The sequence below is a fragment of the Cydia strobilella genome, chromosome 20 (assembly GCF_947568885.1).
Source record: "Cydia strobilella chromosome 20, ilCydStro3.1, whole genome shotgun sequence".
Lineage (NCBI taxonomy): Eukaryota > Metazoa > Arthropoda > Insecta > Lepidoptera > Tortricidae > Cydia > Cydia strobilella.
The window spans coordinates 10,164,242-10,236,330 of NC_086060.1; the positions used below are offsets into that span (position 1 = coordinate 10,164,242).

General features: G+C 37.7%; 2 protein-coding genes across 2 annotated transcripts; one reads left to right on the top strand and one right to left on the bottom strand.

Annotated features, from left to right (window-relative positions):
- Nucleotides 1-309: 309 nt before the first annotated feature.
- On the bottom strand, nt 310-45,116 carry LOC134750493 (uncharacterized). Its single transcript, XM_063685673.1, has 11 exons — nt 44,972-45,116; nt 20,383-21,103; nt 9,570-9,785; nt 8,641-8,894; nt 6,590-6,777; nt 5,820-5,920; nt 5,010-5,103; nt 4,116-4,191; nt 2,434-2,589; nt 1,603-1,775; nt 310-722 (listed from the first exon to the last, which is right to left on the bottom strand). Exons 2-11 carry the CDS (start codon nt 20,876-20,878, stop codon nt 584-586), a joined length of 1,893 nt encoding a protein of 630 aa, XP_063541743.1. The 5' UTR covers nt 20,879-21,103; nt 44,972-45,116; the 3' UTR covers nt 310-583.
- Nucleotides 45,117-51,867: 6,751 nt separating this feature from the next.
- LOC134750732 (golgin subfamily A member 7) lies at nt 51,868-58,412 on the top strand. The gene is made up of 4 exons (XM_063685971.1): nt 51,868-52,179; nt 53,540-53,692; nt 53,966-54,151; nt 56,887-58,412. Exons 1-3 carry the CDS (start codon nt 52,027-52,029, stop codon nt 54,140-54,142), a joined length of 483 nt encoding a protein of 160 aa, XP_063542041.1. The 5' UTR covers nt 51,868-52,026; the 3' UTR covers nt 54,143-54,151; nt 56,887-58,412.
- Nucleotides 58,413-72,089: the final 13,677 nt, after the last annotated feature.

The window sequence follows — 72,089 nt, forward strand, 5'->3', positions numbered from 1 at the left end:
AGTAGGCTTGTTCGAGCTGCTGAGGTGAAAATAAAATTGTTAATGTTAGTAACTGGTAGTTTGCAACCCTATGCTGCATGTCTATTATAGTTGGTCAAACCAAATTGTCAGTAAATAAGAACAAAAAAAAATACTCATCCAGCTCATCCTTTTCGTTTGGGTGCTAGTACTAGTGTAAGACAAAGATAGTATGATTCTCTCCGTCTATATTTGAAATGAGATAGTCCTTTGACAAACTATAGTTACTCTGTAACCGCTGCTTTATTTGCAGCCCTTGTAATCAGGGTAGATGATAAGAGCGGTTTCAGACTAGCGTATTTTTCTGCGCGTATACCTACGCTCCTCGCCTCGTTTCGGCTGTACGAGCTTACATTTTCCTACATTTGGTTTTTACGAGGTTACACGCGCGATACTTTTCCCTACATTTGGTCTATATGAGCTTACGCGCGCGTACGCGTACGCTTGTATAAAACGCTTGCGAAACCGCCCTAAAACAACAAACTTTGAACAAAATCTGACGGATAACTTATCAAAACGAGTGGCAGTTTGTAACCCAATGCGTCATTGTATTTTTAGTCTGTGGCTACTTGTAGTCGATATGGCAATCAGGGTATATGACGGAGCACTCCTTCTGTTCCTGTCCATCTCGGGCTGCTTGCACGTACCGGTAGTACTGGATGGCGAACTTGCTGTCCGCTGCGGGTACGAGCTCGTTGGAATCTCTGAAAAACAAAGCAGATTTTAAGGCCGTTCCATCGGTTTGCTGCTATCACTGTCACATTTCGCAAGAAAGAACAAGAAAGACCATGCGTGCCAATTAATGTCAATTTTAATCGAATTTTGTCGATATTTCTTTATTTTAAAAATGTTGACTTAAAATATCGAAATTCGAAAGTGGTCAAGTTACTATTTAAAAAAGTTAAGATTGTTTTTTTAGGGTTCCGTACCCAAAGGGTAAAAACGGGACCCTATTACTAAGACTCCGCTGTCCGTCTGTCTGTCCGTCTGTCACCAGGCTGTATCTCGTGATCTGTGATAGCTTGACAGCTGAAATTTTCACAGATGATGTATTTCGGTTGCCGCTATAACAACAAATACTAAAAACAGAATAAAATAGAGATTTAAGTGGGGCTCCTATACAACAAACGTGATTTTTGACCGAAGTTAAGCAACGTCGGGCGGGGTCAGTACTTGGATGTGTGACCGTTTTTATAGTTAATGGTACGGAACCCTTCGTGTGTAAGTCCGACTCGCACTTGGCCGGTTTTTCTTTTTTTTTGTTTATTTAAATTAAAAGTCTAGTTAGAGGTTATTTTGAGAATTAATTGTATCTAGCAAAGTGTCATAATTCGTGTATCGGAAGCTTATTAATTAAAGATAATATAATCAAGAACTACATATATTTTTTCCACGTCTACGATTACTATAACAACAAACAGAATAAATAAAATTCAATGGGGCTCCCATACAACAAAACGTGATTTTTTTGCCGTTTTTTGCGTAATGGTACGGAACCCTTCGTGCGCGAGCCCGACGCGCACTTGGCCGGTTTTTTGTTTAATATATTTAAGTTTATAGGTAGCTCTCAGTTTAGCCACTTACTTGCTCAATTCATTGGAGACTAGATTGCTGTAAGGTGCGTGTTTGAAGGGCTCCCTGTATAACGCGCAAACAGCCCTTTCTTTACACCCTGTATCACTGGCCCCGAGTGGACTAAGGACATGGTCCACTTTGTCTAGAAGTTGCCCGTAGAACCTCTCTGCTGCTATCGTGTCCTGGGGAAAATAGATATTGGTAAATTATATGACTTACAAAGATTGACTAAGTCCCACGGTAAGCCCAAGGCTTGTGTTATGGGTACTCAGACAACGATATATATAATATATAAATACTTTAATGCATAGAAAACACATGACTCAGGAACAAATATCTGTGCTTATCACACAAATAAATGCCCTTACCGGGATTCGAACCCAGGACCATCGGCTTCGCAGGCAGGGTCACTACCCACTAGGCCAGACCGGTCGTCTTATTAGTAAGCTCAGGTATCTTCTATCTATCGGGCCAATTCGAATCATCATATCAACTAGATATGAAACAGAAACGATAACGATATCTGTATTTAATACACTGACAATTATCTGATTCAATTCGGCTCATATGTATAGAAACTACTAAATTGACCTACTTTTATATTATACACATAGATTTAAGATTAGATCCTAAGTATGCATGTAATATTGCTATACCCCCACGGGGTCCATGTGGAACTACCAAGAATTTGTAATACCTATAAAACCATGGTTGCAATAAATAAATATGAAATATAACGACCCTTTGTGAAAAAATATGTTTTCTATGAAATGAAAATTCTGCGAAACAATTTTCTGCAAAACAAGGTACAACCCCAGTATTTACTATGTCAATACTTACAGGGTCCTGAGCAGCGAGGATCTCCTGCTGTTGCTTTACTAGCTGCGTTTCGGTTTTCACGCGGTTGTTTTCTGATAGCTTCGCTTGAGACACGCGCAGCAGCTCGTCGCGGACGGGGGACGGCGGCGCGCGCGCCGCTAGCGCCGCCGCTCGGATCTGACAAGTTAAATGGTTCATCTATAGCAAGGGCCTGACACTCTTTGATAGAGAAAGATAGCCTTATTGCGATTACTATAAGAGGAAAGAGAAAATAGTGCCATGCTTTGTCCTTATCACCGACCGGGTGGCATCATAGGTAGGAGGCGATGGCGAAATACCGAGATTTATAAGAGTGAAAGAGAAAAAATCCTATGCTGCCCAAATCCATACTAATATTATAAATGCGAAAGTCTGTCTGTCTGTCTGTCTGTCTGTCTGTGTGTTCCCTCTTCACGCTTAAACCGCTGAATCGATTTAGATGAAATTTGGCATAGAGATAGGTTGAGTCCCTGAGAAGGACATAGGATAGTTTTTATCCCGAAAATCATCCCTTAAGAAAGTAAAAAGCGGGGTGGAATTGAGATAAATAACGAAGTGCCTGTGCTAATTTGTGTGCATAATATGCGTAAATTTAGATTGCTATGAGATTTTTTCCAGGCGCTATTGTTACTCTAGCTGCGGTTACTGAGTCCACGCAGAGGAAGTCGCGGGCAAAAGCTAATTTTATATGAATACTCTTTCTCTTACCCCCGGCCGCTCGGTGGCGCGTCTATAACTACTTGTATATACTATGTCTATGATCTATAGTGACTTTGTTTTTTTTTTTATATTTCGCATCGGTGGCAACAAGCATATTACAGCCCACCTGACTGTAAGCAGTTACCGTCGCCTATTCTGAAATTTCAGAACGCGTCACATGTGATTTGGCAACGCACATGTGACACATAATTTTAAAACTAACACTAGACTTAATCGCGTACAAACTTACGTTTATTTATGGCCTGGAAACGTCAGGCCATAAATAAACGTAAGTTTGTACGCGATTAAGTCCCGTATTAGTTTTAAAATTATGAGTGAAAATCGTGTTAGTTTAAATCAGCACATGTGACACTTCTGAAACTTCCATTTATGGATGGTATAGAAAGGATGCCAATCTCTTATGGCAGAATTGTTGCAAAAGTGACCGCTTTCAGCTTTAAATAATAGTTCCTAATCTCTCCGGTGGCGCTAGTTAGGCTCTGGGACATGAGTATAACATGAACCAACAAATAACCCTACCAAATTACGTAGGTTGTTTTTGGTGGTATTTCGGTGTATGGTGGCGCCGCCTAATTACTGTTTTTTGATGGACACTTTTCATACATAGAGATTTGGCTCCTTTATATAGTCTCCATGCTACCATTACTTTTAGACATTGAAGTATCATTGGTAGACAAAAATAGATTAAATTATCGCTTGCATTACTCCTAATATGCTCTCTCTCCAGAAGGGAAATTAGTCAAATGTAAGATCACGTTATTGAGAAATGCCATAAATATGGACATAACGAGAAAATGATAACTGACAAAACTTAAGTTTTTTTTAACGTAAAGTAGTTTGTTATGAAAATGTTTGTTATTTTCATTACTTATTTGTATGAGGTTGTCATACAAATAAGTAAGTACCATTAGGATATATTAATTACATAACATGACAAAACTTACCAATGCTTCTTTTTCAGCTTGCAAAGGATCTTTGGTTGTTGGTTTTTTATTTCGATATCCCGGCGGTCCCACAGGTCTGAAACGGACAGACAAAATAGATTTTGTCCATGCTTTCGACTTGGTACAATTGGTACTCAGTGACAACATATTGTCATAGTATAAACAGGGCAAAGTATGTTATCTTCATACAAACGCACCGCGCGCGACTTGTATGTGTGCGCCATAAGTATCTATGCGTCGCCGCACGCACACTCAAACAAAATCTCGACTGGCGCACTGAGAAAGCTGTGTTCCAAGTATTTCCCTCTATACCTTCTTATTGCTTGGCCTATATAGTGCGACATAAAATAGTAATATAAATTAAATGGAACTAAAAAAATTCCATACTAAATTGTTGCCATGTTTAAGCATTTATGACAAAAATGTGGCAGTTACGTAGGAAGTGGTGCCCTCAATAATTTTCTACAATTTCTTGTCGGACTATACTTTAATTTCATCTAAATAAGTCCAGTTTGTAGAGGACCTACACCTAATCCTTATATGTAAAGATCCCAAGGTTAAAAGCAGCCTGTATTTACCAGCTTTCGTTTAACTTACAATGTTTGTATTTATTTACGTTCTGGTCAAACCTCGCAAGTTAAAATAGACCCACTTCACCGACTTCCCATTATTTCATAGCTATTTAAGTTTAATAAGTTTTAATTATTAGCTAGCTAGCTAATAATTAAAACTTCACAAACATATTTAAGTTGGTTGACAATGAAATATTTCGGCTTGTTAGAAATGTCTCGATGAAGTATTCGTTGCCTATTGAAACAAAAGTACGAGCAGCGATAAAAGCTTGTATCAACAATGAAATTTATGGCAAAAACATTTATAGATTACGCTGCATACCTTCCAGCGAGTGATATCCTTTGACCGTTGGGAGGAGCGGCTACAGCTGCTGGGTTAGTGCCGGCCGCATATTCACCCACGTTGCCTGATGACCCTGGAATCACATGACAAAACGTGTTTAATAATGTCCTCGTCATCTTAAATAATGGTTGCTGAGACGTAAGTTCAGTTTTTTTTTGTCGCCAAAGGCTTGGTGTAGGGCTGAGTGGACGCTCACTCGGCGGGGCTGGCAGCGTGGCGTCGCGCTCACAAGTGATGCAGCAGCGTGCACCGCTCCTATACGTTTGCATTTGTTTAACATGCACGCCGAATGCCCCGCAACACTGCACACTCAACTCGAGCGTCCACTCAGGCCTGACACTTATATGGAAGTTATTGGATTACGAGTTTCGAGTGCTACAATAAATGGGATGTCGGTGCGTTAACGTTAAATTTTATTTCTTGCCAAAGACTCGTCGTAGTAAATATCTCTTGAACGCCTTGCCTCAACCATCTTCCATCCAACCAAGCGGATGACGCAGACGAAGAAGAGAGGCGCCTAATAGTGACACCTACCCTGACAACACCGTGACAATGACAATGCTAAACTATCTAACTGACTTCAAATACATGGCGTCGCCAGCATTACTTGCAATGCGTTACCCCATATCCTCCTGACCTGTCCCAGTAGTTTTTTTTGTAACCTTTTATTCCATTATAGTCCAAAATTAAATTTGAACTCATAGGATCTCGGGACTAAGAAGGATATCCAAATTGCAAACCAAAAGCTTTAAATAAATATGTATTAGACGAATAAAGAAAGAAAGGTACCTGGTGGTAGGCCCAATCCCCAAGCTTTAATGTCGTTCATGTCATTTGGATGAGGTTTGAAGTTTGCTATCGCGTTCCGATGAATGTCTGCTGTTAGGTATCTGAAAAATATTAGCGGTCATTATTCTTCCATTTGGAATTTTGTTGTCTAACTATAAACTCTTTAATAGGATCATCCTTTAATAGGTTTTTCAGTCCACAGCAATGTTACCTAGTTATATGGAATTATCTTGATCTGGAGTCGGAGTCGAAATATACAATTCAGTATTTGAAGATGCATTAGGTGCTTGCTCTAGTTCACCAATACTTGTTAGGGATCCGGAAATTTCCAGGTACAAATTTTGCGTAAAGGACCAAGTACCAGGTCCGAAGAATTTTAAAAGAAAATTTGAATTTTTATACTCGTAATATCAGTTATATTACGCGTATAATTGCAAGACCGAAGTGATCCCATAAGTGTTCCGTTTGTCAAAACAAAGTTTTGCACGGGACATTAAAAATCAACGAAGAACACTACAGGCGACGTGTTATGGTCATGCTTAACTCGCATAACAAACAGCAATTTTGTCAAGTTCGTGCGCAATAAGCATGATTATATTATTTATAACACGCCTGCAGATCCTTATCCAGCAAGCCAATCACCGCCCTCTACAAAGTTTTTGCACAAACGATAACCTTATATTGTCAGTCGGAAAAATATCAGCTTTCCATCAAGCGGCTCGCCTGCTCATTTTCGGATTATCAAATAAAAAAATAAAAAAGTTGCATACTCGTTTCCAAGTCCCGGTCCAGACAGCTCCCAGTCCTGCGGATAGTGTTCAAACGCTGGTGGTCCATCATGACCACCAGGATGGTGGAGGTCGTGAGACGTCGGTGGGCCGGCGGCGTGGGGTCGGACCACGACGGCGGAGCCGTGGGGGCCGTGGGACGGTCCGTGGTAGATGGGGGCGTGGGGGTTCTGGAAATTTAGGTTATATTTAATTTATAGACTGCATTGCAATAGTTTTTCAATGTGTGCAGCATACAATGTGCTACAGGTAAGTTCAGAGGAGTAAATTTTACTCGTAGCCGAGGATACATAATTTTTGGCTTTAGGAAGCCCTCATCAAATTGAAGTTGAACCCTATTAGTTTGAGTAAGTAGCAGAAGGAGGATAAGTTCGAAAATGTTGACATAGTACTTTGTCCTAATACAAGATATTATTAAATTCATCACTTATTTTTAACTAAATGGCCTACGGGTCAAAGATTTGCGCTTTTATCGCCTCATATCATGGTTGTAGTCTCTAGGCCAGAAGTTATAGATGGAAATGCTCTGGACACAATTTTTGGCTTCGTAACTTTGTTTGGAGTAGTTAGGAGGTGAACATATCAAAAGCCCCCGGCCGTAGCCCTGGTGCCGGGGGGGGGAGGGGGGTTTGAAGGTTCCATTTTTCGGCTTTTCGATTATATCTCGGAAACTATGCGTCTGAGCGACATGGCCACTTATACAAAATAAAAGGTTAACTTGTTACAAGTTTTATTTAGTCAAGTTTTTCGATATCTTGTTAGTTTTGAGATATCCGCTCTTGAAAGTTTATTTAGGGCTCTTAATTTTATCTTGATATCTATGAAGCTGCTAGGCCGTGTTTAGTATCGTTTTCGTATAAATCGGGGGTGCTGAATTTATCTATGGTATCACATTGACAACATTCCGAAGTGAAAACAAAATTTAAAAAAAAAACTTTATTTTTAAACTCTTAAACTTTTGAGATAAAAACTATCCTACGTCCTATCTCGGCACTCAACATATCTCTATACCAAATTTCAAATAAATCGGTTCAGTGGTTTAAGCGTGAAGAATAGTTTAAAAGGAGGTAGTTGTTTAGGTTATATGTTTTTACTCCAGAATATTATAGTGTCAATGTGATACTTAATGAATTTGGCACTCCCGATTTATATGGAAACAATACCAAACATAGCCTAGTAGCTTCACTGACGTAGATATCAAGATAAAATTGAGAGCCCCAAATAACCTTTCAATAGAGGATAATCTCGAAAACTATCAAGATAAAATTGAGAGCCCCTTCAATAGAGCATAATCTCGAAAACTATTCAAAATATCGAAAAACGACTAAATTAAACTTCTGATTTAAACTTTCACGATTTTTACTCATTATTATTCACAACACCGTTCACACCGCCGCCGTTCATGGGGACAACGCCGTCCTCCAAACGTCGGAGGTAAATTTAAAACTTATTTTACGCGATTAAGTCCCGCCGTTGTGAATAATAATACATTAAACTTGTAGAGTAGGACCAAAACAAGTCTGCAATGCTTTTGATAGCACACGCAGTTAAATATCAATCTTCTAAGTCATTATGACGTAATATAACACTTGCACTGTGTAACTTGGTATTAATCAGCTTTAGTTTTGTGTAAATAGTCATGTCGCTAAGACGCAAAGTTTCCAAGATAAGTATAACTGAAAAACCGAAAAATACCCCCCTCCCCCCCCCCCCTCCCCAGCTCAATTGCTACGGCCGGGGACTTTTGATATATTCACCTCCTAGCATTTCCCTCTATACCTTCTTATTGCTTGGCCTACTCACTTTCTGTCAAAAATGTAAGTCATGTAAGTGCAAGAAAAACACATAAAACGAAAGATAAACGTTGTATGTAATAACTAACAACAGTACGGAATTAAGCCCTTACTGGGTTGGTCGTAAATCTTTAGATAGAATTGGTAATATTGAAAATGTGTCTTTTTATGGTCAAGCAACGTGGAAATGTTTCTTTTTAATTTAGTATTCCGTTTACAAAGATATTTTTTACAACTTACCTTATGGTGATGCGTAATCAAATGATGGTGGTGATGGTACTTCGTCGTATGATAACTATTGTGATACCACGAGCACAGCTTGAAGATATGGCTCAGAGCAGGGAACACGAATAGCAGAAGCTTGAGGAAGATCTTCTTCGCTGTCGTCACGCCCATGATGAGTGGGAGAACGAATACCAGCTTAAGTGCTATCAATTTGATGACCAGTACTATCGCGATCGCTGCCGTGATCAGCTTCTTCTTTATTTGTTTCTCTGGAAAATATGTGATTATTATTAGCAATTATCTTTAAAATAAATGTTTTAACTGCCTGACTTTTGTGGATACCCACAAACTGGCTGTAGATTTTTATGGCATTAACGGTTACCGTCAAATGTGGTAATTGGATGCATTGAGGGGTAATATAAGTTGATAACAACTTATAACTATGAACTGATGTAGATAGTTGAAAGAATGACACCCGGTTTCATATAATTGAAGAGTATGTCTAATGACGGGAGACTGCGCAGGATCGAGACAACTGGCGTTTACTCGTGTCGGAGGCCAGGCCGACTCATTTTGGGTCGCTGCGCCATTAAGTAAGTAATGTTACCCCTCATGACCCGAGTTACCTCATCTGACTGTAATACTTTATTTCTACAAGTACTTTTAACATCAAAAGTTCAAAACATACTTAGTATTAAAATACTTCCTCTTTCACACAGATGCATCCACAGCAATAATTCAAAATCAAAAATTCTTGAACCGGATTAAATTACAGATAAAGGCCCGGTAATCAGGAACCTAATAAATGCTCAATTTAGCAGCAGTTGCCTTTTCCCCGCATTGCACTACATTCCTTGAACTCAACTTTTGGGATATGGTTGTTGTTTGGTCCACACCCGTAGTACTTTTAAGAAGCTTTAAAATCAATGTATTTATTTACTTACTTATTTTATTGAAAAACAGCCTCCCTTCCCCCTGAGTCTGCCTTGGCTCCAGATCTATATGCACCAGCGCTCCAGTTTTTGTCAACGCTCGTGGCGATATCCTGACTGATGCTCCATCAAATAACGTTTCTGGTAATGTCAGCGTCATATCGTGCGTGACTAGGAAGTTTATGCCTTTGTTGTATAGCGCGTCCGTGACTTCTTCGAATGGACTGGCTGAAAAATTAATAAAAAAATTATGTAGTAAATTTTTAAGTATAATATCTAGTAATAAAAGTTGAAATCGAAAAAAGACGAAAAGTTGAATGTAGAAATTGCCTTCATTGTTATAGTTAGACCAAGAAAAGTGCAGAGATTTTGACAGCGCACGCAGTGCCAGTGTTATTTATACGTCATCATTTCATAGAAGTTTGACGTTTAAAATAACACCTGCACTGCGTGTACTGTCAAAATCTCTGCAGAATATTCTTGGTTTAACTCTATCTTTTATTTTTGACGAGATAGGTGATGAAGAGATTGAAGAAATTGAGATTGAGATATTTATTGATAAAAATTATAAATAATTCTACATATCACATGGTACAGATAAATTAAACAGCTTAATGATCAGCTATATCTAATCAAACGATAGATGATGAATAAATATAAATAAATAAAAATAAATAAACATAAATATTATAGGACATTCTTACACAGATTGACTAAGTCCCACAGTAAGCTCAAAAAGACTTGTGTTGAATGATTACCTAATTGATATGAAGGCATAGAAATTTCATAGAAAAATTGTTTTTAATTTCGAATAAGATATTTTAACCTAAGATAAATATTGAAATACTCCAGAAGAAATAATAATAGTACCTACTACACCTACGAGTTATTATAATATAATGTAATTAATGTATATTAATATATTATGTTAATATTTGTGTAATGATAAACCTACAAAAGTTGTTACAATGTAATAGGTTGTTACAAGGTATATCAAGATACATTTATGATTAAATTTCTCCTGTATTGTCATCTCAAATACTTTCTTCCGTATTTACACGTTCTAGATTCTATTGAATGTTGTTACGTGATTTTCTCTTTTCAATATGACGTGCTGTCCCAGTTTTCCATTACAAAATACCCCTCATTATGATTAAGTTACATGTTGTCATTAAGGAGTAAGTTATTTATGATTTTTGTGATAATCCTTCAAGCTGGATTGATGCAGTGACGTGAAAGTTTTGATCATGACGTTTTTACTCAAAACAAAGATAGATATAACTCCGTAATAGATGGATACAGTCTAAGGAAAAAACGTGCCTCGAAAATCAAGAAAATTTGATTCTCGTTCAGAGGGCGCTACTAGTTTTGGCTTACTGTCGTATAGATGGCGGTGACGGTTTCGTTTGTTATTTAACAATTTTAACGCATATCAGTGAAAGAACATGGGTCAAAATCATAAAAATAATTAATGCAATAAAAAAAACTATTTATCTATATTTAAATACATTTTATCGTATTTTTATAAATCTTCATTTTAAGTTTTAAAGTGTGTCGACAGATGGCAGTGAATTTACTGGGGTTACAAAATTTACTATGACAGTACCACTCTAGTATAAGTTACTCTATGCTCAAAATAAATATGTTCTTGCTCGTCTACTTTTTCTTTAATGTTTAAATTAGGGCTTTTTAGACCAAAGATGAATAAACGACTACTTACTAATTGATATACATAAGAGGTTTAAGTAGGTATAACTGTTGATAAAATTCAATGAATTGTTAAAACAGTTACAAAAAGTACAATAAAATTTAAAAAACACAAGTTCCATAATTATGTATTAATATTAATGAAAAAGCACGCTGGTTCAATATCTAGGATTATGACCCTCAAAGCGGTTCAATAAGTTCCACGTTACGAGCAAGTGTGATGAAAAGATTATTAGCATTATTGTATAACTGTTTAGCAATGACCTACTCGCATAACCATCGTACTAATTTGGCCTCAGCGATTGGACAACGCAAACACTTGTGGTGAACCGCACTTTAGATGGCCACAGTGGTTGACTCGCGTAAGTTTTACGAGCTTATATCTAGACCAGACTGAGTGACTAGAATTCCAATGTAATTGTGAAAACTGAATAATATTCCCATAGAGCGGTTTCGCACTACGTCCGAACCGAAGCCATGAAAATATGGTCCGAAGTAGCCGTATAGTCTATGGTAATTTACGCACTAGATCCGTCTGATTTCTTTCCGAAATCGGATGACGTAGTGCATAAATTACCATAGAAATAGTTCTACGGATACTTCGGACCATATTTTCACGGGTTCGGATCGGATTCAGATCGGACGTAGTGCGAAACCGCTCTTATAAGTGATAACTAGCATTTGCCCTTTGTTCTAAATAATTTAAAAGGCTAGAGAGCTCAGTTGAAGCTTGCCCAAAACGAATGAACTACAACTGAGCTCGTCCTTTTAAAGTATTTAGAACACATTAGGGCAACCATGCTAGTTATCACTTATAAGGGAGTATTATTGAGTAAACAATATGCGAAAAACGACTGGTAAATATCAAATTTGTTGATTTGTTTATTTGTTTCTCCTTCTGGATTTCACGGGCCTATAAATCCCGGTCTTTTGATAGGCTTGCGTGGGGATATAGATCCAACACGTAGAGGCCCCTTTGGAGAGCTTTAATGTCATGTAGAATGCCTGCTGGAACCCGTTCACAGGTGCAACAATAGACACCCATGAACCGGTCGCAGCAGGCATTGGGACTATTGTAGAAAAATTGAACAGTATACCGGTTTATGGATTGAAGTTTGGCTGGTCAAAAGATTGGGCTATTGCTGAGAGGTCCGGACACCTGCCATAACAATGTCTGTACACGTTATCGAGGCAGGCGGTGACTCGCCGCTGACTAGATGGGCCCCTGAAACTGCCGTCGTAAAGACAACCAGGAGCAACACCGGTGTGAGCGGCTCAGGGGTGTCGAGAGGTGTGCGCCGCTTTCTACCCAGTGGCTGTTACCAGTTATTTGTTTATTATTATACATATCAGCACTTACAGATAAACCTTACGTGCTAATAGTAATAGTTTCATGTGATTATACACTAACTCTAATATAATTCTACATATTCATCTCTCTGTTATTATACAATTCTATCAAATGTTTCATTACGAATTATATCATTAAATAGGTACATACTTATATTATATTATTATGTCATTATGAAATTATACTAAATTATCATCATTATGTATGTCACATTATTAACTATTTTTTATTTTACCAATATTACAGTACAATTTAATCCAAACGAAATTTAAACAAATCATTATTATTTTCACAGTATAAATTAAATTCACATTAACAAATAAAAGATACAACATAACATAATATAATTTAAACTTAATTACAAACGTTTACAACCATTATGACAAAGATTCTACCCTCGGACGTATGTCATTACCGAGCAAGGCTATTTTTTGACGCCCAGTTACAAGTTGCTTCTATATCAAGCTGAAGCAATGTGGTATCATTTGGATCGACAATCGGGAGAGCTAATTTTAAATCATGGGCAAATAACAGACAGGTCGAGAATTTAATTTCTGTCGGCAAGTCGTTTATGAGAATTAGGAACATTAAGGGTCCCAGATTACTTCCCTGTCCAATGATGACAATTCAGTAATAACTAACTAACATGGCACAACGACTCAAAGAGGATCTTGGCCTCCGAAACAAGAGCGCTCCACTTTTCTCGATCCTGCGCCGTTTCCTGCCAATTATCGGCTTGACAATTCAGTAATACTATAAGTAAATATTAGGCAATTGTTATGTATAATAAGTTCAATTTTTAGGGTTCCGGGCCCAAAGGGTAAAAACGGGACTCTATTACTAAGACTCCGCTGTCCGTCTGTCCGTCTGTCCGTCTGTCTGTCTGTCAACAGGCTGTATCTCGTGAGCCGTAGTAGCTTGACAGCTAGACAGTTGAAATTTTCACAAATAATGTATTTCTGTTGCCGCTATAACAACAAATACTAAAAAGTAAGGAACCCTCGGTGCGCGAGTCCGACTCGCACTTGGCCGGTTTTTCTATTTAATATCAAATTGTGCAATAGCATCATAATCTCTGTTGCAAAGAATAACCATATTGACCCTATATCTTTAAACTTTACAGTTATTTAAAGACGAAATCACTGTACATAAGTCACTTTTGCAGAATTCATAACTGCATTATAAATATAAAATTACAGTGCTGTTTAATTCGCTACTTGATATGACCTACAGACATATAAATGCATCTTGCTTGCGCGGTATTACAATGTCATTCAAGATTCCTTTGTGATCGTGAGATAAATCTAAGTGACATGTTGATCACCTATGTAACAATTAACAGTTATTTGTTTTACAAGGGAGCAAAGTTGCTGTTTAACTCCACGTGTTTAACTAATTATAAATGTTGCGAGTAAAACACCACTGGAAAATACTTAACTGTAAAACATTACAAATCAAATCCAAATGAATAATGGATAAATAAATCTCTTCTCTGCTCTTTTGGGTCTTTCCGCTCATCTCCACCTCATTGGAAAGGCAGCCTAAATGTCTGTCTAAGTTTCCTCTGTCTGCAATAACATTCATAACAAGGACGACACTTAAAGCTTTATTTACATCGCTATTTTAAACTGAATCTTATATCTGCTCAGTTAAAGTTAAATTTAAAGTAAATTATAAAATCCTCATGTCTAAGAATTTCTTCGCCACGGTTCATTAAGTGGAGATCTCTCTCGAGACCAACAGTTTGTGTAAACGGTAGTGGGTCATGCACCATTGCTGTTTACGACTCAGACCTCAGACCAACAAGTGGTTGCTAAAGTTACAGTATTAAACAACTTTGCGTTTTAACCTTTTCAGCAAGAAAAAAAAATGGATCTGTAAGTTATACTAGTATTTGCCTTTTATACGAGTCCCCGGCAAGCTCGGCCGAATTGTACCTTCCCAATCTTCCCATACAAACGTAGTTCTGTTCTCATTTTAAAACTACGTGTTGAATTGTAATGAAACTTTGCACATACAATGACATGAGATATGAAATAAAAGGTGTGAAATGAGTTTATATAGCTCCAGTTTATAAAACAAACAAAATAGAGCAAAAACAAGTTTTGTATGAAAAACTTAAATTCGGTGTATTGATTTAACTGTGGTATCTGAAGGTACATAAACTAATTACAGACATAGATATACCTTATCCTATTGTAAGTACAAAGTTTTAGAGCAGTCTAGCTAGTTGTTTTAAAATGAGAGCGGAACTATGTATGGAGAACCGAGCATGGAAAGAAATTCAAATACAAAAATCGTTTCCTACCAAAAATTTTTTTAAAAGATCAGTTCAAATTCAGATATGTTGTATTTAAAGGTGTTTATAAAGGCGTTATTTAAGTGAAGATCAACACTATCAACAGTTTTGTGTCACAGTGTGGTTTGTGTAAACGAAGTGATTCATGCACCAATTCTGTTTACGACTCAGACCAACAAGTAGTAGTTAATGTTATATTATTCAACTTTGCGTTTTAATAGCTAATGATGGGTTCGCATGTTGTGATATCACACTATAATTCATAATTATATAAGTTTTATTATATAGATATTATTTCATACACTAGCAGCTTAAAAGCTGATGTGATCAATTTGTATTTTAAGTGTTTGTCAAGTCTGTTTTTAAATCTGTAGGCGCACATACCACTGATTCTGGTATTTTTTTCCACTCGCGTACGACGTGATGTGATATACCTAGTGCTTCCTAGGATTGCTTGTGTGTGAGTGTGTGTGTGTGTAATTTATTTTTCGCCATATTTTATGTTTCTTTCCTTTATGTTGCTTTCTTTTTGTCTGTTACCTTCCGTGATTATCACTTGATGGTCTCATCGGAAGATTAGCGCTGGAAGTCGCCAGTAGCATGCTGAGATGGGGCCATTTCGTGACACTTTGTTTTCACTATGTTCTTTTAATGTATGTCTCTTGTCTGTGTGTTTACGAATACAATTATTCTATTCTATTCTTGTGCTGAGGAACTGAGTACTTAATCTTAAAGCTGTTGTTGGCGTTTCTTAGACGATGATTCTTGCTTATAACAAACAGGTCCTTTCTTCTCTCAGGTTCTTCTCTGCATAGCCTTATCCCATTTCACTTGGGGTCGGCTCTCCTCGTCCTTGTTCGCCAGACACGTCGGTTCTGGGTCGTCAAGTCATTTACTTGGGCTTTCTTCAGGTCACTGTTGATAACGGATGTCCTAGTGAGGGGGGGTCTGCCGCGCTTCTTCGGACCGGTACTGGTACATATGTTATATATAGGTCCTTTACTTTAGGAAAATCATGTAGATATAATCGTACTTGTTTCAATGAGGTCGCCACGCTGTTCGCTCCAGAGGACCTCCCGCGAACATCGAATTTCGCAAATTGCAGATATTTTTCTGTCACTATAATTACGTCTAATTGTTGTAAACTGTTTAGCATTCCATTTGGGAAAACAAATTTAATTTAGGTCGTAATTCTGCCCTTTATTCATTGGCGTAGCTACTGTAGCTAGGCGTGGGCGAAGTAGGCCCTCGCCCACGGCCTCGCGCTCCAAGGGGGGCCTCGTGCGAGGCCCTTCCGTGCACAGTGAGGGCCTCGCAGATGCGACTTCGCCCACGGCTAGATTAGTTCACGTTACGCCACTATATTTAGATAAGCATCAGTCATGATTGTTAAAGAGCATTAACAATTAAATGTAGTATCTGTTGGTAATCCTAAATAAAGAAACTTAAATTAAATTAATTAGAGTAGAATACAAAGATGCCAGCAATTTGCGAACTTTGGTGTTTGCGGTAGGCCCTCTGGGTTATCATGTTATCAAACCAAGATTGGTAAGCCTTTGGTCATATGGCTTATTACGTAATCCATATACCATTTTGATATCAACGCGTTGTACCTATAAGTATGAGTTCAAATTTCACGAAATTGTCTATATAATGTGTTATTTCAGTACCTACGTCGCAAAATAAGCCTGCGCCGAATGGAATTGCTTTGCCTCGAGCCGGAAGGTTGACTACTGATTACGTGATTACTGTTCAGACACATTGAAGCGTACAGGCATGTCGTGCACTCGACACTAAAACAATTTCCGTACTATGGCGTGTCCGCCTTGAGGGTCTACCGCGAACGACAAACGAAGTTTTGCCTACCTCTCCTATTAATTTGCAGTACTTACGTATGAATTTACAAGTGCGATAGAGATGCAAGACTTCGTTCATGGTAGGCTCTGTAGCCAATAGAAATTAACCAAACTAATTTATAAACAAAACTGTGCTTTTCATAACACCTGCCATATAGAATCAAGAATCAAATGTTTTATTCGTGATAAACTTAAAACTAAAATTACATACAGAAGTATAATTAAAACTATGGGAATTTATAAAATAGGTAGGAGTTAAAGTTTACCACGAAAATGGTCTCGCCTCAGCATAATGCTGACCCGAAAGTCAGCGCTGATCTTCCGGCGGGACCATTTTAAGTAATATAATTATAAGTAATATTAAATATAAAAAAAAAACTAGTTCGTTCCTCCATTATTTTGATTCAACTGACAAAAGGCAAAAACCGAAACGTTTTTAAAGCCACGATTAAGTACTTACAATAAAAAAGTGTAAAAGTTCGCAAGCAGCCACTGAGTTAGGTACTCTATTTTAATATTTATATTAATTTTATAATACACATTTAAGCTAAAAGTTTTTAATTTATAAATAAATAAGTAAATAAAAGTTCTTTATTTAGATAACCAAGATCCACATATTGTTAGTTACATATTTTATGTTTTACTTATAACTAATGTAAGGTTAGTAGGTTAATTTATATTTATGTCCAGTTTAAATTAGAAAAAAAGTGATGAGACAGTAAAAAATGCATGCCTTGATGAAACTAGATGAAACTAATGAAAAAATCAAAATAAATTAATATTATTAGATCTAACATCATCATCTACATAATTATGTTGAATCTATTCATTATCACGGCTTCAACATATCCGCTAAGTATTCACTTTCCAAACTAGTTTTAACTACTCTCATGCTGAAAAGTACCTATTATCTCCAAAACTCGCTAAACGAAATCGAAAGCATTCGTGATAAGTGAAAGCAAAACAAGAGTAAAACTACCAGCTAATGCCGATCGATAGTCAATCTTCCTGCAACTTATTTAAGATTCCATTTCGATTGGGTTCTGTAAACGGTTTGTCGTGTTTTTTTGTCTGATAGTTCTTATTTAAAGGGATGTAGGTTCAAAATAAGAAGACGGTAAAACCAATTGCGATAGTCTACTCATTCATAATTTTGGCATAACACGTGTTGCTTTATTGATATTTAAAAATGAACTTTATATTGTTTACAGTACAGATGATGTTAGATTTTTTAGATGATGCGAGTAATTTGAACAATAACAATAAAGTACTATTCCCATGACAGGTTGAACGAGTTAGGTCAGTAATGTGTACGTACGGCACAAAAGGTGTTTTGGAGAAGTCCGCAAAATACTGATAACTTGCACACTGAACGGAGCTGATTACTGTATCTAGTAGTTAATAGACGTTGCTACTAGACAGCGGAAGTATTATGTATAATGAATATAATGATGTACCTATATTGAGCTAAACCTACATTGACTAAGTTCCTATTTGGCTCGAGAAAGTGATAGAAGATGACGTGTCTAGTGTCTATCATGTTCACACAACGAACGAACACAACGTCCACAGAACTCTCTTAAAACATGTACAAAGCAGTAACGTCAACCGGGGTGAATAGGGATAAAACCTGAAATGAGGTTACCCTGACAATTTCTTAAAAAATATTATTATTATTATGAGCCTAAAATGTCCCACTGCTGGGCAAAGGCCTCCCCCCACTTTTTCCAGTCTTCCCGATCCTGTGCAGTCTGGCCATTCCTTTAAAAAGGAGTCTAACTCGTCTCACCATCGCCGACGTGGTCTGCTAAATCCTCGTTTTGAGCTGGGCTGCCACTCTGTGGCGATTTTGGCCCACAGCTCGCTCGGCATTCGGCAGACATGACCAGCCCAGTCCCAATTTAGCCGGGCCGCTTTCCGAGCTACGTCGCCTACTTTTGTTCTGGAGCGCAGCGTGGTGTTCCGGATACGATCCATTAATTACTTACGCAAATTGTATCATGCAATTTGTGTGGATAGTTTTTAGGGAATTAGCCATCTTGAGAGAATAGATGAAGATCGAAGTATGAAAAGAGCGTACCTGAGCCGCCTAGCTCTTGCTAGGTGGCCCAGTTATGCTCTTTTCACACTTCCACATACACACGTCCTCTTGGACGTCCTGTCGGACGCCCCAATATAAATAAATATTATAAGACATTCTTACACAGATTGACTAAGTCCCACGGTAAGCCCAAGGAGGCTTGTGTTATGGGTACTCAGACAACGATATAAATAATATATAAATACTTAAATACATAGAAAACACCTATGACTCAGGAACAAATATCTGTGCTCAGATTAATATACAAATATCAGATTAATTAGTTGACCGGTTAAATACGTGCCATTTCTAATCCCCAATTTGCATTGATTCTATGTAAATTAGGAAAAAGCAAACCTTTTAACTTTACCCTTGCACCCTTGATTTCAAATAATGAATTGCCAGTAAACCAGGAAACAGCATTCCTGGCTTACTGACCTGAATTTCTTGTCAAGTGAGATATTATTTCACGTGATTATTTTCTACATCAAAATTGTTTTCTGTAGTTACTAATCTCTTTAAAATTTCAGTTAAAATGACTAATAATATAGTAAATTTGCATAGACTGGATATGTAAATTAGGAAAAGCAAACCTTTCTAACCCTTGCACCCTTGACTCCAAACAATGAATGATCCATTGTCAGTGCCAGGAAAAGCGGGTCGACGTAAGTTTTATGTCCATAGAAAGTCCCCGAACGGACAGTTCTTCATGTACCTACTTAAGTTTACGTGACACGAGTGTTAAAATATGACGCATTGTGACGGCCAACACACATGAAATTGAAACAAAGCTATAATGCTCCTTATTATTATTGAGCTAAGATACAAAACGATGTGGGAATTTTTGAGAACACCAAAAGGAACTTGACAATTGTAGATCTTTATGTGTAGCTGTTAGTATGTTAATTCTAAATTATCTTGAGAATGTTAGCCTGAATGTAAACTTTTCTTACAAGTACCTATCTAAATTTATTGTACACTGAATGGGATTCAAAAGTATTGTAAGTATTGTAGTCTAGTTTATAAAACAATACAGTCATTCGACAAAGCCGTCTAGATTTCTAGATAGGGTAATCGTGCGGGGTGCGAGGGGTGTACCGCGCGCACCCGAGCTGCATACATTCGCCATTGTTAGTAGCTCGGTACACGTCAAAGTCGTCAGTCCACTGTATACTTTTTACACTGTGGTATAGTCTTTCCTAGAGGCCAATTCAAACTTACATTGTGACATCAAAATGATTTTGCAGAAATCGCGAAGCGTCTGGTTGACGTAACCGGTGACCGAAGAGCTGGCGGCTTCCTCGCACAATGTATCAGCATTGCGATAGAAATGCCGCCAGCATTCTTGGTACCATGCCTCAAGGGCCTATTTTAGATTTAAGCTAGTTATTAATTTAGTTTAGTAGTACCACTGTTTATATCTTGTATGTAAATGATGTCATTCAGACTCGTGCTCGTTGCTTGTGAATTGGTCTTCTAATCTGACTGAATCTGGCTATCTGTGTAGAAAATAAAGAGTAAAATACACTTACCAGACTCTTCCTCCTCGTTTATCTCATTGTCTTCCTCCGCCGCTCTCGCCTCGCCCTCATCCTTGCTCCCCGTCAGGTTGATCATATTCGCCTCCTTACTATACTTATGCACGTCCACATTATTCTTCTTAAAGCACACACCACTGCCCAAGTTCACATCACCGTCGTATTTCAAACTGTCATCTATATAACTATACACATGTTTCTGCAAACAACTCACTGAAGGACTTTTCGTGCACTTATTCAAAATATTGTCCCACAAACTATTACCAGTCCTAAAAGTCCCATTTTGGTACACGTCACTAAAAAAAGATAAGGATTTTCCTATGATTCTCAGTCGAGATTCTATATCGTTCGGCTTCGATGTGTCATCATTTGTTTCATTTTCACTACTCGCTTTTACGTTGACTAATAATATTAAAAATATTGTTATTTTTAATATGTTTTTCTCTATTCTTCTTCGTGTTTTTAATACGTCACGTCTTTCGAGGGCCATCGTTACTTCATAACTGTTCGAAAACAATAGTCTTCGCTTATATATTTTCAACTTCTAGCGAAAAAATATCTGTAAGTAGTTGTGTAGTCTCATTAATTCCATTCTTTATGGGTAAATTGTGAATATTAATTCAAGAAAGTTTTTGAGCATCAGTATTGTTCAAGTCTTCAGTCTAGTGGCAAATTGAGCTCAGTCGCTTGTCCCAAAAACAAGTAGACGGCACATCTGTGAAATAAGATGAAATTGAATTACACACATTGTTTAATTTGACAAACATATGAAATGCAGACAATAGAATAGTGACAATAAGCTACTATCATTTCCACCACGTTATTATAAAATGTGAAATTATAGGAAATGTCACAAATTGAGTTAGTCACGCAGTGGAACGTTAATTCATTCAACTGCAAATTTTATATTAAAGGAACTAATTGAAAAAGTTACGCTTCCGGCAGGACTTGCTCGAATCATATCAGTTAGCTGTCATTCGCGCGTTCAATTCGCTTAGATTAGTCAAGCATTAGTGCGAGCGAGACCCCCACGCGAATGGCAGCTAACTGATGTGAGTCTAATATCGGTTTGATGTCAGCTCACGTTCGTACTTGTCTTGGCCTGCTTATAAATAATTAGAGATAATTATTTAAGCGAACATTGAGTTTCAAAAACGCAATGTTTAATTTTACTGCCTTTGCAAACAATTAAATATAAATTGGCTATCATATATTCGCTTGAGAGTAATGGCTAGAACTGTAATGAACAAAAACCGGCCAAGTGCGAGTTGGACTCGCGCATGAAGGTTTCCGTGCCATTACGCAAAAAAACGGCAAAAAATCACGTTTGTTGTATGGGAGTCCCACTTAAATATTTATTCGTTGTTATAGCGGCAACAGAAATACATCATCTGTGAAAATTTCAACTGTCTAGCTATCGGTTCATGAGATACAGCCTGGTGATAGACGGACGGACGGACAGACAGACAGACAGACATCGGAGTCTTAGTAATAGGGTCCCGTTTTTACCCTTTGGGTACGGAACCCTAAAAACAGAAGACAATTTTAAGAACAATGAAGACAGTTAATACGAATATATATATCGTGTAATTAAAAAGTAGTTTACAACAATCTCAAATCACAACAGAATATACAGGATGTTTCTGACCATGGGGCTTGAAATTCAGGGCTCGATTCTACTCGCTAAACTGAGCTACTTTTATTATGGGACCAACCCCGAAATCGCTTCAAAAACAGCTTCTTCATACATTTTGGCTGATCAGATGTCGACGTTTTCTATGGAAAAGCTAAAAATAATTTCGCGATATTAGGGTTGGTCCTATAATAAAAGCAGCTCAGTTTAGCGAGTAGAATCGAACCCTGAATTTAATGCCCCATGGTCAGAGACATAATGTATAATACTACAACACAACGAATAAACCACTTTCATCTGGCCTAAGATACCGGTACGACCAACACTGGTCAAAATGCGTTGCTAATCCCAAAAATAAATAGCATTCAAATGTGGACTTTAGAATTACACAAACTTTCACCGATATTTCTAAAACATTGGATGTGCAATTCATCAAATTGATTTTTAGATCATGGGATTTTTCCAAGAGCTTTGAACATTAAATCGATTAAGAATCTTGAAACCAGTTTACAGAGTTCCAGCTTTTGAGGTCGACAGACGAAATCACAAGTATGCATCCGCGTGTATTAAATATTTACTTACACTATATATCCGTTACCATTATCATTAATGGATGCATAATCGTTATTATACCATTGTCCATCACCTACATGTCGCACAAACTTGGAAATTCTCGAAAAATGTAAAGAACAAAATTAAAACGTGTCTTAGAAGCATTGAAAGCAGTATTACAAACATAAAGAAGATAGAAAAAATTAGACATTAGACATTACTTATTAGTTATTAAACAAAAACAAACAAAAGTGAGAGACGCACTAGATTACGCAAAAAAATTGAAATGGAAGTGGGCAGGTCACGTCGCAAGGATGGCAGACAAAAGATGGACAAACCGGATAACTACTTATGTGGCCCGGACCAATAGGCAAACGCAAAGATGGAAGACCTTACATGCGATGGTCGGATAACATTGCAAAAATTGCTGGCCCATAGTGGACTCTAACAGCACAAGACAGATCTAACTGGCACTCTCTGGAACGGCCTTTAGCCGAGAAGGGGTTGTTGCTTAATAGGAATATGCTTAGTGGTATTTTAGATATAAAGAGTGAATGTGGAGGGAGGTACGAGGAGAGGAAAACTGACGAAAAGGTGGATGGACTGTGTGAGAGATGATATGAAACGTACGCAAGTTAATGATGAGATGACGGGTGACAGAGAGGTATGGAAGAAAAAGACATGCTGCGCCGACCCCAAGTGAATGCGACAAGGGCAAGCGAATGATAATGTTATTTTTTGTGAAATTAATGACATTACGAATTATTTTTTTAACTATCATAATTATGTATATTCCTTTTAAATTTATGCTGACATTGTAACTACTTGCATTAAATAAAAGGCTTTTTATTTTATTTATTTAGTTGCTTAAATATTTGTGTCGTTTAAATATATTCTCAATCTGTAGTCTGCACCAAGTTTTTTCTTAGTCGTCAATTGTACGAACTTATTTGTAACAACCTCGAGTCATATTTTTTTTAATTATAATTATAAATCTTTCACAGGTTACTTTAAAAGATTGCCCCTTTTAACTTCGATTAATTTAATTTAATTTGAAAGTGATCTGATTTCATTTTGGTACAATATAGAAAAACCAGGCACATTAGTTTATTGGCTGTTCGCTGTTCCCGTTTAGCAATTCTTGACATATCAAACACGTTTCCCGGTTTCCCAAGGGCAACAATCTTTAATCAACGTTGTACTACGAAGTTTAATAGTGAGATGAGGCATGTGATCATTTTATGGAAGTATTTTTGCCCCTTTCTGTCTTTGTTAACTAATCTCTTCATTATTACTAATAAAGAAGTTTCTTCATAACTTTTTATTTTCCTTTCTACCAAAGGAGTTAAGTGAAAGAAAACTTTTTTTAATTTACAGACTATAATCGTAATAAACCTAGTCGGATTTAAAACAATATTTGTAAAGACCAAACAGACATAATAATATTTCGTTTGTCATATCGATCGCATGATAGTCATTATCACATGGTAAAAGAGACCATCATAAGCCCACGGTGGATCATCACTTGGTAGCGTTATCACTTACATCATTGAAGTTGAAAACCACAGACGAAAACTAAAAAACAAGTTATATGAAAGCAAAACGACTACTTACAATGTCAAACGTAGGATTCAAAGTGGAGTAAATTTTGTCATAGGTACGAGTAGCTTTCCATTTCTGGATAGTATTTGCAAGGAATAATGAGTGAAATCAAGAATAGTCTACTCGAAACGATCGAAAACTTCCATGAAAATCATTAAACATTTAAATGGATAGAGAGTTCCGTTTTAGTGTCTGCAAATCTTTTAATGACCGCATCATTGTTTCTTTCCAATAAATATTACTTACTGGAGACGAGTTAGAAATTAGAGAAATTCCACGTTTAGAGTTTTTACGATCCGAATCCGTAAGTCACCTCACATTATTCGCACTAGGCCAACCATGCTACAGCTCTGCCCTCCTAGCGTAAAGTGCAATAACTCACTTTAAAATGTCATTCAATTGTTTACCTTGACCTTGACCAAGAATAAGTGCAAACGCTTGGATATGTATGAACTAGGTGTGAACTCCTTCAACTAGTAGGTAAAGATTCAATAGAAAAGAGCATAAGTTTAATTTATTGTCACTTTTATATGTTATCCTGGACCACAGCAACTTCATTTTACGAGCTGGGCTCGAGGCCGCAATTTTTAAAATGTCAGCCCAGTCTCTAAAATGTCAGCCCAGTTGCTGAACTAACTGAGCAACAGGAAACGTGCGTCAAACTTGCATTTTTTTCAATTGCTACCTTCTGGCTTACATCAAGAATTTTCGCGATGATTATTTTTCCCTTTCATTACAAAAGAGAACATTCACACTGCATGTTATTAAACACGTAGCGACATTCTGCTATCTCGTTTTCCTACCGTTTCGTACATCCGTGGAGCAAATTGCCCGCAACTGGTTTGTCGGATGACCAACAGACACACTTCGCGGACACACTTTTAATGCTCGCAGTGTTTCCTCTGCGTTTTTACTTTACTGCCAGACATTGTGCGTTCTGCAGCGGTATCATGGTCGCGTTTTTATCAGTTGTCATGTCATGCGTCACTTTCGCACTTACATACTTGTTAGAACGTGACAGGCATGGTGACAAATGATAAAGAGCCGTCCGTCTTAGCCCTTCTGTAGTTGTTACGGCCACGTCTTACAAAATCCGGAAAGCTACGTGGGTAACAAATGTCTGGCTATGCTACTTCCGCCTGAGCCCGGAAAAGGGAGAAAACCCTGGAGATGACTGGACGTTACGAGGGATGACATGCGTGCCAATGGTCTTACTAAAGAGGATGCCGAAGACCGTGCGAAAAGGAGGAGAAAAAGTAGGAAAGCAGACCCTGAGGAAGCAATAGCAGAGGACGCAACCGAGATAAACGCTATCTGAGATTGTACGTTTTATAGGATCGTAGTGTGAACTTAGTTGAATGGATAAAAATAATGTCAGAATGTCACCTTTTATGACGATAATCAAGCCTTTTTGTGATAATTAAAAATGTATAAGTACGACATAAGAACATAAGAACAGAAGTTACGAAGCCTTTTTTTATTTCACAACACATGCTGTAAAGTTGAAATTGTATATAAAGGAAAATAAATAAAATTAAATTGAAAGAAATTGTTCATTACTTAAGTATAACTTTTCAACATAAACGAAGAGCAATGCTCGGTTATTGCATAATAAAAATGTCAAAGTATAGTATGAATTTTCTCAAATGATTTTTAGGCCTCAGACCCTAATTCATTAAATAAAAGCCTTTGTTTCTTTTATGGAAAGGCGCCTTAGTCGCGTGCCGAGCGCGTGCCAAAGGAACCATTTCGTTAAAAAGCAACTATCGTGATAGTATTAAGGACATTAAGGTTCATAATGTAACAGCTTATTCTGAGATAACGAGTTTGGGTAATGAAGGACGATCGGTTGCCTGTGTGTGGCCTCAGAATACAGAGCTGCTACATAAATTTGAACCACATAAATAGGACGGTAAAATTTCTTTTAAAACGAGTTTGTTCCCGGTCAGTCAGTAGCGGTAGCATTGGTAACCGCCAAACAAAAGAAACAAAGGCTTTCGTTTAACAGATTAGGGTGTGGGGCGTAAAAATAATTTCAGAAAATTCATGCTATACAATCAAGCGTGATTTTATATTACCTTGACATTTTATATGTATTTCTATTATATATTGTGTCGCTGGAGAGACGAAGTGCAGACAGAAATGGCGTTGGACAGAGAAGCATGGCGGTCTCTGGTGTCGGACGCCAAGATCCACTTGGGGTCGCTGCGCCACAGCAGTAAAAGTAAGTATTAAGTACTACTACTACTTTGCATTATTATGATGCATTTAATATGAATATGACATCAATATCAAATGTGCCGTTTTCAATTGCCAATAAGACGCTATTTCCATTTAGCTTTAGTTTGAAATAAACCTTATCGTCAACCGACAATGTGGTACAAATAAAGTTGAGATATTGAAAGTTTTAATGCAGTGTCAGTCGAAATGAGAAACTGATCATTATCATACAAGTAACAGGTTTCAGTGTTGTAAATATACGTAGATAATAATGAGTAAAGGTTAGATTTATTCGCATTCAGATAAACTTTTAATGCATACGGTATTTATAAGTGAAAGGTGTCGTGCTTAATGTCATAGACATTACTTATCTCAAGTAGGTATAATAGTCAAATTTAGTGAAACATTTCAATGATTGATTTATACAAATCATCAAAGAGTGATAACGATCACGACTTCAGTTTCGTGACTCGTGACCCAAAAATTGCAATAATTCTTTTTATAATGCCTATATACTTGTGTTTGTTTGAATAAAGAATAAAAAATAACCTGGAAAAGCTGGTAATCTGGTAAAATCGAAGGCGATAAGCCGAGACGCAGAAGCCCAATGCGGTGGACAGACCAAATTCGCTCAGCCCTTGATGTACCTAACACTCCACGGTGCCCTACACTCGGCGACAGACAGAAAAAGGAGGCGGCAAATTTGTCCAAGAGAAGCTGCTCCCTAGAAGTGACCACGACCCTCAGTGATGAGGAAACCGATGCAAGGAGGAGATACAAATCATCATCATCTTCAATTGTATAAATATATTTCTCTTCTCGTTAACTTGCATGGCACCTAAATGTATATCTGGTCTCCCACGATACAGGCTGAGCCTAGTGCGAAGACTCCTGGAATCTCCGAAAGTCAAGTCAGTTATGCACCAACTCTTAAGAGAAACTTGTGTATTGATACTTTATCTGTATTCTTTCTGTGCAATAAAGTATTTTTATCTGTATCTTTATCTTCACATTTGTGTCTTACTTTCTGTTTTTTAAAATGCTTTTTCCATCTACGCTTTCAGATATTTGGTGATTTGCCCCTTCTGTTTGGGCGCAAGCAAAGCCAAGAGTATTGCCTGCGTATTCTGTCGGCTTTTATCCAACATACCCATTCACTAAGTTAATTAGGGATCTTTAATTATCTGGAATAACTCAAATAAAGGTATCATCAAGGTCACATCAGGCCACTTAACTAACAAAAATATGATTAACACTCTCCCTACCCTTAAGAAAACGAAAGTGCACACTCCGTATTAGCGCAATTATATTTATTAAACTTCACATCACGCTAACGGGCTAATTTAGATCATTTGCAGTTACTGATAAGGCACCAAATTGTTTGTGCATCAATAAGTGCGGAATGAGCAGAATCTGAAACTGTTTTTCCGTTCCGCTTTCAACGCGTGCCTGGAACGGTCGCGTGGCGAACGCAGGTCAGTATTTAAAAGAAAACAGTCTTAAGTACAAACAAATTGTTTGTGCTTTACTACATTTTGGTATAGAATCGCATACGAATAGCAACTTAGTGTACCTAGAGCCCAAAGATAGAGGCGTAATCCGTACGCATGTGAACGCGATGCAGCTGACAGTGAAAATGATCAAGAAAATGACTTAAACTATTTTTAGGGTTCCGTACCTCAAAAGGAAAAAAACGGAACCCTTATAGGATCACTCGTGCGTCCGTCTGTCTGTCTGGCTGTCCGTCTGTCACAGCCTATTTTCTCCGAAACTACTGGACCAATTAAGTTGAAATTTGGTATACATATGTAAGTTTGTGACCCAAAGATGGACATGTAACGTAAACAAATTAATTTTAACCACGGGGGCCACTTTTGGGGGGTAAATGAGAAAATTAAAAAATAAAGTTTGTCAAACTATATCGTGTTACATATCAAATGAAAGAGCTCATTGTGAGTATCTCAAATATATTTTTTTATAATTGTAAGATAAATAGTTTAGAAGTTAATCAAGAAAATAGACAAAAAATTACCATTCCCCCCCCCCCCCCCTTTATCTCCAAAACTACTGGGTCAAAAATTTTGAAAAAAATACACAAAATAGATCTTTACCTATATATCACCGGAAAACCTATTAGAAATGTGCAGTCAAGCGTGAGTCGGACTTAATTACTTAGTTTTTGATCCGACCCCTACGGGTTTTTTAAAGACATTTCACATAAAAAATACATTGTTTAAATTGTGTTGTGTACGGAACCCTTGGAACGCGAGTCCGACTCGCACTTGGCAGGTTTTTTTTTATTTATATTTCTTTCTCTTATCCAAGCGTTTATCTAGATTAAATAATCAGCTACCTAGCCCAGGTTCCGATTTCAGCCTTTTTCCTCCACTTCGTTTTTTTTTATACTACGTCGGTGGTAAACAAGCATACGGCCCGCCTGATGTTAAGCAGTCTCCATAGCCTATGTACGCCTGCAACTCCAGAGTTACATGCGCGTTGCCGACCCTAACACTCCTCTCCCTCGAGCTCTGGCAACCTTACTCACCGGCAGGAACACAACACTATTAGTAGGGTCTAGTGTAATTTGGCTGCGGTTTTCTGTAAGGTGGAGGTACCTCCCCAGTTGGGCTCTGCTCTAGATCTGGAATGACATCCGCTGTCCTGTGCCCTACCACACAAAGCGAGATGTCATTCACAGTGCCCATACCTCTCTTAAAACTCACTGGATTTTCTTTATTACATTATTAGCATCAATCATCTCATCTCATCCCTGGTAAGTCGCAGCAGGTGGTCCCTGGATCCTAAAGATCCGCAATGTTACAATAGTTTTCTGTATATTCCTGTGTGGTTCAGAAACTGTAGGCTCTGAAAGCTAGTACTTGGAGTAGAATAGACGCAAATGCGTCTCAAATGAGATGTGGTGTGGTGCAAGACGCATGGCCAGTGAGTCAGATAACTTCAAAAAGCGCATTGTAGTTGGCATGGGGGATGGAGGACGAAGTAGTGGACATCCACCGACCCGCTGGGTACATATAGTAAAGAAGACCTGCCAGGGATCTACACATGCGCCTATTATTAGAGAGGCGGAAAATCGTGCAGAATGGAGAGCATTGGTGCACAAAACAACGACCTCATGTACTGTCCTCGCGCCAATTCCGTGCATTCGGAGGTCGAGGAAGTGGGGGGGTGTACGCCGCGCCCGTACGTACAAAATGACACCACTCTGTCATGACGCCCAACATTCCTAACATTCCTCAGCCGTGCACGGAATTCGCGCGCGGACAGTAGTCGCGAGTCGCGAGTCGCGACCCTCAGTCATGAGGAAACGAGGAAGAAGAAGGGAAGATTCTTTCATACAGTTTAGCCGGATTCAGGCCGATATGGCATAGTCAGACATTTGTTGTTACCCGCGTAACTCACCGGTTTTCGCAAGACGTGGCCGTAACATTGAAGGCGACACTTTTATTAGCTGTGTCACGAACAAGTTTAGTGTACAAGCAAAGGATGACTCACGTTAGACCGGGCCGTGTCCGGGCCGGAGCTTCCGGCGCTTACTTTTATATGACATGACTGGTAATCACGTGGTGCTTCCCATAGAAAACGAAGCGCCGGAAGCTCCGGCCCGGACACGGCCCGGTCTAACGTGAGTCATCCTTAAAGGTATCGGCAGGAGAATTGAGGTGAATGATTACACACATAGTCATTGCAAGAACAGTAGGTACCTATTGAATTAATGAATGAGTTAAATGCGAATTAATTAAGGTATCGACAGGAGAATTGAGGTGAATGATTACACACATAGTAATTGCAAGAACAGTAGGTACCTATTGAATTAATGAATGAGTTAAATGTGAATTAATTAAGGTATCGGCAGGAGAATTGAGGTGAATGATTACACACATAGTAATTGCAAGAACAGTACCTACTGTATTCTATTGAATTAATGAATAAGTTAAATGTGAATTAAGGCGGTTCCCTGAGCCAGAAGGCGAAAAATCTCCTTATACTCGTATGATCATGTTTTTCTAAGAAGCGTTGATATTCGTAGACGTGAAAATAATATATGTAGTTCTTACGCACTACGCACGATATTAAGAAAAACCTTGAAAAAGGTTTTGGTCCATCTTGCAGTTAGCCGTTACTTGCTATCGGTACGAAAAAAAATACTAATTTTTAAATCTCGCAGTCATGATTTTGTTTCTGTGTGTGTCACTTCATATTCAATTCTAGTGCCCATACCATCTACAAAGTGTGTAGTTATTTGTTACTTCATTGCTTTTCACCCAAGATTAACATTACCAGCAATCTCTACTTATTGCACTACTGACAACGCATTGCTGTATCGTGAGTGAATGTTGTCTTGACTCGGACTTTTAATTTCGAGAGCGAACTAGTGAAATTTCCTTTTTGATATATCGTACGATATCGCTATCTCACTTTAACTACAAAGATATGAATGTATTTAGTGTACTTTACTTTTAATTTTACAATGATGTCATCAATCATCATCATCATCAGTTTTTTGCCGGCTCGCTCGGAGCTTGGATGGGTTCGTTCGACAAAGAGCTGGCGAAGGTAGTTTTTACAAAAGCAACGTCCATCTGACCTTCCAACGCAAGAAGAAAACTAGGCCACCAAACATACACTGGTAAATATAAAATATCAAATAATACAAATACAAATAATTTATTGAAAAAAGTATTGTACAGAGGTAATATTATTTGTAGAGGTGTAATATTTCATACATAAGTTCTGTCCAACCTCTGTATGTATTTCTTAGTTTTATTTGCAAGAAGTTAATTTAGTTGTCAAATTGCCTGCTAGATGTCGCTGTCCCGTGTGTCGAAAATCCTAGTTCGCGGTGTTAAGATTTTTCCGTGAAACATGACGTCTGGCCGGTACCAAATATTGTGAAGCTTTTAGAACAGTGGAATTTATTACATTATTGTTATTTTAATAACAATTCTTCCGCGAGACACAGACATATTAAATATATTAATAACGGGTCACTCACGTTAAAAGTGCTACTTTTCGTGGCTGTTTAGCGTGCGGAAAGTTGTTTTTTGCGAACTAGTGCTTTTTACATAGACCTAGCATTACATAGATGCGGCCTACCGCGTGCGCCCGTAAGGGATAGACATAGATGATGTCATAATCGTGGGGATACCATATTGGTAAAAATTACCCCAATATTTGATATCACGTTGGGGCGATTACCCTGGAGGCAAAGTTTGACGGTATTAAAATTGTTGAATAAAATGTCAATGGGCCGTTCTATTTAGGCGTATGAACAATGAAATACCTCCTATAATTCGCGCAGGTGGTACAAAACTAAACATGTTTAGTAAATAAAACGTAAAATAAAATGTATTATGAGTTAAAATTTTATGAAATCACAAATCACAATCACATTATTCACACCAATTAATGTACACCACATTTAATCTTCACAACATTTGTTTATTTTATTTTTTAGAATTAGAAATACGAAAAAACTTCGAGGTCAAAATTACCCATAAAATTATGATATTTTCATCTGGTATCCCTAACATGATTGTTATGCAGCTAAATTAAGAAGAAGATTAAAAACGGCTGACCTCAGACTCGTCTGAGTAGCTGACAGATTACCACAAACAACCTACGTAATTTGGGCGGATAATTTTACAAATAATGTTTTGTTAATTTGCGTAAATAATTGTGATAAATTTATTGAAATCGTTTGATTCTACATTGCTTTGAGTGTAACGTAATTTTACGATGTTATTAACATATTGCGTTAAGAGGAAGGTGTAAAATACCGTACTTACGTGTGAAAGGTTATGTTCTCATATTTTTGCTCAGAGCGGCTATTACAGCCGATTACAGAACAATTCACCATTATTTTATCAATTCAAAACGCTAACCATCACTATGTTTTATAAGAGAAAGCACAATTTCATAGAAAACAACAATAATTAAACGAGCAACGAACAAGCATGACATGTCACGTACTTATTTGTTTGCCACAATTTCGGTTGTGGCAGCGGTGGAAAAGTGAAACTATGACAAAGACAAAAGTAATATATTGCTCTCTGTCACTACTACTGAAAGATACATAAGACTATCCCGTTCGGTCATTTCGCGCCACCCCTCATGACCGATCCATGTTATACTAGATTCAAGGCTTTTTACTTTTCCAATTTTTTTAAATTTGTACTTGTTCCAATTCATGACTACTTATTGATGAGTGTTTAGTTTCCTTTAAACGTCGTAATCAACATAAAAACCTACTGTTAATGTAGGAATACGAAAAATATGCATATTTCATATTTTATTACTTACCTCTTCATCATTATAAGTATTGTAACACGTTTATTTTTTAATGTTGAAAAACCGTTCTTAATAAGTTGTCTGAATGGAACGGAACACCTGTCAAAGAAGAGGCGTATTTTCTTACTGCAAGAATGTTTTAAGTTTCCAAAGGCAACATTCGATATTGTTTTTATAAATAATTATACGATACACAAATAATCGTAAATAACGATATTTAGGTAATAATAGCACAATGTTTTAATATTTACAATTGTTTCTGTCTTATAGAACATGCATTTGAAAAAAAAACTTTCATTGAAGTAGGTTCAATAATAATAACAAAATCTATTCTAGACGAATAAAAGCTAGAAAAACACCTTTTCATAATGTCAATGTCAATGATGTCACAGAATTAATAATATAAAAAGTTTCGAATTCCAATCCTTAATACTTGTTGCTTTTCATATTTTTTCGCAACTGTATTAAAAAACGTCGTTCGATACACGTGCGGATATGTCATTCTTCACTCGTCCCGAGTCTCGGTACTCGTGAAGTAATGACATACTTTCCGCACTAGCATCGAAATGTACTATTACAGTACATATGGTACTACTTTCTCGCACTAGTGCGTAAAGAGCACTTTTCGTGCATATATCGAAAGTTTAAAGGACATATGTACTGTAAAACGTTGTTCGATACACGTGCGAATAGGTAATTCGCAACTCGTGTCGATTTAAAACACTCCCTGCGGTCGTGTTTTAATTTATCGCCACTCGTTTCGAATTTCCTCTTTTCCGCACTTGTATCGAAAATAACTATAGTACGAGCCGGGAGCCGGGGTTTGAACTTTGAACCTCCAATCTCCGGATTCAAAGTCGTACGCCTTACCACTAGGCTACCAACGCTTTATAAGTTTTTAATATGAATGAAATAAAACTATGGAAACGGATTATATCGCGTATAATAAATTTATCATACAGCCCGACGTTGGCTTGGTTAGCATATAATCAAGCTTTTCAATCTCGTACCTTACATAGGCCACTCAGCACGGTCCTCGACTAAACAGCTCTACTAATATCACGATTGTATAAAATACTATTTAAGACCGATTCTTTAGGAGTTTTAAAGTATAATCGGCAAATAAGCATATTTTGAACCTTTTATAGGGCACACATACATTATAATTATGGCAAAAATGACCACCCCATAACATCATTTTTTTTTTCTTATGCATAATTTTTTGAATTTTAAAGAATTGTGCATTTGTTGTTAATCTAATCCGATAAAGGGTTAAAATGAAATTTGTGCGAAAAAAAATGGTTTCACTGATTTAGTAGTAGTAGCTATTGGAAATACCCACAGCCAGCGTAAAAAAAATTATGCACTTGCCGTGAGACAAAACGAGTAGCCATAAAAACCGAAAATAACCAGTTTTCTCTCACCGAATTCATCAGCTCACGTCATCGGCAAACTAACTTTCACTGCATGACTGCATGTCCGGAACCCAGGACCCCATTAACTTCCTATATTGTACGTGGGCCATACTGAAAGTTCCTGGATTCTCGGTACGGTATTAATTGTGTCATTTTCAACCAAAAGGGTACTTATTGTCGGTTGTCAATAAGGCGCTATTTCCATATAGCTTCAATTCGAAATCAACCTTATCGACAAGCGACAATGTGGTACCTTTTGGTTGAAAACGTCACATATTTTAATGGCCTCCTAGCCAAATTCGGTGCCCTGCCTACGAAGCAGGGGCCGATTGCATAATAACTTTTAACTAATAAAATTAGCGGAAGTCTCTTTCCAATTCCTTTGATTAGAAAGAGCATCCGCTAATATTATTAGTTACGTTATTATGCAATCGGCCCCAGGAGGTTCCGCGTTCGAATCCTGGTAGGTACAGACGTTTATTGTTTTTATAGGCAAAGTATTGATATTGATTACGAAAACGAAGGCTACTAATTTTTATTTAATTTTTTTTTAATTTTATTAAAATATATCACCTGTCACCATGCCTGTCACGTTCTAACAAGTATGTAAGTGCGAAAGTGACAGGCATAGTGACAGGCGATAAAAATCGAACCATGCTGCCACCGCTGTAGGCCGAGCACACATGATTGGCGCGACAGTATCTCGCCGCGAGATAGACTACCCGTCTTTTACTGCGGCGAGATACTCTCGCCCCAATCATGTGATAGCCCGGCTGGTAAGGAAAACGCAATAACAGATAAATAAAATATTAAAAAACAAAAATAATAAATAATTATAAAACCTACAACAGATGGACAGACACCGATCATCATCATCATCTTCCTCGCGTTATCCCGGCTTTTTTGCCACGCTAGTAGGTATGTAAGGCTTAAGTAGGTATGTAACCCTCGGTTGTAATACCCCCCCCACGGGGGTCACCTCTCTCTGCATCTGACTGTACACATTTGCGGCGTTTGGGATTTCAACCCCCAGTAGAGCCCCAGGACCGTGGGCGCATAGCGTGTGTAGAGAGGCTTCCGATGACCAGAGGGCTAACCAATATTTCACTCAGCAACGATATCATGGTCGCATTTTTATCACCTGTCATGTCATGCTTCACTTTCGCACTTACATACTTGTTAGAACGTGACAGGCATGGTGACAAATGATAAAGAGCCGACCATCTTAGCCCTACAGGATCAGCATTGCTAACCAGCGACGCTATGCGGCCACGGCCACCCTACCGAGGTACCACGACTTGGGAGTCTTTTTTGTTTCCAAGTTTTTAATTTTAATATTTTATCGTTTTAACTACCTACTTGTATTTAATTTTATAAATAAATCACTTGAAACAGAAACTTTTAAATGTTAAAAAACATTAGTCGGGTACAATTTCTATAATTTGAATGCACAAGGGATTTAAATTACGCAACAAAAGAAAGGCGGAGAAATGCTATATGAAAACCGGTATAGTTATAGGTTAGATCTTAATTTTTACTTTCTTTACATAATCCTTTTCTAGATAATAAAATTATCATAATGTCATGTCATGATAACGTGAGACGTCAATATTATACCATAGAGTAACTTATACTAAAGCGGTACTGTCATAGTAAATTTTGTGACCCCAGTAAATTCACTGCCATCTGTCGACACAGTAGCGCCCTCTGAACGAGATTCAAATTTTCTTGATTTTCGAGGCACGTTTTTTCCTTAGACTGTATCCATCTATTACGGGGTTATATCTATCTTTGATTATACTTATATGTAACAACTTATTTTATTAATTTAATGGCATTAATGTTTAACTGTGTATTGTATATTATTTGAATTAAAACTGCGTTGATTGAAATTCCATGCATTATTTTGAAATAACTGGGCAGTTACAGTTTACTCAGTAAAACCATAGAGTAACTTATACTAGAGCGGTACTGTCATAGTAAATTTTGTAACCCCAGTAAATTCACTGCCATCTGTTGACACACTTTAAAACTGAAAATAAATATTTATAAAAATACGATATAATGTATTTAAATATGGATAAATGATTTTTTTATTTGCATTAATTATTTTTATGATTTTGACCCATGTTCTTTTTCTTTCACTGATATGCGTTAAAATTGTTAAATAACAAACGAAACCGTCAACGCCATCTATACGACTGTAGGCCAAAACTAGTAGCGCCCTCTGAACGAGAATCAAATTTTCTTGATTTTCGAGGCACGTTTTTTCCTTAGACTATATCCATCTATTACGGAGTTATATCTATCTTTGGTAAAGTAAAATATCGATTTCAAGTTGGCCCCACGGCATGGTGTCAAAGACGCAGGCAGCAATTCTCATTGAGTTGTTGACAATTGGTTTAAAAATAAAATATCGAAATAAATTTGTAGTAAAAATGTAGTGTGTGTGTAGACTGTAGTGTTATGCATTTTGCAATATTAAAGGTGTCACTTAGGTATAATATAATGGACAAAGTTCAATGGTAGGGGAGCACAAGTGGGGATTTTGATGTAACTCGAGCGTGTCAGACTGACTAGCCTGAATCTTTCTATAATTTATACGCATTTCAATTTTCACGCTTCGAACAAACTATACATCATAAAATCTAAGTTATTCCGTTATTGTTTACTTACTCGTCATATAATTTAGAAACAGTGTAGAAATTCAGGTCAAATTTTCACTGAGAATACAATGGAGAAGTCAATCGTAAGGAAAAGTCTCATTACAAAATATTGTTAAACAAATCGGTTGTTTGCGTATGGTACACTTATGGGAAATGAATAGTGAAATGCGGAATAGTGAAAAGTTCGCATGAGTTTATACTTTGAAGAATTAAATAGAATAATCATAAGTATAATAAACACTGAATAAAAGTTATCACCGCACCATCTTGAAAGTCTGTCTTAATTTTTTTTAAACGGTAAAATTGGGTTTTATCCTCAAGAGTAGAAAACATTTTTTTCTCACTCTTCGTGAGTTTTAGACTAGTTCAGGTGGATGAGCGCTGGTGGCCTGGCGGTAAGAGCGTGACTTCCAATCCGAAGTTCGCGGGTTCAAACCCCGGCTCGGACCAATGAGTTTTTCGGAATTTATGTACGAAATATTATTTGATATTTACCATTCGCTTTTCGGTGAAGGAAGACATCGTGAGGAAACTGGACTAAGTAATGCCGATTAGGCCTAGTTTACCTCTTCTTTTCGTGTCGTGGTCCCATTTTCATACGATGAATGCCCAGTAGGCAAAGATTCGTTTTGGTTCCGGTAAAAAGTATCCATTTTGTATATTAATTGTATTGTATTATATTCATATTCACGTTTTAGGTATAATTTGTAAATTTTTATTCGTTCAAACGAATTACTTTTTTATATTTTTTTTTGTATAAAGGAAAATTATTCTCAAAACGAATTTAAAAGCGCGACCATCAGAGGCCGCAATGTTTAGCTTTGATGATTTTCCGAGAACCGGCTACACCGCTAATGATGCGGTTGATCCGTGTCAACAGCTCAGACCTTCTGTCGGAAAAAGCATATTGTATCTCGTCGTGCGTTGGTAAATGACCGTTTTGTAGACCTTATCTCAATGTAACAAGGTGTGAAAACCTTAGTGTGCACTACTGGAGAAAACGTAGCATTTACTACAAAAGCTTCTCTGAAATATTCAAAAGACTCGGTCAAAGATGTAATAGATTCCATTATACCTAATAAAGAAAGAAAGAAAGAAAGAAAGAAAAGACATTTATTGTAAAAACCTACAAACAGCGCCACTTCAGTTACTTACAAAAAAAGAACTTACTCACTAAACACTAAGCTAGGTACATAATAATACCAATAATAGGTAATAGGTAACACCTAACATTAATAAAGGTAGATATGCTATAGATTAGTATCTATATTATACCTACCCTCTTACCTACCTTAAAATAAGGCCTGAAAGAAGTTCAAATTTATTTTTATTAATAGTTTCTGTAACTTGTATATTAAATATAATTTTGTGTTTCTGTGTCTCTTGTATATTTGTGTATGTACAATACGGTATAAGTATTATTAAATAATTTATTATGCTCATAATACATACATAATATCTCAGTTCTGAAAATAGTTATTTGTGCAACAAGAGAGGAAAGTTGGTTTTTCTTGCAAGTGTTTATTTTGAGTCCCGAGAAAGCGAAAGATTCTATAATCGAATCACGAGCGAAGCGAGTGATTCTAAGGTAGAATCTTGAGCGTAGCGAGGGACTCAAAAACACGAGATGTAAAATAACTTTGCTCTCGTGTTGCACACATAATTTTTCACCTCAGTAGTGAGAACATATTAAAGGTTAAAATGTATTTCGAATTACACAGAATATACAGAAAAAAAAGTACCGTACCGTACCGATACCATAAAAAAAATGTAATAAAAGTATGAAGTTGGCCTTCACTAAATTAAAAAGCTACATTGTTTCACTCCCTGGAGTGAGGAAAGTCGCACTTTCCTCACTCCAGAGTGTGACGAAAGTAGGCTTGTTCGAGCTGCTGGGGTGAAAATATAATAATATAGTATATATATATATATATATATGGTGATTTTTGTGACTCGCGTTACTCTTATCGTATAAAATCCTAAAACAGATTTTCGGTAGGCCTATACTAGCTTTAGTAAGAAAATCACGCCCCCCCCCCCCTCCCCCACCAAGGCCATGAATTCACTGCCTGACGTCACACATGGTGACACTTTAGTTTTAAATGTTAAGAGCCTTACTGACCCCGTTCTCAGTTCACAAAGTTCAAGTTTATGTTAATTCCGGTGTCATCATATATTCGTTTCTCGAAAAATGGAAATTCGTCAATGTTGACCTCAAAAGGCCCATTCCTGAAGAGAAAGTGCCAGACTTTTAGGACATGGCCATAAATTATTAGTAATTATGGGGCATATCGTGTTTTGTTTTTAATAAATGGGTTATGAGAACCTGACAAAAGTAGCCTCTTTTAAATACCACTGTTACTTATAGGGCTTAATCGGTTTAAGACGAGCGAAGCGCACGCGGGCACTACCTGCCTTTTTTCGAAGCGCTTCGTCGTTTTTTTCAACCCTCATAAATGAAAAAATGAAAATGAAAAATGAAAAATATATTTATTTTGCACACACAAAGATGGGAATTTGTATACTCCATACATGAGGTCCAGGTTGCGCGCATACAGCGGTACATTTATAACAGTATGAACAGGGGTCCCCAAACTAGGCATAGCCTGTATCTTGGGCGACCAGTTAGTGAATTAAATTTTTTAGTGAAAAAAATTAATTCAGTCTGTCAGAACTACTTACTGTATAAGATAAGTAACTAACGTACCCTTTAAACCCTTTAAACGTAACCCTTTGAACCCTAATTCAATAACAATAAGGTCCATTTTGAGTCCAAGACGTTTTGTTTGTTTTTCTTGTGTTACTCCCATAAAGTTAAACATTGTAATCTGTTGATAAATTGCTAGTTGTTAGTGCAAGTAATCATTACTTACGCGCAAGTATTTTTGTGCTTGAGAGGCCGTAGTCGGTTTTGGAGCAAAAATTTTAAATTGATAGATTTAGTCGTTGAAATTATACACGTTTTGTTACGTAATATCTAAATAACAAGTATTGGTTTCTATTAGCACGTCTTCTCATCTTGCCTTTTAATAATGAGGTCGCAAGCGTGCGTCACCGGTAATATATGAAAAGAAGGGGCAGTTCTTAAAAATTCATCAAAAATTTATGGTGGTAAATTATACAAATTGATGTAAAAGAATAGTTTCAACAAATGTTGTAGATTGTTTAAGTATCAAAATTACGTTCAGAAAAGCAAACATTACTAATTTAGTGAGTCTGTTTTCAACAAATTGATCTGATGAAAGGTAAGATAAGAAGATGCGCTAATAGAAACCAGTACTTGTTATTTCAATTAGGTAACAAAAGGTGTACAATTTCACCGACTAAATCTATCAATTTTACATTTTTGCGACTAAAATCGACACCGGCCTCTTAAGAAGCATAACGCGCTAAACTCAATTTTGACGATTTTCGGATTCTTACCCGTGTTTAGTAGTTTTACCTGATAGACGATCTTTGCCACATTGACCGTATTGACATTTTTGCTTCTAATTTATTTAGTGTTGTATCTGCTGGTAAACCTTACACAAATTAAATTAAATGTCGTAATTTTTAGGGTTCCGTACCCAAAGGGTAAAAACGGGATATTACTAAGACTCCGCTGTCCGTGTGTCCTTCTGTTCGTCTGTCCGTCTGTCCGTCTGTCCGTCTGTCCGTCTGTCCGTCTGTCCGTCTGTCCGTCTGTCCGTCTGTCCGTCTGTCTGTCTCTCACCAGGCTGTATCTCATCAGTTGAAATTTTCACAGATGATGTATTTCTGTTGCCGCTATAACAACAAATACTAAAAAGTGCGGAACCCTCGGTGCGTGAGTCCGAATCGCACTTGGCCGGTTTTTATTAAAAAGTGATGAGTAAAACCTTACTGTTATAGCAGAAATTAGTGTCCATGTGTGACTATATCGCCTGACTACACTACATTATGCACGATCATCACTCATGGTATGCGTAAATAGTTTCTCGACTGCGAGAAAGTATTTGATTTTCCTCTCGCGTTTGTATCGTCCGGCTTTTTTTAAATCTTAATAAAATGCATCCAGTGCTAAAGTGAATTTATTATGAGACAGTAATCTTCTTGAAAACTACTGCAGCATGCGATAAAAACATGGCAAGAGTGCGAAACTTGTTTTTTTTTAGGTTTTTATTATAGTTTTTTTTAATACCACATCGGTGGCAAACAAGCATACGGCCCGCCTGATGGTGAGGCACCATAGCCTATGGACGCCTGCAACACCAGAAATACTACATGCGCATTGCCGACCCTTTAAAAACCTGTACACTCCTGTTTTGAAGAATGAGAGACAATAGTGCAATGAATAATTTTTTTAGCGCTTAATACTCGTATATAAACAAGAAAAAGGCTATATATTGTAATTGTTATTGTTAGGACTGTATCTTCCGTCCAGTGGCGCCCTCATTGGAATTTAGCAAACACAATTCCCCCAATGAAGGCACTAATGTACGGACGATGCCCTCTTAAGGACTCGAGTTAGCTAAATCTTTTGTTTTTTACGTCGAGAAATTCATTTACGCATCCCGCCTAATAGGCGAGGAACTAGGAATAGATAAGTCGTACTCGCAGGCAAGGGCCAACACTAACGACAAAACCATTCACGGCTTGCCCATCTTGGAGTCTTGGTGACGGACTGACGGTGGAAACGGGATCACGAGCATTCAACCACGAACACGGCCTGCTGCGACAGCCGAGGCTGTCCACTCCCTGGAGTCAAAGCGGCTGGAGCCGAAGCTCCCTTTCACCGAAAGTGCCACACCACACTCTGGTCCTTCGTGACAACAGTTCGTTAAACCCAACTTAACTTAGAACCAAGCAAAATCTTCGATTTTCGATATTCACGTTAAGCTTTCAGTTTACAGCCCTGACGCTGGTTTAAAAGCGTTTGAACTCTCCCGCAAACTTTGGTGCGGCCTAAATAGGCAGAGCTGGGCATTGCCGCCGCAATCCTTTTATACATAAATGGGGTTAAAAGGATTCTCCACTCTGTGAGTGCGGTGAGGATGAGCCGATAACCGATCATATTTTCCAACGCTGTCCACGTGTCCACTATGTTCCTCTACTCGTATCCGGGGGTTTAGCTGAAGATTTGGATACAGTTACGCCTAACTTAGTTACTTAGCTTAACAACCTTTAAGCTATACTCTGATTGTCAATCATTGAATGAAAGCAGCACACAAGCTATTTATCAGTACGGTTTTTACTCACTATTATTTTTAGTCGCTTTTGGCGACATGTTTCGGATTCTTTGGGAATCCATCCTCATGCACGAGTGTCCGCGGCGGTTGTACGTCGTGCACTGCCCGCGCCGTACCGAACCGAACCGTACTGATAAATATTTTGAAATATGTCTCACGATAGTTTAAGTGCGAGCACACAAGCTGTTGCCAGTGGATAGTGGATAAAGTTCGGCTGGTATGACAAGGTGAGCCATAAGACAAAAATTGCGTCGTGTTTTGATGATTCTGACGACGCTCAAATGATGACTGAGTTTATTAAGTCAGACATAACACCGGTTTCTCTTTGAGCTGCTGGAGAAGTATGCTTGGAGTATAATGGACAGAATTCAGAGTTCCGAGTCTACACTCCAGGAACTCGGCATCAAGCAATGTCTGTCAACTTTTGTGTAATCTCGGATCGCCACCTTCTTTGCCTATGTATACCGCCAGGGAAATGTGGCTGTTAAGCGACATGTAGACTTAGGGAAGAATTGATAGTACATTCATCATCATCATTGGCCACAGCATCTATACAGATGATAGTTGCAGCGACTAGAGGTATTTGAGGAGATGTCTACAGTCTACATCGACTGCGGTGACTGTAAAGACTGTAAATAGTACATTCAGGTACATTCAGCTGCAGAGAAAAGGTACCCCACGTCCATACTAATTTACAGAACTTTGTATGCAGGGGGGGGGGTGCCTTTTCTCTGCAGCTGACCAGGCCAGCAGGCCACGAACAAAACCAGCAATGAAATGGACGGATCAGGCGGCCTAGCCAAGGTGATAATCGCTATCGCTTCGCCATCGAATCGCTTTGTGTCTCTCTATCACTCTTCCATATTAGCGTGACAGTGACAGTTGCGTTTCGTTCGATACGGAGCCTTAACGATTGGCGTGTTGTCTACGGGGCCAGGTCAAAGCTGCAGTGAATGCGTTGGCACACGAATGTGCTTGCAAGGCAGCTAACAGAGAAAATTGACGAAGTGTTGTGATACTTGAGAACCTCGTCATCAATCGCTTAATTGGTCACAATGACTATTCTCTCAAGAGTGCACGAAAAGAACGACAAAGAAAAAGATTACAAAGGAAAACTGCAAAACTGTACCTAAACATATCTGTCCATGGGGTCCCAGAGCGCATAAGTTGTTTGCAGAAATCGCGAAGCGTCTGGTTGACGTAACTGGTGACCGAAGAGCTGGCGGCTTTCTCGCACAACGTATCAGCATTGCGATACAGCGGGGAAATGCCGCCAGCATCCTTGGTACAATGCATCAAGGGCCTATTTTAGATTTAAGCTAGTTATTAATTTCGTTTACGTAGTACGACTGTATATATCTTGTAACATATCTTAAACGTCGAATGTAAAAAGAGGAACTTCAATGAACATACACGTGCATACTAGTCAAAACCACTTAAAAAGACCAAATTAAGTCATAACATAATATGAATAAACATCACGCTTAGAAAGTAGCTACCATGAATGAAAGGACCATCATATAATGTAGGCCATGTAGTTCGCACATCCTGATACCGACCTTACTTTCTCTGCGTCCTTCGCTGTTATTTATACTGGCTACTCTTCGGACCGGAATATATAGTCTGTCAAGCCATTTTCGTTAGTAGGAAAACGAGGCAAATTTGAAAAAAATTTAGGTAGGCGCGAAGGATAATCGTCCTATAGAAAATTTGAATTTCGCGCCTTTTGCTACTGACTTGTTTTACCAGCTATATTTGAGCTACTATTATGTGCAGTTTTTAAGGCTTCTATACAGACGGTATCATAAATGACATGCGATTTCAGATAATTGCCGGCTAAGCAGGAGCAATGAATGCCATCGATCGATCAAATGCCGCAATGTAACTGCTTGCCATCGGGCGGGCCGTGTGCTTGATTGCCACCGACGTGGTATAAAAAAAAATGTATTGCAAATCACAAGTGATTACGGTGACGTTTTTAGAGGCCATTAAAAAATTTACGTGTGCCTTTTCGTCCAGACAAAACTAATGATGACATTGGCGTCAACGCGGTTGAAGAACGCGGTATTTTAGGTCCTTCAAACTATGAATCATCATACCCTAGGTCTACCCTAGGATCAAGTGTATGAGGGCTGACATACGTCTATGGCCTATGGGCTACCCTGACTGGCTTTAGCATCAAGGCCGAATGTTTTACTTGCGTCCATGGGCTAGGGTGACTGCTTTAGTAGCTGTATGCAGAATGTTGACTTGCCATAATATTGATTGCTTTTGTAACTTAATTCTAAAAGAAATTCAGTCAAAACTCATAAACTTTTAAACTTTATAAACTTGAATCTTACAGTACACTTGCATAGCTATGGGAACTGGGAACTGCCCGCGCAGCATGGTTTATTTATTTCGAGTAACTTTTACAGACTCATAGCTAGTGTTAGTAAGTACTTATAGCTATGTTAATGCTTACATATATCACTATATATACAGAATAATTATTATCACAAAAATTAACATTACAATAAATAATAAAATAAAAAACAATATCAAACAAAAAATAATGTCGGCTACACACAACTCTAACGGTGGCTAAAAATGAAGTGCATTCCTGTTGTCAGGGAGGTTTTGGGATTATACTGAGCAACTTTTACTATGGGACCAACCCCGAAATCGCGAAAAAAAATTTGGCTTTTTCATACATTTTGGCTTTTTGGCTGGTCCATTTTCTATGGGAGGGTAAATATTTTTTTCGCGACTTCGTGGTTAGTCCCATAGTAAAAGTTGCTCAGTATAATCCCAAAACCTCCCTGGCAACGGGAATGCACTTAGTTTTTAGCCACCCTGTATATATTATGTACTAGGTGGCATATACATATTAGGAAAACAGCTGATGTTAGGTCTAGGTCAGGAAAACCGGGTAGAATATCGTAGCAATTATCTCAAACCTGAACAAAATCATAGACAAAACAATAAAAACAAAAATACCTTTAATCCATAATCCAAGTCGGTTGCAACTGGCCACTTTCACAAATTAAAAAAAAGTTTTGTTTACAAAGCTTACATACACGGCAGATAGTAAAGCCGGCCACGCATGCGACGCGCGGAGTATCGCTTGGGTTACTAAGTTTGATCTCGTGCGGGCCACTGGGTGGGAGTGACAGAGAGGGCCTAGCTCTCCATCGCGGTTAGTGATGTCAGGAAACTTATCGATAGTTTACATAGGCAGGCAAACCAAATTTAAGGTGTGAAATTCAAAATTACAAATAAAGAACAAACCTACGCGCCTACATCTTTTAAATTTGTAGCCTTTTCTACTAAAAGAATGGGATGGCAAGCAGCCGAATTTTTTTTTCTTGCTTTTCTTATTAACGACTAAAGATTTTCTTCCAATATGGAATGAAAATGAAAATATATTGTATATTTACTTACTTACACTCCATGACATAAGAACCTATGTCTAAAATGGTTTTAATTCATTAGGTAGGTAGGTTATATTTTAATTTTGAATAATGTTAGTATTCAGTAGGTATTTATTTCTTGCAACACATATATATACATAATGTATTTAGTTCTAATACAGTTCATCACAAAATATAAGTAATTATTTTAACTTATATATTTGAACGATATGACTATCTGGGACAATGTGTTCCAACAAAATACGTAAATACTTTAGCGGCATCCTTTACCTAACCATGCAAAATATGTAGTATATATATGTAAATACTTAATTGTGTATCTAGTGGTCGAATATAATTAGGTATTTTTGAAAAAAAAAAACAAAAACACATAAGAAAAAAAATGAAATCAAGCTTAATAACTATCGACATCGATATATCGATAGCGTTTCATCACTTTTCGCGAGTTTGCCAAACCGTGTTCTCCAAGAGCAAGGTGTAGATCTGGGTCTTTGACCGCATACGGACGGCCAGTGGCGTCACGGTAACTGCGCTTTAAGCTACGGTTAACTTTTTAAGTACATACTACTACTTTTGACGACCGGTCTGGCCTAGTGGGTAGTGACCCTGCCTGTGAAGCCGATGGTCCTGGGTTCGAATCCCGGTAAGGGCATTTATTTGTGTGATGAGCACAGATATTTGTTCCTGTCATGGGTGTTTTATATGTATTTAAGTATTTATATATTTTATGTATCGTTGTCTGAGTACCCATAACATAAGCCTCCTTGGGCTTACCGTGGGACTTAGTCAATCTGTGTAGGAATGTCCTATAAAATTTATTATTTATTTAGGTATTATAATTTATAAGTACTAGTCATACTTTTTTCAAGAATCTATACTTTTTTACGCAACAATTAAGATTATCAAATAAGCTGTTATTTCAGTTCCTTGGCCCGCGACTTGCTGGTCAGACTCTGGCTGGCTGTCCACTGGAGCGGAGCGAGGCAAGGGAGCGTGAGCGAGATCACCAAATGTCACCGATAATGCATGCGATTTGCAACGTTGCGGCATTTCATCGATCGATTGAATTTGTTGCTCCTACTTATAGCCAGCAATAGGCTAGGTGACAAATTTTCATTAAATATAACCGATCAGGTTTGTTTTTATGATCAAATGTCTATATGGGACCCATTGCACTAAAGCAATACAAAAGACAGAAATGATAGTCAAAGTCCGACAGTCGTACTTCACTCGCGACACGCTCCTAACAAAACGATAAGTGAACGTGACGTCAAAGTAACTGAGAACCCATCTTGAAAGTATGGACAAAACAAGAAAATTGCGTTTTTGCCGTACAATCTTTTTTTGGATAAAACGTAAGGAATCGAAGTTTAAGTAAAGTTTTTAAGACTATATTGTGTTACATATCAAATGAAAGAGCTCGTAATGAGAATCTCAATTTTTTTATTGTAATTTTAAAATAAATAGTTTAGAAGTTATTTAAGAAAATAGCCAAAAAATGACCATTGCCCCCCTTTTATCTCCGAAACTACTGGATCAAAAATTTTGAAAAATCTATACAAAATAGCTCTATACCTATAGATCACAGGAAACCCTATTAGAAATATGCAGTCAAGCGTAAGTCGGACTTAATGACTTAGTTTTTGATCTACGGATTTTTAAAGACATCTCACGGTTCACATAAAAATAGGTACATTGTTAAAAATTGTGTAATGTACGGAACCCTTGGAACGCGAGTCCGACTCGCCCTTGACCGGTTTTTTCCGGTTCCTTTTGGGAAGTTAAAAAATAACATAAATTTTGAATCTGTCAAGTCCTGTATTTTTGTATTATTTCAATATATTATTTTAATATCTACAATATTGTGATAAATTGCTCATTTGCTATCTATGTTACTAGATTTTGTTATAAAATCCAACATGTGTCATCATCCCTATTATATTATCTGAAATCGCATGCCAATAGTTGCAAGAAGAAGACTTAACTAAAGGTTAAGTTAGGAAATGCGGTACACGGTACAGTGCCACTGGCTCTTCGAAAGCGACAGCCGACCGGGCCGCGCTTATTTCCAATTTCTGCATTAGATCCAGCGCCCAATCATTTGACGTCTTTTTTTCATCGTCTGAATATCTGTCTGACGCTTATCTCACTTTTCGACTAGAAAATACATCTATGAAATTCTATACTTACTTACGAGTATAACCTACCTATAGGTACTTCAAAATCTTCCAATGTTGTTATGTTTGAAATTTTCTAACAAATATACGTAAACGCAAAAATTTCCTATTCTTAAATTAAACCTTGTTGTGTAGTAAATTGGGATGAATTTCGTTTATGTGAGACTGCAATGAAACAAAAGAAGCGGCGCTCGTGCTTATGAGGCCTAAATGTTTCCTCTTAAGTCTTAACCCTTTACTCCCTTTAGTCCGTTGCGACAACATACTTGCTACCATACTTAAAACAAAAACGCATCTCTACTATAAGAATTAGGGTTCGAAATCGAATGAATAGAAGGCAAGGCTCGGAATCGGTTTTTTCTTCAAACAAAATCTCGCGAGCGGTGCGGCGCACGTATCGATATCGCTTTCCGGTGCGGTAGTCTGTTACGGATTTTAAGACATTAAACCCCAAGAAGTGGCTATAGTCTGTAGTCCCATAAAAAAAAAATTCGCCTCAGAATAATGACTAAAGCATAGAAGCCGGGCAAAAATGCTTCGCAAATATGTATACCCGTCCTTTACTTCCTTACGAATTAGATAATGTGCTGAAAAGAGATGCATATATGCTTGTTATTTCTGATTTACGTACGGTGTCATAAGTTTGATAATTTGCTAGGGATGTAACTGTGTCGACTTTTTATATCGATAAATTATGCATAAGTTTACGTGCCGTGTAAAAGAATAATCACGAAATTGGCAAATTGATAGTAGTCTGGCTAATGAAAGTTGAACCTGAAAAAACGCGGCAATTTCAAGAAATCTGTAGCAGGCGGCTCGTTGAATACAAGGATTGCATAACTTTTATACTTTTTATAATTTTCATATTCTAAAAATCATTAAAAAGTATAAAAAATATGCAATCCATGGAATCAAAGAGCCGCCTGATATGAGGATTAATGCATGTACCTAATATAGCTTTTATCTCATTTGCAGTCTACCAATCAGAACCGTCTAACTATACCTCTCGATTTTTTATCATTAGAAAGAAGGCGAGCGATTTTAACGTGTCATTTTATCGAAAAACACTTTGAAAATAAGTCACAACAAATATAATATAGATACGATCATTTACATACTTTTGCTTTCATAAGTAAAATATTGCTATATTTATAAAAAACTTGTCAATAAAAAGACACGTGGAAATGGTTTACCGTTTTTTCTAATGCTAAAAGACTAAGTATAGTGCTGGAGACCTGGCAGATAGGAGTAACTACAGACCCATTTCGTTGGCAACAGTCATGGCAAAAATGCTTGATAGTGTGCTTAATTCCCAGTTAAATAGCCATGTTAAGAGGCCGTAGTCGATTTTGGAGCAAAAATGTAAAATTGATAGATTAAGTCGTTGAAATTATACACGTTTTGTTACGTAATATCTAAATAACAAGTATTGGTTTCTATTTGCAGGTTTTCTCATCTTGCCTTTTAATAATGTGGTCGCGAGCGTGCGTCACCGGTAATATATGAAGAGAAGGGGCAGTTTTTAAAATTTCATCAAAAAATTATGGTGGTAAATTATACAAATTGATGTATAAGAATAGTTTCAGCAAATGTTGTAGATTGTTTAACTATCAAAATTACGTTGAAATTAAGTCGATTTTCAGAGAAATTGTCACCTGTTTTGAAGTAATTTCTAGAGAAAATTGAATTCGTTTAACTATCATTTCCTCGAACTCTAAGTCATATAACAAAAATGTAATCTGATAAAGGTCAAGTACAGAACATGTGTAATACAAATTTACCATTTTTAGCAGTCCAAACTTTACGAAATTTACAAATAAGAGCGACAAAATCAGTGCTTTATGCGCGTTTACCTAAACGTCCATCAGAAAAAAAATCATTACTAATTTAGTGAATCTGTTTTCAAAGAATTGATCTGATAAAAGGCAAGATAAGAAGACGTGCTAATAGAAACTAGTACTTGCTATTTCAATTTGGCAATAAAAGGTGTACAATTTCACCGACTAAATCTATCAATTTTACATTTTTGCGACTAAAATCGACACCGGCCTCTTAAACTGCATGATAACCAACTAGGTTTTCGACCACAGTTATCTACAGAGTCGGCGATCCTGTGTCTTAAGCACACTGTCAGGTATTATGCCAAAAGTAAAACCCCGGTGGTGGCCTGTTTCCTCGATCTATCTAAGGCTTTTGACCTGGTTTCCTATTACTGTGGAAAAAGCTGGAAAATACAAGTTTACCGCAGGAAACCATTCGCATTTTTAAGTATTGGTATGGAAACCAGGTCAACAGTGTTAAATGGGCAGACTCGTTGTCCGATGAGTACAGGTTGGAGTGCGGGGTGAGACAGGGGGGGTTGACCTCACCTACGCTCTTTAACCTGTACATCAACGGACTAATCGAGGCGCTCAGTAGAACCCATGTCGGCTGTCATGTGGATGGAGTCTGTGTTAATAACATAAGTTATGCAGACGACATGGTTCTGTTGAGCGCGTCAGTGTCTGGAATACGCAAACTCTTGAAAATTTGCGAAACGTATGTTACTGAGCATGGCCTTAAATATAATGTGGCCAAAAGCCAGCTCATGGTGTTTGAGTGCGGTCGCAAGAACACAACGGAAGTCCCTGGGGTTTGCCTCAATGCTACCCCTATAGATAAGTACTTAGGCCATGTGATCGCGACCGACCTCAAAGACGACAGGGACATAGCAAGGGAACGCGTTTTGCACTTCCCTCTACACCTGCAATGTGTGGGCTCAGTATTCGCAACGGGCATATCGGGCTCTTAGGGTCCAGTACAACAATGCGTTTCGGGTGTTGATGGGGCTGCCTCGTTTCTGTAGCGCATCGGGGATGTTCGCGGCGGCGCGCGTGGATTGTTTCTACAATACCATGCGTGCACGCGCGGCATCCCTGGTGCGCCGGGTGCGCGGCAGTCCCAACAGCATTCTGCGATTGATAGCGGACAGGGTTGACTGTCCCTACTTGTCACACTGCGAGGGATTGCATTCGCCCGTTAGTGTTATTTTGTTTTAAATTTAAGTCTAGCTGTACCTACCTACTAACCCCTTAGTCTTGTAAGTGTTACTAATAAAATGTGTCTTGGTTACATGAAATAAATGTATTGAATTGAATTGAATAGTTTCTAAATATCGATCCAGACAAATGGCTCAAAAATATGTGAACACGATTTTATTGTCTGAGCGTACACATATTTTTGAGACTTTGGGAATGTATATATATTTATGCCCTTGACTGTACTCATCAATTAAAATGAGACAGTCCTGAGCCAAACTATAAGAAAGCTGTAAATGTCGATAGGTTATTGATCTGAGGTCGATACATCACTATGCCAAAAATATAACCTTTCATACTTAGCAGAAAAGTTCGAAAATATATGCAAAAATCTATATAGACTTGAATGCAAGTAATAATTACATAAACAACATATCGATTTCAATGTTTAGGGTCAGGTCCTATAAATTAATTTCTTCAAAATTGAACAAAACTCACCGATTAAAGGTTATCGGTTCGTGCGTATTTTCTTTTCTTCCTGTATGCGATTTATAGCCCTCGATCACACAAGACATTATCACAAAGGGAACTTCAAACCATTACAAATAAAAACTCAGCACGTTTTCCAACAATCTTTCAGGAATAGCAACAATATAAATAAAATAAACCAAGATGACCGCTGAAATTCCCGAAATATTTCAACTAAAATAATACGACTATGTCAAGTTGTTACAGTTGACACCTACCTGTGAAATAACGAACATGTATTTTATTTGGCTGGATTATATTAGAACCACATAGAACCATTTGACATTTTCCTCAGTTCATCTTATGACAATACTGAAAAAAACGAAAGAACTTGCGGATTGTTGTCTCACTCACTCATAGACAAAAAGTGATAGCGTGTTGTGAATACGATACCTTTTACCAAGCTTTTATTTTTGCCCGACTTCTATGCTTTAATTATTATTCTGAGAATTTCGCGTTCGCCTTTTTCTACTGACAAAGTTGTTTGACAGACTATATAATGTTTTTTTTTCTGTGTTACGTGGTTAACCATTAGAAAAACGCCGAATTACTTTGGCCATAAATGTTTAAAAAAAAAATTCGCAATATTTTTTGCCTTTGGCAACATTCAAATGTATTATTTTATCTCATTCTATCTAGCGCTCAACCGTATGTTAGAAGAGCGAGACAAACAATGCTTCAATGAATGGAGTATGGCCTGTTTCACTGACGACACTGACGTTTAGTTTATGATTTACGATAATTACGAGTCTTGTTGTAAAATTGTGAATCAAAATCCAGTGATTTCGTGGATTCTAGCGTTCCTAACGTTTTCCAGGAATTAAAACTGCAACTAGACATGCAATAACGTTGTTTTGACTTATATTACTTGTGATTTGGACATTGGATTGCGAGTAATCATGGCGAATAATCGTATCCCCTCTGGCCCGAATACGCCTGGTAGTCAACAGACTCCTACCCAACAAGGAATAAAGATATTTGTACAAAGGGACTATTCTGAAGGCACGGCAGTTAAATTCCAGACTAGATTTCCACCTGAACTAGAAGATAGAGTGAGTATTACTATGTTAATAAGCCTGTTGCAAAAGTAGAAAGCATGTTATTAAACCGTCTTTACTGTATTCAGGTTGTTAATATGTTTGAAATATATTTAAAAAAAAACATTTCTGGTAAGTAAGTTCATTAGAAAGGTCTAACATTGTAACAAACAATTGGGTTATAAATTTAATGGTTTATAATTGATGCAGTTATTATTGTCTTGATATATAAATTGATAATGTCACATATAGATGGGCCAATTTTCAGGCTTGTATTAAGAGTATGTTTATACAATTTTACAGAAGATACATTGTAATAAGATTATTAAGAGCCCATCAACATGCTAAATAATTGTGATTATTTAAATTTAATGATAGATATTTAAAAAGGGGGCCGCTATGTACTGTAATGAATGAATAGCAATGAACGACAGACCCCCGGAAACACACCACAGTAGATCAAGCAACCAACATAAACTATCATTCCCCAAGACGAATAGCGGTCATCGTGGGGAATTATGACCGCAACCCTCCAACGAAAGAACCACAAACAAATCATGCGCAACAAAACTCTAACCAGTAATCCCAGCGAAACTAAACAACAACAAACTACACAACAGAAACTTGAACAAAAAAACAATTTCAAAACAAATGAAGAACCTGTACGCAGAAAAACACTACAAAATGACATGAAACTGCAGGGAAAGAAAAATGAAGAGAATTGGAGGAGGCCTCCACTCAAAGAGGGGTCCAAATTAAATTAAATTAGTAAATAACATACACAAACTTAACACTAACTACTAGCTATAAGAAAATTACTAACAACACGCAAAAACTTTTAATGTAAAATTGGAAATTTGGAAAAAAGGCTTTTTTATTTTATTTTTATTTATTTTATGTACTGTATTTTGTATTTAAGTAGCTTTTGAATGCATTATAATAGTTTTTACCTTGCTGAATTCGTCAGTCTATGTGTCCAAAGTTAAAACGGCCATTATTGTTTTGAGTTCATAGATCGAGAGATCGACGAATCCAGTAACATAAAAACTAGTTTGATGTATTCAAAAGGTACTTAAATATAATATTGTACACCCGAAACAGGTAAACTGTTGGACTTTTTCTATATTTGACATACAATCTCATTGTACACAGTTTTGACAATATATGAATCTTGTCAAGATATTTATCAGTACGGTTTTTACTCACTATTATTTTTAGTCGCTTTTTGCGACATGTTTCGGATTCTTTGGGAATCCATCCTCAGGCACGGATATGAATCTTGTCTTAAAGTAATGCTTCTGGTGTTCTCTTCTCCTATGCAAATAGTCAAAAATTTACCCATAACATTTATGTATTTACAATTTTTCCATTACAGATTGAACGACAAACCTTCGAGTATACTATGGAAAGATTAAATGAACATTTTGAGATGGCGGAGACAGCAGACTGCAGTACATATTGTGAAGGCTGCTTGGCTTGTTTAACAGCTTATTTCATCTACATTTGTACTGAAACGCATTATGAAAAGGTATGTATTATAATTACAAAAAAAAATAACAGGGTATATATATATATAAAACCTAGATTATTCCGTACCTTGTCACAATGACAATCAATATGAAAGGGCGACAAGATTGCTCACCTTCTTTCTAATGCTAGAACAAACGAAGTACCTATTGCATAGATCATCTTTATCTATAATTTTAAAAGACCATCCTTGAACAAAAATATCATGATAACATCTTACAACAGCACTACGTCAACTAGCTAATAAAACTAACCTCAAACCATACAATTTCAGCACCTCCGGAAAGTGTCAAAATTCATAGCAACCCAAAATGAGCGGGTGTACAACCCCAAAGGCATCCACATCACAGACCCGATCCTCCGGGGGCTCCGGGTCATCGAGATCACGATCATTGACATGCCCAACTATCAGAGTCCCACAGGGAACTCCAATCAGATCCGGCACACTTGACCACCACAGGTAAAATTGAACGAAGCGGCTCTGTAGTACTAGTACAGGACAGGAGTACAGGAGTACTCTCTTATTAATACGGTGGGAAAAGGAGTAGTCTCTCTCTCCGTTTCATTTCAGCTTGTGCAAAATACTATATAAAGTCTGGCTGTTCTCCTTTAGAAATCGCATTTCTTAACCGGTTTGTATGAAATTTTGGGAGTAGGTTTGCTAATGACATGCGTCTTTTTGTCGATTCAGTTGGAAAATTTTCAAAATGGTTGAGCCCACAGCTCACAGTTTTTAATAAGAGTCCCCGGCAAGTTCGGCGAAATTTAACCTTCCCATACATACGGAGTTACATTCTCATTTTAAAACTACGTGTTGGATTGTAACATAACTCTGCATGTACAATGATATGATAATATACCTATATTTAGATCTGTAATTAGACTAATTAGTTTATATAGTTCCAGTTTATAAAACAAACGAAATAGAGCAAAAACAAGTTTTGTATGAAAAACTTAAATTCACTGTATCTGAAGCTACATAAACTAATTACAGACCTAGATATACCTCTTCTTATTTTATTGTAAGTACAAAGTTTCAGAGCAACCTAGCGCGTTGTTTTAAAATGAAAGCGTCACTACGTTTGTATCAAAGATAGATATAACTCCGTAATAGATGGATACAGTCTAAGGAAAAAACGTGCCTCGAAAATCAAGAAAATTTGATTCTTGATCAGAGGGCGCGGTTTCGTTTGTTATTTAACAATTTTAACGCATATTAGTGAAAGAACATGGGTCAAAATCATAAAAATAATTAATGCAAATAAAAAAAAACATGTATCCATATTTAAATACATTTTATCGTATTTTTATAAATCTTCGTTTTTAGTTTAAGGTGTGTCCGAGATGGCAGTGAATTTACTGGGGTTACAAAGTTTAGTATGACAGTACCGCTCTAGTATAAGTTACTCTATGGTTTGTATGGAGAACTGAGCTTACCGGGGACTCTTTAAGTACAAAGTTTCTTTTACCTCAAAGTGTCTCCATCATCAGAGTATTCATTTGTATATATGTACTTACCAAGATTTCTAATACCATACGGGTAAATAAATAAATCAGACTCAAATCTGAATAGCTTGATATTGCATTGTTATAAAAGTTATGTAGGGAGGTATTTTAAATTTTAGCACAAATTTTCTTCAACACGATACGTATGTTACGTTGAAATTGCCCTCCTTGTTTCATTAAAAGCCATCTCTTTGTTAATATCACACATGGCCGGCAATTCCGCACATCCTGGCGTTTGTAGTAATGTCAGGCGTGGCTCACTCCGCGATTTCGTCGCGTCTCAACAAGTACATGCGGCCCACACCAATTTTGGTGTCTAGCCATAGTAGTTGCCGCGCACCGCTACGGAACGGACGGGTGCTCGCGCTTGCGCCACCTAGCGGTCATATCTGTCTCTACGTTGTACTATTATTTATTCTGTGGTAATGTACTATTGTTTTTTTTTCTTTCACTTCAATCTCACTTTCATCGGCGTGTTTCGCCCTGTCCAGACTCGCGCCAAGCCTGTCTCCAAATAACCTAAAAAAGGCATATTACGGAAACTTTCACTCCATCCTTATCAGAGGCGTTGATCTCTGGGGTCTGGCCGCAAATCGTGACAAGGTATTCAAAATACAGAAACGAGCTTTGCGTGTAATCTCCAAAAAACCGTTCGATCACCCCGCCAAGGAACTATTTAAGACCCATAAGATATTAACACTGCCAGCCGTTTATATATTAGAAGCATGCAAATACGTTAGAGCAAACCTAGATGCATATAAAAAAACCTGTACCCGCGACGCAGACAGCCGCAGAATGCCCATGCTAATCGCTCCTACTCAACGACTCGCGAAGGCCCGAAAGTCTCTCAGTGTTATCGGGTCAAAAATATACAACAAAATTCCTAATGACATTAAATTTACAGAAAGCGATTCAATATTTAATAAAAAACTTAAATGTCTACTCCTTGACCAAGCTCTATTGATGATTTTATGAAAGAGATTATTTAAAATATTATTGTATTTAAAAATTATTTATGAAATTATAGTACCTAAATTACATTACACAATACGCATGGCCTAGAACACTCGGTAAACTTGTATGAAAACATACTTTTTGAGAGCGTTTTAAGGAAGTAAGTGTTCATCTCAATCATATATGTACCTAACAATGTAACCTATTATCCTGTCGCATATTTCTGTTGTTTCTCCAATAAATGGGGCATTTTCTATGAAAAAGGACCTTATTGTCGATGGCGCTTACGCCGCACAGCGTCGCGCGGCATTGTATTTATATCGGAGCATTGTTAATAATGGCGTAAGCGCCATCGACAATAAGGTCCCTTTTTAGGGTTCCGTACCCAAAGGTTAAAAACGGGACCCTATTACTAAGACTCCGCTGTCCGTCTGTCCGTCCGTCTGTCCGTCCGTCTGTCCGTCTGTCTGTCACCAGGCTGTATCTCATGAACCGTGATAGCTAGACAGTTGAAATTTTCACAGATGATGTATTTCTGTTGCCGCTATAACAACAAATACTAAAAACAGAATAATATAAATATTTAAATAGGGCTCCCATACAACAAACGTGATTTTTTTTACTGTTTTTTTCCGTAATGGTACGGAACCCTTCGTGCGCGAGTCCGACTCGCACTTGGCCGGTTTTTATAGAAAATACCACAAATAAAATAAAATAAATTATTGCTTGTTCCAGGAAAATCGGGAGTTCTTCATGTAACAGTTACGGTACTGGTTTTAAATACGTTTATGCCAGTTAAAACAATGTGATTTTTGGAAATTTTATCTATATAAGGTAATGGCTTTTGGAAAGTTAAAATAAGGTTTTGGTTACGCCACGCCAAAAAATGTTTGGCAAGACAGATAATTGTAATTTTAAACGATAACGGATTTAATACATTCCCTGCGCCAATTCTTGGGTTGCCAAAGGTTCTTTACGATGCCACCGCAAACGCTAAGATGATATAAGATACAGATATTCAAGTAAGCTTTCTGGGAATGATAAAATTTATGGTGTTGACTTGTTGAGCATTTATTTGTACACGCGACTTAGTATTAAAACGAAGTACTATTTCTAGGACACTTTTTAGGGTTCCGTACCCAAAGGGTAAAAACGGGACCCTATCACTAAGACTTCGCTGTCCGTCTGTCACCAGGCTGTATCTCATGAACCGTGATAGCTAGACAGTTGAAATTTTCACAGATGATGTATTTCTGTTGCCGCTATAACAACAAATACTAAAAAGTACGGAACCCTCGGTGGGCGAGTCCGACTCGCACTTGGCCGATTTTTTAATTATAACAAACCATCTGGCTAAATATAGCTCTTTGTCTCTGAACCTTTTTTTTGTGGCGAAAGTATATTTTGTGGTAAACTAGCCTTTGATTGGCCCCTTTTTTGCATGAATCTTCTTAGTCAAGTGTGCCAATAATAGCAAATATCGGATGGCAACGTCCTTCATATTTTATAGCTTAAATGTGACATTTTCAAGCAAAAGGTACCACATTGTCGCTTATCATAAGGACGAAATTTGTTTGTATCTTTATCCGCGTAAGGCCCACCATACAGTTTCCCTATTTATAATTTGAACCTTGTTGTATAATGGATTAGGGTGACTCGTTTGTTTTACAAAACAATGAAACAAAAGAAATACTACTTTATGTAGTTTTTGAAAGGTTCAAATTAGATTGAAGCAAAGTTTACATTGTAATGCACATTGGGCCTTACGAGGTTATACGAATAATCTGCCAGAGCGTCTATGGTAAGTATGGTAAGCGTCAATGTGGTACCTTGTGCTTGAAAACGATACAAATCATTAAAATTTAGATATTGTTTTTGCTCATACTTAAACACTAGCTTCCATGACATTCTGTGCACATTTTTTTGCGCAGCGTAGCCAACATTTTTATATATAATCATTGATGAGCTTAAGACATCTGAAGTAGTACTCGTTAACATAGTTTCCAGATAAAGGATTAAACCGAACACATTGTAAGCTATGCTCGGCTAAACATTTGTGGCTTTCCATTAGAGAAGGGTCGTTATGCTTTATGTGCAATAAGCCTTTTTATCAGAATTTCAGTTGGAATTTCAGATAAAAAGGACCTTATCACACTTGAAGCATAAGGACTCTTCTGTACTCTTTCAAGAGAACGGGTTAAAAATAAGGTTTAAGCCCGTGGTACTTAACTTTTTTTATGCCACAGAGACGGTTTTGCCTTGTAGCCCCGGCGTAACTATGGGGGGGGGGGGGGGGGCAGAGGGGGCAAGTGCCCCGGGCGCCATCCAAAAAATGGGCAAAAGGCAGCAGCAGGGAAACTTGTCAGTCGTCAGGGGGCGCAAATTTGGTGACTGCCCCGGGTGCCATATCCTCTAGCTACGCCCCTGGCCATTTGTAATGAGAAATTGGCTGTCGTTAGTAATGTCAAATTTCAAAAAAAAATGTGATTTAAAATGACACTGTCTCACTTTGTTCTGTTCTTCTTTGTGCAAAGTAACCTTAAACGTACTTTACTGTCATGATTTATCAAATGAGGTATAGTTGGTCAAGCAAATGTCGTCAGTAGATCGTGAAATTCAAATTTTCTATGGGACGATATATTATCCCATCGCGCCTACATTTTTTAAATTTGCCGCCTTTTTCTACTGAAAAGATTTGCTTGACTTAACTATATTTCCAATATTTTTCTTTTAAAGTTTGAGGTGATGGTTAATTTCATGTGTATAAAGTTAATTCCAACGCCAAAACGATCTTCCCATATTTTTAATTTTTAAATGTAAATTCAATATTAATTATACAAAAACCAGGTATATTTTATCATCACAATATGTAATATTTGTTATTAACCCTTTGAGCGCACGCTTATCGTGTGCGACGCTTATTGTGAACCTTGTGGGAATGCACGAAGGTTGATATTGGCCTGTAGACGCACGCGTCATTTGACGTCTTTGGCGGTCAAAGGATTAATAATGTTTTTTAGGGTTCCGTACCCAAAGGGTAAGAACGGGACCCTATTACTAAGACTCCGCTGTCTGTCTGTCACCAAGCTGTATCTCATGAACCGTGATAGCTAGGATGTGGAAATTTTCACAGATGATGTTTCCTGTTGCCGCTATAACAGCAAATACTAAAAACAGGCTAAAATAAATATTTAAGTGGGGCTCCCATGCAACAAACGTGATTTTTTTGCCGTTTTTTGCGTAATGGTACGAAACCCTTCGTGCGCGAGTCCGAATCGCACTTGGCCGGTTTTTTTAATTAGTTTTAACTTTTAGGTTATTATTTGTGTATGTAAATTATGAGATCGTATTTATTTGTAGCTTTACCATTAACACAAATTGTAACTGCATTTTTATAAAATTAGTTTAACTTGAAATATTTATTTGTTTCTTAATTTTATTCACGGTCTTATAATTCCAATGGTCATATTCAACTTAGCAACTTTTTTTAGATCCAATGGTCATTTTGGGTACCTCTATTATTTTTAATAGGGGATATTACTGCAATGTTCTGCCACCAGAGTGCAGCACTAGCCTTTTTAGTAAACCATAGAGTAACTTATACATACTGTACCTTTAACAACTTTTTGACAAGTTTTCAGAGATAATAAAATATGACATTGATGCATCAAGGCGGTTTGTTTACAGAGGACCTACCGGGAAACGCGAATCCGAAATTTCGCTATCTGCCTCTTTATCGCTCGAATATGCAAGAGTGACGAAAACTTTAATAATATTTGTTTTTTCATCAAACTATCGAGATTGAGATATCCGAGTGGTGTGTTTTTACTACGTAAATATATTTATTAACATTATTAAAATATAAAGCATCTATTGAAATTGTTATTACTTTAGATAAATTTTAGGTTATATGTAAGCTGTATGGATGTATAAAATTCACATATTATAAACTTAAAATTAATTTTATATAGATCCCTAATTTTTAAAACCCTGTCGTATTTTAAGTATGTTTTAAGGTAAATAGATTTGCATATTGTAAAATGTATTATGACGTGTAATAAATATTTAATTGTATCTTATTTGTTTTATTGTGATTTTCATGTTCCATAGTAAAGTTATTAGCAGAAGTAAGTAATTGTGCTCAATATTACTCAATGTATTTATATGATACAAGAGGCAAACAAGCAGACAAATCACCTGTAGGTAAGTCACCGTCGCCCATGACCCCAGAGGGATTTTAAGTGCGTTGCCGGCCTTTATGATGGGTGTCTTATATTGAAAGTTTAAATGCAAAAATGTCTGTCTGTTAACTCTTCACGCTGAAACCGCTGAACCCATTTAGTTGAAATTTGGTATAGAGATAGTTTGAGTCCCGGGGAAGGACATAGGGTAGTTTTTATCCCAGAAATCATCCTTTAAGAGGGTGAAAGTTTGTATGCGAAATCGATAAAAAGCAGATGGGGTAAAAAATAAGCTACGCAAATTACTATAATAGCTCCACGCAGACGAAGTCGCGGGCAAAAGCTAGTCATTAATAATTATGAGTAAGTATTGGCATGTTGGTGAATTGCAAAAAAGTGAGTTAATTCATTTCAATGTGTTACGAAAATTAACTCGTTTTTATTATATTAAGTAAGTATTGCATTTCACCTTATGCATAAAAGTACAAGCAATGACCCAAGGATAGATTTCTATGACAAATAGCATTCCGGTCAATAAACACTACACGGCACGGTACATTCGGCGACAGGCAGAAAAAGGTGGCGGCAGATTCTCAAAAAGAAACTGTTCCCTAGAAACTGCCTTGGCCCTCAACGCTTGGCGCTTGGCCTCAGTAATTGATAAACTTTAATTTTCTCACTTACCCCCCAAAAGTGGCCATAATATTTAAAATTCATTTATATACGTTACATGTCCGTCTTTGGCTCACAAACTTTCATACTCGTATGTATACCAAATCCAGTAATTTCGGAGAAAATAGGCTGTGACAGACAGACGCACGAGTGATCCTATGAGGGTTCCGTTTTTTCCTTTTGAGGCACGGAACCATAAAAGTTGTATGAAATCGGTTTTTCGCTCTTAATTTTTACAATAATCAAATTGTAAAATCGAAAAAAGAAAAAGTGAAATGTAGGGGCAAATATTCTCCATAATGTCAATATCCAGAAAGGAAAATGGGGACTACGTGTGTATGCAGAAGCGACCGTCCCCTTTCCTCTCAAGTACTTTACTAACATTATTTTTAAGAATTGTACTAACAAAAAAATAGATCAATGTTATCTTAATGGAATAAATAAATTGAAGTTATTTTTTTTATATACCACGTCGGTTAGTTATTCCATTTACACTGTTGTTTTCTTGTTTATTTAATCGTATGGCGTATATACATAAACATTCTTTATAAAATTGGATAATAGTCTGAATAAGATAATTATAAGTCCACATTCAGGGTCCCGAGCCACGAGATTACGTCAGGTGTTAATTTAAACAGATCTTCCGGGGGGCCTGCAAATGAGTGCAGAGGGCAGCGCTGTATAATGTGCTCAACGGTTTGAACCTCTTCACCACAGTCGCAGAGAGCAGAGTCCCGCCAACCCCATTTATGACGAAAGTAGTTACAGCGTCCGTGACCTGTCCTCAGTCTGTTTACACGACACCAGAGTTTTCGAGGCAGGCCAAACCCGTCTGGTTTCGCTGTGGGATCTATGGCTTGTAGGGTAGTTCCAGCAGTAGCTTTGCTCCACTCGCTCTTCCAGCTCTGGTTGACGTCAAAACCACTCAGTTTTTGGGCTGTAACGCATGCTGGGTGGCGGGACTTAAGACGCTGGGGTGGGGGGTGGCAGAAGGGCTGGTGGCAAGGTAGAGACTGTTGCGCTTGTATTTTTGCCGCTTCTCTTTTTAGCGCTTGCAGTCTACGCAGATGCGGCGGAGCAATATGGCTGAGCACCGGGAGCCAATGAAGTGGCGTTGATTTAATTGTGCCTGATACGCATCGCATTGCTTCATTCAGCTTGGTGTCCACTTGTTTTCTTGTGACACGAGCACATGAGTTTTCTTTGACGCCTTGTACAGTCGCCATCAGCAGCAGATAAGGTGCTCACAAATATCTGAACACGCCTCTATTGTCAAGGCGTTAGAGTGCGTGTTCAGATATTTTGAGCAGCTCGGCCGCTCCGATATATCTGATGGCGACTGTAATAACTCTACGATAATCGTTGATCTCGCCCCGCGATAATTCTCTAAGGCCGTAAATATAACGTTTTACGCGATCTAATTACAGAGGTTATTACTTGGCTGGGGGCTTTTCTGAAGTACCCCGAAAGAGTACAAGTCATAATAGAACGGCGGTTTTGAAACTAACGTACTTTTCTACGTGTTTTGGAGCGTAGCCCCTAACAGCATTTATACGCCAGCGACGTCATTATGACGTCGCTGTAATCACTGCTAGCTTGGGCGTATCTTTCCGGATTTGGTTAATCCTTTCTAGTCCGAGTAAGCTCAATGGTGTATTCTCATCTGTCCTGCTCTGTGCGGCCGATGAGACTTTTGTGAATGTCCTTAGTACGCAATAGCAGCAACTCGACGCCATGGGTACCGGGTGTTTTTTCAACCCTTAGCCATATATTGCGAAGTGAATATACTTAAACAAGTCAAACTGAGTAACTTTTACTATGGAACCAATCGAAATTTTTGGTTGATCAAATGTCAATGTTTTCTACGCAGGATACAATACAATACAAATAGTCTTTATTGCACACTTCATTACAATTATTAGGATAATTATTAGTTATTAGGATAGCCAAGAAGTCCCACAGTAAAAGTTTCTAGTCCTTTATTTTGCAATCATGTTTTTTAAGTAGTTAACAAATAAGCTGTTTCAAACATGAACCCTCCAAGGGCATAGTATTAATACCTACTTAACTTAGTTATTCCTTAATTTACTAGGTAAGAAAAAAAAAATCATTAAATTTTATACTAAAATTGGTATCATTGTCTGAGTGCCCAGCACAGCTCAAGCCTTCTTGACCTTATTATGCGTCTTACTTAATTTGTGTAAGCATGTGCTACAATATTTATTATTTATTTATACATCGTGTTTCACGCTATCGCTTATGAGTTGTACCACACATTTTTATGTCGGTCTTAAACACAATTTCGCTAAGGTTTTCACCCTTGCTCAAATATCTTAGGCAGGCCTTACGCGTGTCTTTATAACTTCATTGTTTTGCTGCAATGATTATAGATCGCGCGCCCAGTGGCAATATCGCATTGAATTTGCCCCATAACACCTTATTCTTTAAACATATTACGAGGAAATATGTAGATATCCTTGCCCTTTCAATTATTTTCCACCCTCTCACGTGATTGGGTACCTAAATATCTTATTCGTTCTTGCGAAAACATTTCAAAAGAAAAGTTAGGAATCCCGCGAAGTTATCTACCGGAAAACTCACCTATGTAAAACTTATGTTAGTTGTGTTGTCATAGATTTCCGGTTCTTTAGGTATCTACTTTTTAGGGTTCCGTACCCAAAGGTTAAAAACGGGACCCTATTACTAAGACTCCGCTGTCCGTCTGTCTGTCACCAGGCTGTATCTCATGAACCGTGATAGTCTTTCACAGATGATGTATTTCTGTTGCCGCTATAACAACAAATACTAACAACTGATTAAAATAAATATTTAAGTGGAGCTCCCATACAACAAACGTGATTCTTTTTGCCGTTTTTTGCGTAATGGTACGGAACCCTTAGTGCGCGAGTCCGACTCGCACTTGGCCGGTTTTTTATAATAGCACTACCATTAATATATTTACAATAGAAAGTACCCTAAAACTAAAACTACCTACAAAACTTAATACCTAAAAAAAAACTAAAAATCTATATCTAAAGTGGATCCCTGCGACGACCGGACTGGCCTAGTGGGTAGTGACCCTGCCTGTGAAGCCGATGGTCCTGGGTTCGAATCCCGGTAAGGGTATTTATTTGTGTGATGATGAGCACAGATATTTGTTCCTGAGTCATGGACGTTTCTATGTATGTATAAGTATTTGTATAAGTATTATATATATCGTTGTTGAGTACCCACAACACAAGCCTTCTTGAGCTTACCGTGGGACTTAGTCAATTTGTGTAAGAATGTCCTATAATATTTATTTATTATTTATTTATTTTAGTGCCAAAGATACTGGTAGCATTTCCTCGCTGAACCGCAACGCTTATTCGTTGAGCGAGGAAGCTGCCAGCTCTTGTCCCCAGTGACCTCAATCAGCTCTTTGGTCAAATCCGTGAACAAGAGCTCTGAGCTCCCGGGCCCCACGGACCGAGGGTCTCGACACCGAAAGGAACAAAGTTATAATTGGCGTCGAGACCCCCGTATTTCCGCCTTTTGAGGGTCTCGGAAGATTATAACTTAATTGTATTACCTACTTAATACGGCAGATGCGCTACTCTGTAAATAAAAATATATTCCATCCATACTAATAAATGCGAAAGTCTGTCTGTCTGTGTGTTCACGCTTAAACCGCTGAGCCGATTTAGTTGAAATTTGGTATACAGATAGTTTGAGTCCCGGGGACATAGGATACATTATATCCCAGAACTCACCCCTCAAGGGGGTGAAAAGGGGGGTGGAAATTTGTATGGGGAATCAATAACCGCTGAACAGATTTAGATGAAACTTGGTATGGGGATAGTTTGAGCTGTGGGAAAGGACATAGAATAACTTTTATCCCCGAAATCATCCCTTAAGGGTGTATAAAATTGGATGGAAATGTATAGTGTGGACTAATTTGGGGGTGAAAAAAGGATGAATCAAAAAGCAGATTTGTTTAAGAATTAAGGTATCCAAATTACTAATTCCACGCAGAAGAAGTCGCGGGCAAAAGCTAGTTATATTATAAACATCTATGATTGCTCTTATTATAAAATGGAGGTAACCTCTTTAACTTTGCTCACCCGTTACCCCTTGATTTCCCCAATCCAAGTGAACTAGGGAACAACCGTCTCTTTAACTCCAGCTTAGTGTTGCCACGTAAGTCGTTAAACATTTTACATTACCCATTACCCAAATAATATATGGGGCATTTTCTATAAAAGGGACCTTTTTGTCGATGGCGCTTACGCCGCACAGCGTCGCGCGGCATTGTATTTATATCGGAGTATTATAAATATATGGCGTCAGCGCCATCGACAATAAGGTCCCTTTTTATAGAAAATACCACATATTAAATTCAGGTATTTTAAGAATGTTGCCAAGTAAAATTCATATTTGCTTTCACTTTTTAATATAGTTACTAAAAAATCATGACAATTAGCATCATCAAATTAAGATTAGGGGCTTATATTGACCGGGATATAGACCGTGATTACCTACAAATAATACAAAAAATAATACAAAAGGTAATCACGGTCTATATCCCGGTCAATATAAGTCTAGTGAAACTAACCGTGAATCATTCAAAACTTTAAGATTAGGGGTTTTTAAGTCCAAAAAATCACCTCAAAAAATTTCAATTATATGAGGTAACTTAACAGTATAGAGGATGACTCACGTTAGACCGGGCCGTGACCGGGCCGGAGCTTCCGGAGCTTCGTTTTCTATGGAAAGCATCACGTGATCACCTGTCATGTCATAGAACCGTGAGTCATCCTTTGGCAGGCGTTTACAGTGTGGCTCAAAATACGCAAAAACGTTTTTAAAAAAAGGAAGAAAGTATTAACATGTAGGTATCTAGTGTGAAGTAAGCCTTTAACACTAAACATAAACATGATCATACTTGTATTTTGTTTTCCCACATTAATATAGCACACTATATTTGAATAGCCCTCGATATTACCTAATTAATAATAGCTGTTTACTTACCATTATGTTATTTACGTCTTCAATGTCTTCATCATATAATGAAAGAGGTTTAGATGGGGATATAACCTTTCAATATCATTTATAGAGTTCCGTGGTCCTTAATTTCTAACCATCCGTTGTCTGTCAGTCAGTCAGTATCTAATGACCCGTAGGTATTATGTAGGTAGCAAGATTTTTAAGTGTCCAGTTGTCCATTTTTACTGCCGCTATATAATAAAAAAACCGGCCAAGTGCGAGTCGGACTCGCGTTCCAAGGGTTCCGTACATTACACAATTAAAACAATGTATTTTTTATGTGAAACGTGAGAGAAATGTCTTTAAAAACCCGTAGGGGTCGGATCAAAAACTAAGTAATTAAATCCGACTCACGCTTGACTGCACATTTCTAATAGATTTTCCTGTAATCTATAGGTAAAGATCTATTTTGTGTATTTTTTTCAAAATTTTAGACCCAGTAGTTTCGGAGATAAAGGGGGGGGAATGGTAATTTCTTGCCTATTTTCTTGAATAACTTCCAAACTGTTTATCCTAAAATTATAAAAAAAATATATTTGAAATTCTCACAATGAGCTCTTTCATTTGATATGTAACACGATATACTTTGAAAAAGTGGCCCGCATGTTTAAAATTAATTTGTTTACGTTACATGTCCGTCTTTGGGTCACAAACTTACATGTGTGTACCAAATTTAAACTTAATTGGTCCAGTAGTTTCGGAGAAAATAGGCTGTGACAGACGGACAGACAGACAGACAGACGCACGAGTGATCCTATAAGGGTTCCGTTTTTTTCTTTTTTAGGTACGGAACCCTAAAATTTATAAAAATAATTTAAAATGTCACTTTGGTATTTATGTATAGGCCGATACTATGCGTCAAACTAGCGGGCTAATAAACAAAAATATAATTCAAAAGTATTATTAGAGAAATTTATACTTTAAAATGGTAAAATAATAATACTAATAAATAAAGGTTGTCTGGAAGAGCTCGCTCTATAGCGATAAGGCCGCCTGTTAGGCAGACAACAGGCTATCTTTAATCAATTGTTTTAATTTATACTGTATCTTTTTAACTGAGGTGTGTCAACAGAAATTATTCTAATTATCTATCTATCTGGTATACCATCACACGATTCCTTACAATACAAGAGTTACAAGCAACCCTAGAAGCGCCAGTTCAACTCGCACTTGGCCGGTTTATTTCCACGTGTCGTCGTGAAAGGTTTCCTGAAGAATAGCGTCATGGATATAGAATTACATACCTACTACATACATAGATGAGCAAGTCAAATAGGTCAGTATGGTACTGTAATAAATGTAAGACCAATGTATCATATATAAGAAGTGCCGATTAGTACATCACCTCACCACCTGCACTCACACGATCTCATACACCTACACACACACATACACACTCACTCACACACACACACACACACACACACACACACACACACACACACACACACACACACACACACACACACACACACATACACACACATACACATTTAATGTAGATAAAATTGTATTAGCTTAAGTTTTCTTTCTGCTTTTGTTAAACTAAAAACTACTTGTTGCTACGGAGGAGCGGGGCTTCCTGATACAGGTATAATATACTTAAAAGGAAGTCCCAACCTACTACCTTGTAATGTAACTTTTTATTAATGAAATAAAATATTTTCATTCTCATTTTCATTTTCATTTTTCTTCACTTGAAAGTCAATTCCATCAGCCAATTAATAATAATAATCCAATTAAGATGAGGAAACAACTCAAAATTTGTATTTATCTACTTTGCCACTCTTGTGGATAAAGCGCAACTTTCTCGCCAGTTTTTGAAAAATAAAGAGCCTTTACGAACTGTGTGCGTAGCCAACATGCCAATCGTTTACGCTCAGCAGCGAACGAAACGCAACTGTCTCGCTCTCGCACTAATATGGAAGAGTGAATAGAAACACCTTGATTATCACCTTGGCTAGGCACCCAGAAGGGCTAAGATGGCCGGCTCTTTATCATGTCACCATGCCTGTCACGTTCTAACAAGTATGTAAGTGCGAAAGTGGCGCATGACATGACAGGTGATAAAAAGGCGACCATGATTTCCATAACCATGATACTACTGCTAGTGTGATGAAAATATGTTATGCATAATGCATTGAAGTCGAGTTGTAGCAAGATGCTAAACTTGCAGTAATTGCAGTAGTGAGCAGTTTTTTCCCAATTTTAAACTGCAACGCAAATAAAACTAATAAAAATGATGTAACAACACATTTCTTTAACGTTTTCGTGTTACCTTATTTGAAATTGAAAGTGTGAAGGTAACTTTGACAGCGTAGACGTCACATCACAATTTACAACACACAACACCTATATTATATATAGTTGTCCCTTGCGCTGTGAGCTCGTCTAGTGACGACGACTTTAGGTGTTCCTGGCGTCAAAAGCTTAAATTCCCGTTAGTTCGGTTCTGTTGGTTCCCATCCATATATCATGGGTTCATTATGTCGCCATCGCCTGAAAGAAATTAAAAGTACATTGTGATATAAGTGTGCTAAGATGGTCATTACACACGAGGCGATATTGTGCGCGCGAGCATAAGAAAGTCGATGTGTGTAATGACCAATGCACACGCGTTTCATACAACGTTTTTCAACACACTTGCGAAGAAAAAAATAAAACTTTCATATTAATCAAATTTTAATTGTTAAAACAGTTAGTAAGTCTAAAATCTGTCATACTGCCGGCCGCCCCTCGCCCGGCCGCGGCAGGCGGCAGGCGGTCGGGCGCGCGGGTGCCCGCCAGTCCGACCAATTAAAGAAGGCTTTTCATGCATATTATTAGCAATCAGTCGGATAATAATATATATTATAATGAAAAAGCACGAGTGTTATAATATACTGAAAAATGGATATAGGATTATGAGCCAAAAATCGGTGGAATTAAAAACGTCGTTTTGAGCAAGTGTGTTGTAAACTAATGTTATCAAATTATGCAATTGTATTTTACTAGGACCTTAATTAACTTACAGGCCAATTCGAGAGTTATTCGAGCTGTTTCCGATATGATACTGATCTGGCAGTGGCAAGGTTTTTTGTTGAAGAAATGTCACTTTTGACACTGCGATGCGAGCAGCGCGTACTCGTGGAGCACGGCCGTCGTGGACGCTGCTCGCACTGTTAGTGCTTGAGAAAGAGATTTAGGCCCTCCGAAAAATGTCGCGTGACTGCCTAAAACTACGTGAGTCTAAACTGTACTCGTACAACGCGTACACGTGGAGCACGGCCGTCGTGAACGCTGCTCGCACTGTTAGTACTTGAGAAAGGAGACGTAGGCTCTTCGAAACATGCCACGCGAGTGACTAAAAATACGTGAGTCTAAACCGTAATAATATTAGTATGACTCATCATCATCATTTAGCCTTCAGTCGCCTACTGCTGAGCATAGGCCTCTCTTCGTGTACGCCACTTTATCCCGGTCCTGGGCTAGTCTCATCCAAAAGTGCCCCGCGATTTTTCGAACGTCATACACCAAACGAGGCAACGGACGCCAGGCGCAGGCAGTATGTCTCACGACACGACAATTTAAATTCGAGTTATAATAATATCTTACTTGGTTCTCCTAGAAGTGGGGCTGGTCAACGAGAAATATCCATGGTCCATGTAGTAATTCTTCTGTTTCTTGACGGCCTGGTACTCTCGCGCCTTCTGCTGCTGCACTAGAGAGCCCACTTCTTTGATGCGCTTAAACATGGCTGGGCCTGTAACGAAATAAATAGTCCATTAATTGTTCTAATAAATGAAACAACTCTTGAGGCTTGTAGGACATATATTCGCGACTGGTGCGATTAATATCATTAATATAATCCTCGTCCACCTCGCAAAAGAATTCGTTCCCCCGCAGCCCGCAGAACCATGAAATCCATGATACCTCCTCCGAGCTACTCATTTTCCTATTGTATTGTTTTCGAGCTCCCGATATTTGACGCAGTCAGTATGTATCTTGTTCACGGGTAACTTATTCTAACGAGCGAGCGAAGAGAAGCGAAGTTCTTACATTCAACTTGGAAAACGCGGCTGGATAGGGGCACGTCCCGGAATTTTGATGTTTTTAAGCTGAAGTATCAGAGGATAGTTTGATAGACAATAACTTAAGTAAATTTGTTCCAATTTGAATGAAATTGGGTAAACGTGTAGTTCAGGGCATTACATTTTAGTCATTGAATTATGAGCAGGCTCGATCAAGGGGTTATTAAGCTAGGAGAGCTAAGTCTTCCTATTCTGGTGGTCGAGTTTGTTATCAAATGAAAGTGCTCGGCTTACACATTTATAATATTGGTGCCGACACAGCGCTAGGGTTACCGCCGCTTCTTTCAAACACTTAGGTGTCTTAGGTAGAAATCTAACTATAAATGTGTGGTAAAAAACATTACCTACATTTTTAAAACAATTTAATAGTAGGTACCTACGTAGCTTGTAACCAGGGGCGTAGCTAGAGGATATGGCGCCCGGGGCTGTCACCAAATTTGCGCCCCCTGACAACTGACAAAAGTTTCCCTGCTGCTGCCTTTTGCCCATTTTGGCGCCCCCCTTGGATGGCGCCCGGGGCACTTGCCCCCCCCCAAGCTACGCTACTGCTTGTAACTATCGTAAAAATAATAACTGTAGGTATAAATACCTATGAGAATGTCTACTTACTTTTTAATACAGTTGCTCAAAAAGTGCTACTTTTCGTGGCTGTTTAGCGTGCGGAAAGTTGGTTTTCGCGAACTAGTGCTTTTTACTTTTCCAATTTTTTTAAAAATTTTACTTGTTCCAATTCATGACTACTTATTGATGAGTGTTAATATTAGTTTCCTTTAAACGTCGTAATCAACATAAAAACCTACTGTTAATCTAAGAATACGAAAAATATGCCTATTTCATTACTTACCTCTTCATCATTATAAGTATTATAACACGTTTATTTTTTAATGTTGTAAAACCGTTCTTAATAAGTTGTCTGATTGGAACGGAGCGCCTGTCAAAGAAGAGGCGTATTTTCTTACTGCAAGAATGTTTTAAGTTTCCAAATGCAACATTCGATATTGTTTTTATAAATATACGAAAAACTTTTATTGAAGTGGGTTCAATAATAATAACAAAATCTATTCTAGTCGAATAAAAGCTAGAAAAACACCTCTTCATCATGTCAATGTCAATGATGTCACAGAATTAATAATATAAAAGTTTCGAATTCCATTCCTTACTTGTTGCTTTTCTTATTTTTTCGCAACTGTATTAAAAAACGTCGTTCGATACACGTGCGGAAATGTCATTTTTTACTCGTCCCGGTACTATATCTCGGTACTCGTGGAGTGATGACATACTTTCCGCACTAGCATCGAAATGTACTATTTCCTCATCTGTCGAAAGAGGAAAAAACGGTATTTTTTATTTGTTTTGTTGTTTCTGCATCCATCCACGCTACAAGCTGTGTTATTTGTTCGTTACCAAGACATTACTTTGGCATAGGGCGCGGTGACGTGAGACGTGAGTGCGTCTGGCAACGTGGCTAGCTTTAGTACCGCCGACGGGAAGCGAGTCGTAGGTATAAATCGCGCTCTCGGAGTTCCATAGGCCTGCCATTACCCACCTTCATGCACAATCTTATCATGCTCGAACCCCTCAACGCCAAACTCGCGTTGCCTCGTGGGGCGATTCGGGTCCACCCAAGTGAAATGGTACACGTCAGCACTGAACGTTAACAGTTTCAAGTAATCGCTCCCCGCGGGATCCATGAACTTGGCGGCCGGCTCGTAGTTCACGGGTAACCATTGTTCGTCGCGTGCGCTGTATTGGAGTGTCCGGTATTTTCGTGTCACCTTAAAAATATAAATTATAAACTGAAATGGAATATAATTCTACTCAAATATAGTTCAGAAGCTCCTAAATGGTCAGAAAGTTAGCTATAGCTTTAGTTTTAGTTAGTTAGTTAGTTAGTTATGCTGGGCATTTTCCGCAAATCGACATCCAAATGTGCCTATTTTGCGTGAAACGAGGTAGCGCTACTCTAACCACCCCAGCTCCTCCACGAAGC

What these genes read in the sequence shown, in the direction of transcription:
- LOC134750493 (XM_063685673.1), bottom strand. Translation starts at nt 20,878, where the DNA reads ATGGCCCTCGAAAGACGTGACGTATTAAAAACACGAAGAAGAATAGAG. An exon ending in AGGATATCACTCGCTGGAAG is followed by an intron (nt 4,192 to 5,009) that starts GTATGCAGCGTA and finishes TGTCCGTTTCAG; the next exon opens with ACCTGTGGGACCGCCGGGAT. An exon ending in TCCTCGCTGCTCAGGACCCT is followed by an intron (nt 1,776 to 2,433) that starts GTAAGTATTGAC and finishes TATTTTCCCCAG; the next exon opens with GACACGATAGCAGCAGAGAG.
- LOC134750732 (XM_063685971.1), top strand. Translation starts at nt 52,027, where the DNA reads ATGGCGAATAATCGTATCCCCTCTGGCCCGAATACGCCTGGTAGTCAA. An exon ending in CACCTGAACTAGAAGATAGA is followed by an intron (nt 52,180 to 53,539) that starts GTGAGTATTACT and finishes TTTCCATTACAG; the next exon opens with ATTGAACGACAAACCTTCGA. An exon ending in CTGAAACGCATTATGAAAAG is followed by an intron (nt 53,693 to 53,965) that starts GTATGTATTATA and finishes ATACAATTTCAG; the next exon opens with CACCTCCGGAAAGTGTCAAA.